The sequence below is a fragment of the Mercurialis annua genome, linkage group LG2, assembly GCF_937616625.2.
Source record: "Mercurialis annua linkage group LG2, ddMerAnnu1.2, whole genome shotgun sequence".
NCBI lineage: Eukaryota > Viridiplantae > Streptophyta > Magnoliopsida > Malpighiales > Euphorbiaceae > Mercurialis > Mercurialis annua.
Window position 1 is genome coordinate 9340798 of NC_065571.1, and position 71657 is coordinate 9412454.

Here is a 71657-nt window from a genome sequence, read left to right on the forward strand (position 1 = left end):
TGATTTTGCAAGATTGGTTTGGTATGGTCTGCTTGGAAAAATGGCTTAATTTTGATTATGCGTAATTCTTTCAAAAAAATGTGGGTCAAAATGATTAATTTAATCCCGCTATGTGGTTATACAAATTTATGAATTACTCTTTGAATTACTCTAAATTGTGAGATTTGGGAAAGGTAGAAATAGATGATATTCCAGCAAAAAACATTTTTTATATGGGGACATCATTTGTTGTTGTTTTGTGTAGATTTTTTCTCATCTTCGGATTTGGATTTTTTTAGGGATTCTAAATGTATTGTATTTGGTTGATATTGAATTTATTTTTGGCTTAACCCATATAGAGGTTCTTGTACTTTATACATTTTTTTCCGTAGGTCCTTATACTTCATTTTTGTATTATTTGATCCCTCTACTTACCTATTTTTGATTTTCAGGTCCTTTATGAGTTTTTTCCGGTCCTTTTGTGTGGCTGGAGGAAATAATAATTGTAAGTAGAGGGACTGGAGGAAACAAAAATTGTAAGTAGAGGGACTGGAAAAAACTCACAAAGGACGTGAAAATCAAAAATAGGTAAGTAGAGGGACCAGATAATACAAAAATGAAATATAAAGACCTATAGAAAAAAAAGTGTAAAGTACAGGGACCTCTATATGGGTTTGGCCTTTATTTTTTCAAGCCTTAAATTTCAATGTACATGAGAACTTTTAGCAGTGAAGTTTTGTCACTCTTTTTGACTTTTTAATATAAATTTGGTTCGTCAAAATATTCTAAATAAGAATATTGATTATTAAAATTCTCACTACATAGTAACATGAACATATTGATAATTAACTATTTATAAATTAGAAATCCAAATAATGCCATCCCTATTAAGAAAATGACAAATTGACGGTCCACCAGGCTTAACTTTAAGTAGTTGAAATGCAATATGATTTGGATTCCAATCTGATGTATCTGAGTGGCAAATCACAACAGCTTTAGCTTTAGAACCATCTTCGCCCACTAATGGAACCATATAAGCCTCTGTTCCCATTATTACATGACAATAAAACACAGCATACTTATATATCTGTTTGTGACACACAATCGGATGATCACCCATCGTTTTGATTTCATTAGAAATAGCATAGTTTTGTTTCTTGTTATTCTCTTCTTCATCAACCTCGTTAGCAAGAGCGTAAACATTCTTTCCGATCTTTGAAACCACAAAATCGACTAAAGACTCTAAGGACGTAGCACAATATTTGATTTCGCCTTTCATTTTTGGTGCTTCACATTGTTCAATTGTGTGTTTGATCATTTGAGCTTCTTTTGATGCGGGTTCTGTCGAAAAGTACTTCAAAATTTCGGAATAATTTTTTGTTGAAAAGGGAATTGTTTTAGTAATTTTACGGGGCAAGAAATTTGAACTATTATAAACTTTCTTGATATTAAGGTACATTTTCTTTCCGGGATAGAGATCATCATGTAAGAAAAATATGGTAAGAGTTGTGTTGTTTATGGCATTAGTACTATCAGATGTTGTAGCCTTTGTTGGCTGATAATAACCAAGATTGTAAACGCTCCTCTGGCAGTCTGAAGGCTCCTCTATTTCTGACAAATTACTTGCAATATTTCCTGTATTTCCATGCAAATTAACAGAGAATATTATTACCTACTGCAAAGTTAATAGAAGAATATTTGTTTTGGTTAAATGAATAACAATTCTATGAAATTGCTATTCTAGCTATGAGTTTATAGAATAACTATTCTCATTTCAAATGGAATAGATTCGGAATAGAATAGTTATTTCGTATACAATTCTATTTTTGCTTTAATTTACGGAGTCATACCTAGTTATAGGCGCATAGGCCACCAAGGCTATTGCTTATGGTCTCAAATTTTAAAAGGCTTATATTTAAATGGGTCCATCAAAGAAGAAATAATATTGATTTTTTTAAATATTTATATTTATTAATTTTTTAATAGAATATATGTATATTTTAGTATTAAATGCTGTAATTTTTATTTTTAAAATTAACTGGACTCCTTAAGTAATAACTAATATCGGTAAAAAATAATATAAAATTTATATTTTTTTATCTTTAAAGGGTCAATCTTTCTCTATTTATCTATCTAATAGAAAAAGAAAAATTATTTTGAATCAATTTTTTTATATAAAAATATGTTTATTTTATTCTTTGATAAAAATGCGGTTCTTTCATTTTTGCCAAAATACAATTTTTTAAAATCTATTAAAAATCTATGATATTTACCAAAAATCTACCAAAAATCTACTCAAAATCTACCCAATATCCACCAAAACTGCACCTCTGTAAACATTGTAAAAAGAGTGTATTTTTTTATAAAAAAATAATACGAGTATATTTTTATAAATAATTTTAAAAAATATATTTTTATAGAAATTTTGGAAACAATCACCTAGAGCCTCATTTCTACTAAGACTGGTCCTATATAGAATAACAATTCTATAAAATTACTATTTCATAACTTTTTGAAACAACTAAAATTAAAAAAGTGAAAAATAGCTATTCAATTTCTAATTAAATAAATATTCCATTTCATAAATCAAAGCCTAAGTGATATAACATTTAGTAAATTTGGCTTAATTAATATAAATAAAGTAGAATTTTATCGCTCAATGTATTTAGAGTTCATGTTAATCCTAATATAAGTAAGTAGAGTTTCATTGCTCAATTTATTTAAAATGGATAATATTAAATAAATTTATAAAATATACTTGTTTTCTTAATTTAATCATGATCTTTAAAATATGTTAAATGTATGCAGAAAGTTGTATTTTTTTCTCAATTCGATACACGAAGTCATAATATGTGGACGTGGCAGCCAAAGATGACTTCTACCTTAACAAAATCACACTAATTAATGAGTGACGCGTCAGCATATTATGAGCTCATGTATCAAATTGAAAAAAAAAATACAACTTTCTTCATATATTTGACACATTTTATAGTTTGTGATTAAATTGAAAAAACAAATATAATTTATAAATTTATTTAATATTATCTATTTTTAAATAAATTGAGGGATGAAATTCTACTTTATTTATATTAGGATTAATTTGAACACTAAAGGGTTTTGGGTTGAGGATGAAATTCTACTTTATTTATATTAATTAAGTAAATAAAAAAAGTAATCTAATATTAACCAACCTGGCTTTAAAAGTTCTTGTAGAGCTATCGGCAATGGTGTATTCGGTAACTTGGATTTCCAGTACATCTCTGGAGATAGTGAACCATTTATTTCTTTCAGAAGCTATGGTATTAATATAAGGTAATTGTTAGGATGATAATAAAAATTTATCAAAAATATGTCAATAAATATGTCAAAGATCGAATGATTTTGGATGATTATAGGTGATTGATATATAAAAACAGTCGATCTTTAATCAAAATCACACACATTCAAAGAAAGCAAACAACTAAATACTTTTTTTTTATGAATAAAAACTTAAATACTTACACAAAGTAATAAAGCAAAGATGGGAAGAAGATGAAGCTCCATATTCATAAGCTAGGCTTTCTATATGAGGATGCAAATACATGCTTGATGCAAATATATGTATACAAACAGAGAACCCAAAACTTACAATCATTATTAATTTTCATTTTAAATTTAATTCTATCACCTAACTTGTGGGAGTAATTAATTACATCTAAATCACGACGTTAGAGTTTATAGCATCAAAAATATAAATAAAGGATCGATGTGACACTCAAATTTTTATTTAAAAGACAAAATAATATTATTTGTCTTTAATTATGACCAAATTAATAAAATATACTCCCTCCGTCCCACTCTAATTGACAAAATAACTATATTTCAATAACCAAGACAAGTTAATAAATGACATAGAAAATTATTTATATACCCTTTTATTGATAATGGAGCTAATTAATGCTATTAGTATATATTAGTCAAATTTTCATTAAATACTCACCATTTTTCATAAAAGACATGGTTTTAAATGAGGGTAAAGATGGAAAATTAAAGAATAAAATTATAGTTATGTTAGTTTTGTCAATTAGAATGGGACACCAAAAACTCCATATTTTGTCAATTAGAGTGGGACGGAGGGAGTATAAAAAATGAATGGCCCTATTATAAATTCCTTTTATTTATTTTTGAAATGTAATACATTTTACACTTTCCTCAAGAACAGTTTGGAGTACTGTACATTTAGTTATCACCTTAAATTTAAAACTTATTCTGAAATTAAATTTGGGAAAAGGGTCAAATAAGCCCCTAACGTTTAGCCTATGTATTAAGTAGACCCTCAACGTTCGGAAAGAGTCAAATAAGCCCCTAACGTTTTTAAATTGTATCATCTAAATCTTTTTAGGGGTCACCGAGGACCCTAACATTTGTTAAATCTTATAACCGAGGACCCCTAGGGAGAGCTCAGATGATACAATTTAAAAACGTTAGGATCTTTGTTGCACCTTTAAAATGTTGAGGGCTTACTTGACCTATACGTTAAACGTTAGGGGTTTATTTAACCCTTTTTCTATTAAATTTTGATTAACACGCGTCAATAATACCTGACTGCATAGTTAAGACCCATCTAGATTGAAATGTTCACATGTATATAAAATAAATTTAAATTTAATTACTTCATTTGACAAATGAATTTATTTATTTATAACTATAACCCAAATTGATAGAATTACCGTTAAACCATAATTTTGACTGTAAGGTCTATTATTTTGCTACTCCTGATAATTATATCCAACAAATAAAAAAGATGAATAGTTAGTATTTTAAGTTAATTTTTTGATGAATTAGTTTTTATTTTGAGAAAATATTTTATAAAATTTTCTATAATTACAGATTTTTTTTTTCATAAAAATAAATTAAAGGACAAAATATATTTTATTTTTATTAATTAAATCTGTTGTTTTTTAATTTATAAAATATTATTGTCTATGGTCATAAAATTAACGGACCAAATTGTTAATATTATTTAAAAAAAAATATTACTTTAACTTAGTTATAAGGACGAATATGTAAAAGTATTTCTTCTTTATATAATCAGAACTAACAACAAATGGCCCCTAACCATTACTATATATTTTTTGGTTTTAGGATAGTGGAACATTCTTCACAATCTATGATCATATATAGTTTCAACTTGCACCATATAAATTTATGAAAAGAACTTGAGTGGTTATCAAGAACTTGCATTTACTAACTTATACTAAGTATATGGTCCGAGACATAGACACGATGTTCATCTTATTGAATTAAATTGTCTCCTAATTCAAACACAATAGGCATAATTAATTTGTAAATCCTTGCTCTTTTAATCTTTTAAACTTTCAATCCCTACACTTCTAATTATATATAGAGAATAAATTTCTATTTTTTTCCTTCAACGTAAATCTTCTTGTTAACGCATGAAGGGCACACGCCGTTAATAGAAATAGAAATTCATTTATATAGTTTATCATAAAATGATTAAGCTCTTGCTTTTTTTACTTTTGTACAAATAAAGTTTATGCACTTTTATTTTTATAGAAATTAAGATTCTTATATTATTTTATAAAAACAAGCTTTAGTAAATAATAGACAAAACTGCCACAGTTATAAAATTATAATAAATTTAACAAAGGAACCATTTTTTCCTTTTTTTTTTTGGAATAACTCATTTTCAGATTTCTAAACTATATATATTTTGTTTATCTAGTCCTTAAACTATTTTTTGTCTTTATCTGGTCCTTCAACTAAGTGAAAACGCATTTTCAAGTCCCTGAATGATAAAAACGACGTTTTGTTATTTTTGAAAATGCAAATTGATACCCTAAATGGCATCGTTTTTGGCAATTAGGGATTGAAAAATGATTTTTCACTAACTTGAAGGACCAAATAAAGATAAAAAATAATTTATATACCAGGTAAACAAGATATGTATAGTTTAAGGACCGAAAATTGAGTTTTTTTTTTAGTTTTATAGCCGTTGAACATTCTTCACAACGTAAGATCATACTTTCAACCTTCACCACAAATGAAATAACTTGAGTGGTTGTCAAGATCTTGCATTTACTCACTTGGACTAGTATATGGTCCCTGGCGAAAGAATGATTTAGATGCTAGTTTTTAATTATGAATTAAATTAGTCTTTTTCTGGACGGATGGAGCAAGATTTTTATCGAGTATATAGTCAAGGTCTCTTGCAGAACCAGAATTTAAATCAAGGGATGATATTATTAAGCAAATAAATAAATATATTATATAAACACTAAAATATAAACTTTATCAATAAAATTATATATATTGAATTTTACAATATTGAATAATTTAAAATAATAAAAAATGCTAAGAATGTTCGTGAAACAGAATTTGGGTCCATCAATTTATAAACAGTAACAATTCTAACAGTTGATAAAATACTAAGAGTGCACGGTATCGTACAAATAATATAGACTACAAGTCTGAATATCGTTCCCACGAAGATAATATGATTTAGTCACCAATTTCTAATATACAATAACAAAATGTGTTTTTTTGGCAAAATACTTTGTCACAATGAACATAATTAATTTTTATAGTGACAAAATATATATAATTGCTGCAAAATTATATTTGTCACCACCTTTTCAAATATTATGATAAAAGTTGTTTTATCATAATAAAAATATGTTAAATTACGGCGACAAAATTTTTTTTTTTATCAAAATAGTTAGTCACAACAAACATAATTAATTTTTATAGTGACAAAAATGATTGACACAATATGTATTTGTCACAATATCATTTCATTGAACTCTCATTGTGACAAAATATTTTTTTTTGTCATAATTAACCTATTTATTATGATAAAATATAATTTATCACATATTTTTTTGTCACAACAAGCCAAATTTTTTATAGTGACTAGATTTATTACATAATTTAGTTTTATGATTAGCATAACCTAAATTAACACAAAATAATCCAAACTAACATAATAATATAAAATAACCTAAATTTACTAATTATTTATAAAACTAACCTTAATTAACTAATTAATTATAAAATTAAATTAAATCAAATTATATTAAGTAATTAAACTAATTGATATTAAAAGGGTTAATTACATATAAAATCACCACCTTTACACGAATTTTCAAAAATAACACGACCTTTAAAACGTGTCAATGCAGGGCATCACCTTTCATTTCTTTTCAAAAATAACATGGGCACGTTTTTTGATAAAATTTTGCTGACTTGGACACCCGATAAGAGTGCCACGTGTCACGCCACGTCAGCAAAAATGCCACTAAAAATGTGCCCGTGTTATTTTTGAAAAGAAATGAAAGGTGGTGCCCTGAATTGCCACGTTTTAAAGGTCGAGTTATTTTTGCAATTTCGTGTAAAGGTGGTGATTTTATATGTAATTAACCCATATTAAAATTGTACAAATTGTATTATATTAACTAAACCCTAAACTAAAATAATTAATAGCAATTTAAATAATTAACGTTTAAATAAAACTTCCATTCTTAGTCGATTACCCGAATCTCTAGGGTTGACGGATAGTGGCAGTAATATCGTAGGAATCCATCAATAACTAACGTAATTAACGTTTAAATAAAACTTACAAGTGGTTGACGGATAGTGGCAGTAATGGCGGAACCAAAACTAGAGACGACGACGGCGGCAGAACTAGGCAGTAGTGGCGGTGACAGATCAAGTTATTTAATTTGAAAAAAAAAATTAACCCAAAGCTTTACATCAAAACAATGCTATAATAAACAATAACAAATTAATACCTAAAATCACTTCAGACCGACGTCAGCGGCGGAAGAAGGTGGACGACGGCAGCGAAGGGGCTCGGTTTGTAAACGCCAGAAGAATCAGTGCACACTACTAAAATGCTGCTTTTTAGCGACGGATTTATCCGTCGCTAAAAAGCAGAAATCCGTCGGGAAATGGTTTCCCGACGGATTTGCCGACGGACACAGTCCGTCGGCAAATGTGGCGTCGCTAATATAATTAGCGACGCCACAAAAAGATCCGTCGCCATTTAGCGACGGATGTATCGTCGCTAAATGGCGCATGGCCGTCGCCAAATGCGTCGCCAAACGACGCGTTTGGCGACGAGGCACGACAGATTTGGCGACGGAATGAATCCGTCGCCAAATGGCGACGGACACAATCCGTCGCCAAATGGCGACGGACACAATCCGTCGCCAAAGCTGTCGCCAATCTGTTATTATTACAAATCTGTTATTAATTAAATTACCTTAAACTCCTCGAAATAAAAAGAAACAGCGTCCTCAGGCAAAAACCTCCAAGCGGTGCCTACTGCCCACCACCGACTCTGGAAGATTTCCCGCAACTCTCTAGATACCGTGCTGGTATCGAGCAACCTGGTCCTGTAAGTCGAAAATCAACATGGCTTAGAAAATATTATATATAACATATTTATTACTACGAAATATAAATTTTTTATTTACCTCTGTGCGTTGGGGATGACTCGGATTCTGCCAGTGGCATCCAATACTTCCCCCTCAACAGGCTGGCGCCGAGCTCGAGGTCTACGAGGTGCTGGAGCTGGCTGCACACCCTCTTGCGCCTCAGCCACCTCTGGAGGTGATGTCTGGTCGTCCTCCTCCTCAACAACCGCTAGTGTGGGGGGCCGAGTCCGGCCTGTCCCACTAGCACTCCTCCCTCGCATATCTGCAAATAAATCAATAGTAAACACATAACATATATACATATACATATAAATCATAAAACAAAATCAGTTTTTGAATGAACATCTAAGATATAACTACCTAATAAAAAATTTACCTACTAATCGTCATCGTCATCGTCTTCAAGTATATCTTCTTCGTCTGATATTGACGGCACTTCTTCTTCGTCCTCCACCTCTGGAGGAGCGAAAAACACATCTGTTTCAACTTCCCCGATCGGATCAACCAAAATTCTTAAACCCTCATCTGTTACAACGTTTAGAGGTTGTTCTATAATGTCCTCTTGAAACGCTGGAGTAATGGAATCGGGCATGTCTATCTCTGATCTGGCCCTCATCTTACATACTGTCCACCAGTTGACCTTATCTTTCTTTTTACTTGGATATGTGCAGTAATGTACTTGACCGGACTGCCCGGCCAAAATAAATGGTTCGTATTTTCCGTACTTCCGTTTATGATTGACGTCCACAATATTATATCGAGGATGCACTGACATACCTCTATCAGTCGGATCGAACCAATTACACTTGAACAAGACAGTCCTCTTAATTGGCAGAGCCGGGTACTCCAACTCAAGAACATCTGTTAATATGCCGTAAAAATCACTTTCCGTTGGAGCGTAGAGTGATCCTTTGACGCAAACTCCACTATTCATGGTTAATTGATTCTCCCCATAAGCCTTTGTTTGAAATTTAAACCCGTTTACATTAGTAACTCCCTAACGTTACTAATGTACCCTTCAGTCAACAATCCTCTGACCAGTCTCCCACTATACATCCAACTGCGATCTGAATTCATTTCTGTAGCACGTACATTTAGGTGGGTTTAATACTCGGCTACAGCAAAGTCAATGTAATTGACCGCGTAAAAAGGTAGGGGCCTATCCCATTCGCAAAACTGGGTCTACTTAATACGATCAGGATATATGCATAAATACGGAGAAAAATATTTGGCAGCCTTCCGGCGCAGTTCTCCAAGCGCAGTATCAAATATATGCTGAATAACGCTAAATACATATTCCGTTAGGAACTAGCGTTACGCAGCATATATTAGATAGCCACCCGGAGAACATACGACGGAAAAAGTACCAAATATTTTTCTACCGCATCTATACATATATTTTTTTCCGTGATCGAATTACGTAGATACCAGTTTTAACGAACTGTACACACGTACAATCCCGTGTCGTTCAATCTCTTGAGGACACGGGACGGGTTTTCTACGGCTAGGTGAGATTTTATTCGGTGTGAATAAAATCTTGTTTAGTTTATTTTAAGTTTATTTAATCTAGTATAATAAAAGGAATTGAAAAATAATAAACAACAATACTTACTTGTTGTAGAGCGGAGCCGCAACAAGAATGGAAAAAAAGTCGGAAGCAGTCGAACGAACGAACAACAGCAATCACACAAACAGTTGACGGAACACAAACCTACAAACGGGACAACAATTGTCGCAAATTACTAATACATTTTTAACAAAAATTCGGCAGCATTTCCCTTAAAAAAGAGCATCACCCATTTTTCAGGAAAAACCTGCAAGTAAAAAATACATTTTAAAATAACCAACACACCAAATCATGCCAATTAACTCAACAAATTCATGCCAATTATCTTAAAATTGAACAATTCTAATCTATAAGTAAACATTTTTAACCTAATTTACAATTTAATTCACATAAATTAATTTCAAATTAAAAACTTAATTAAATTAAAAATAAATAATAAGTTAACCGAAGTTAGAAATAATATAAAATACCTTAAAAATAATATAAATTACAATTACATAGCCTAATTTTAATAATATAACATAATAAATAATAAATTAACCTAAACTTAACAATTAACCTAAACTTAATAAATAACCTACAAAAAAAATCTAAAATAAATAATTTATTTTAATTTAACCTAATTACACTAAATAATATCCTAATCTAATTAATCAAGCCTAATTTAATAAATGATCAAACTATATTTGATTAATTAAATATAAATAACAAATTAAAATTATTTTAATTAATTAACCCTAATATAAAAAATAAACCTAACCTAATTAAATTAATTAAGCCTACTAAAACAAATTAAACCTAATTTAATCAACCCTAATTAATCAATTTAAACATAAATTATAAAAATAAAACCTAATTTAATACATAATACCTAACTGAATTAAACCTAATAAAACCTAATTGGTTAGGTTACCTTGAAGGCCGGCTACGGAATATGGTGGCACGGCAGAGGAGAGCGGCGGAGGATGGCTGAACGGAAGAGATGAACACCAGCGGAGGACGGTGGCACGGAAATGGCCGGGAAATGGCAAACGAGATCGGAGGAGGCTGGAAATAGGAGGTGGAAGAAAAAACGGCACGGCAGAAACAAGAGCGTTTTGCGATTTTGGGGAAAAATAGAAACAGAGGAATGAAGATGAAGGGGCTGTGCTCGGGAAATACAATTTTGATTTTAGCGACGGATAATAAATCCGTCGCCAAAATCACAAATCCGTCGCCAACCAATTAATGAAACTGTGCGTTTCATTAATTGGGCAAGCTAGCGACGGACTTTATAATCCGTCGCTAATTAGCGACGGATTATAAATGTCTGTCGCTAACTTTAGCGACGGAATTAACTTCCGTCGCTAAAGTGACAAAGTTCGGTCGCCACATTTGGCGGGAGTAAGCCCGCCAAATTTGTTTTCATTTTGGCGACGGAAAGAAGTTCCGTCGCCAAAATCCGTCGGGAATTAACATTTAGCGACGGATTTTGGATCCGTCGCCAAAATCCGTCGCTAAACCACAGCTTTTTAGTAGTGGCAGAAGAACAGTGGAAGAGAAGGGATCAGTTGAGTAATTCAGAACGGTGGCGGCGGAAGAACAGAACCGCATAAGGAGTTTGGAAGAGGTGGGATTGTTTTTTTAATGCGGAAGAAGAAATTATCCGTTTTCGAGGAAGAGGAGGGATCTGTTTCATTTAGGATAAATATTTAGCAACGAATTTCAATTCCGTCGCTAACTTTACCTTAAATGAAATAGTTCGTTTTGGGGAGGAAATTAGTAACCCATCACTAATTCCTTTCCCAAAACGAACTGTTTAGTTAATTTCCAGATTAGCGAAAGATTTGATAAATCCGCCGCTAAAATTGGGAAAAGTATTTTGGCGCAATCCTTCTTGCCATCTTCCCGCTAAAGTTGGCGTTGGATTACCTCAGATCTGTCGCAGAAACGTCTAAATTTAGCTTTGTCCGTCGATAAATTTGTCGCAAATATATGGTTTTACCAACGGAATTGAAGTCCGTCACTAATTTCCATCGGTAATAATCTGTTTTCTAGTAGTAAAAGTGGCTAAAAAGTGGAGAATTTTTTAGACCATTAGCCTTAGGTTAAATGTAACAAAGTTAAAAATATGGATGGATCACCAAATGAAATTGAAAAGAGAGAATAGTCACAAAGGAGGCTAGTGTTTCATATAATGAATATTATAAAATACAAACGGATTAACCACTACAAGGAATTCTGTATTTGGCAACAAATTTTTTTGCAGCTAATTTTTTTTTGCTGCTAAAAAACATTCTGCAGCATTAATTTTGAAAGTTGCTGCCATTAGTTAAGTTATAACAGCATTTTACTATAAATTTTGTTACCAATTACTTAAGGCAACGTTTTATTAACAGCAACATGCCACAAATTTTTTTTGTTGCTATATATTAATAATAACAATTTTAGCACTATTAGCAGTAAAAATGTCTGCTGCTAATTCTAGTATTTCTTGTAGTGAACTATTAGTCTAAGAGAAAAAGAATGAATTTTTTTCTACTCTTACAATATAATTAATAGTGAAATACATAATATATTTAACACCTAGAACAATATTTTATAGCAAAACATGACTCTCTAATTAGGAATCCAAACAATCGCATCATTATTAAGAAAATGACAAATTGGAGATTCCCCAGGCTTCACCTTAAGTAGTTGAAAAGCAAAATGATTTGGATTCCAAGCTGATGTATCTGTGTGACAAATCACTACTACTTTAGCTTCGGAACCATCCTCACCCACCAACGGAACCATATAAACCTTTGTAGCCGTAATTGCATGACAATGAAATACAGCATATGCATATATTTGTTTATGACAAACAATCTGATGATCTCCCATCATTTTAATTCCTCGAGAAATCGTGTAGTTTTGTTTCGTGTTCTCCTTTTCAACTTCGTTATCAAGAACCGAAACTTTATTTCCAAATTTGGCAACCGTAAAATCAACTAAAGACTCTAAGGATGTAGCACAATATTTGATTTCTCCCTTCATTTCTGGTGCCTCGCATAGCTCAATTGTATGTTTGATAATTTGAGCTTCTTCTGATGTGGGTTGCAGTGAAAAATATTCCAAAGTTTTTGAATAATCTTTGGTCGAAAAGGGTATAGTTTCAGCAATTTTACGCGGTAAAAAAGTTGAAATATTGTACATCTTTCTGAAACTAATATACATTTTATTTCCCGGAAGGAGATCGCCAGGAAAGAAATATATAGTAGTAATCGTAGTGTTTGAAATATTACTATCAAATGCCGTAGTTTTGCTCGGTAGGTACCTAATTAAGATTGTAGTCGATCACACTTCCAGCCAAGGGCTTTGTCTCTGAAAAATTACTTTTGTTCCCTGTAACTGCTTGCAAATTAAAAGCAAAACAAATTAAGAAAAGAAAATAGCATCATAATATATATTAGGGAAAATGTTTACAATAAAAATCATGTTATTTTTTAATCTTTATAAAATATTTCATTTGTACCATTTTTTTGTACCATTTAAGAAGTCATTTTATATTTTATACAGACTGTAAGAAGATATCAATCTATATTTAAATTTATTTTATTCTTACAAATTGTGGCTATGATATTCCTCTTATATTTAATTATCTATAAATTGTGTTCAAACAATATTGTTTAAATAAAAATAACAATTAATTGATGGTGTAGTGTGCATTAATTTTTTTAAAAAGTTTATGAAAATAAAAATTAAAAAAGTCAACTCAACTGTCAATTGAGAAATCTATTTATAAGAGTTGTGATAGTTCAATATTAATGGAGTTATATGTTTTTTCTTGAGTGTTTATACCAATGATTGTACATGTCATAGAAAGACAAATGATAGAAATTTTTGTAATTATTACTTATTTTTGTAATTATTAAAAAATTTACATGGCTAAAAGCACAATTGCTTTGTTATATGGATGACATGGCAGAACGGTTTTATTAGATAATTTTCCATGTTTTTAACTTCCATTACTCAAGATTTCATAAATGATAAATTCAATTTAACCAAAACTGAAGTTGAAAGACCCCATTAACAAAAAGACAAATCAGGAATCCCATTGTAGGTTTTATTGTTTTACCAGATATTTATAATTATTTAATATTTAATTAACCTGAATCTTATCTGAACTATGCCAAACTTGTTTTAGAAATAGTATGAAAAAGGATTGGGATTTCATCAACTTTACTCAACTTGAGGGATTATATTGACGAATTTATATCATTCATCGTAAAATAGATAGTGTTGATTAATTTAACTAGAATTCGATTTTTTTATCTACATCATTCAAGCTGTAGTACATAAAACTATTGAGCAATGAAGAATATACACATTGGCATCATTTTTACTGAAGATTTTTAAGATCTATGAACTTTATAAATTTTTATAAATTTATGGATTTTAAATTCATGGATAAAATATTTGAATTTAAAATTTTAATAGTTTGGATTGAATACATAATTCATAGATTAATTATAAGGATATATTAGAAATAATTAAATTTAAACACAATCAATCATTCATAAAAACGGGAAATTCTTACCTATATCTGGTCCATGAATTTTCCATGCACCTATCCAATGAGGTGTTAGAAAATCTAACACAATTTTCTCTCTCTTCTCATTATTTTCTTTTTTTTCTCATTTCTCTAACAGCTCATTGGATGGGTCCATGAATCTTTTATAGACCGGGTCTAGGTAAAAACTTCTCCATAAAAACAGTAAATTTCAACTTTTCCGCCAATGAGGTGAAATTTAAATGATGGATTTTGAGAAATGAGAGATTTTCACAATCTATAGATTTCATGAAAAGTTCATGGACCTATCCAATGAGGTGTTAAAGAAATGAGAAAAAAGAGAAAATAATGAGAAGAGAGAGAAAATTGTGTTTGATTTTCTAACACCTCATTGGATAGGTGCATGGAAAATTCATGGACCGGGACTAGGTAAGAATTTCCCTAAATTTTAATACTCTAAAGTCTTCAATCTAAACAGTGTCAATATTTTAAGGCTTAACAGTAAAACTCAAATATTTTCAACTTTTTAGTATCAAAACTTTTAAGAGTTGCAGGTAGGTTTTGATTCTTTCAATCATTTTAAAATTTCTTCAATTTTTTAAAATTAATTTAATTATATTTACATGACATGAATGTCAAGTTGATAAAAAAATATGACATTATAATATTGAACGACGTGGCTTCTTAATCGGCAATTCTTTCCTTGCTAAATTTAAAAAAATTAAATATTTATAGACAAAATTAACAAATTAGAATAGATGTACATGTTCTCAGGTTTTCAAAAAGTCAAAAACATTTGATTTTTTAGCACCGTTGCGCCTTATCTTAAAGAAATGACATTGTTGTTCGTATTGTTCAGTGAATTGTTTTCCAAAATTATATGACAGAAACTGAAAAGTAGAATGGAGAAGATTAATTGACCTGGCTTTAGAAGTTCTTGTAGAGTTTTTGGCAATGGAGTGTTTGGTAACTTGGATTTCCAGTACATCTCCGGGGATGGGAAACCATTGCTTTCTTTCGGAAACTGCAATATTTAGATCGATAAATACATAAATACAACATATCAGCTAAATACTCTAATTAATAGCTATTAATCATATTATCTTAATCAAACACACAAACCTTAAAAACAAGTCCAAATGTTTTTTTTACATTTTATAAATCTATCTAAATTTTTTAAAATTTTCAAATCTATTTTAATTTGATAATTTTATCGTAAATCTATTCATTTTTTTCAATTAATTAAACTCACCTCGGTAAAATACTCTTTTTCTTTTTCAATTCAATTTGAGTTTCAAACTTGCTTCTTTTGAAGGAAAAAAAACTTCAACGGCTCAACCACTAAAAGGTAGAGATTTTAAAATTAAATTTTCTGTTTTTGATATTTTTTTAGATTCAGAGTTAAGTTTAAAATTTAAAAAGTAACTTTTACTAGCTAAGTAGTTAGTTTACTAAATAAACTAAAAACTGAGATAATTAAAATTGATTAAAATAAAATGATATATATTTGTAAATTTTGAAAGATTTAGATAGATTGACAATATGTAGAATTTCTTTTGACTTTTATGTAACCAATAAACCTTACAAAAATAAAATACAAACTGGGCAAAAATTAATTGCTTACACAGAGTAATAAACCAAAAATGGGAAGGAGATGAAGCTCCATATCTATAGCTTATTATATGAGGATGAGATGAAGTGAAAATATATATAGATCCAAAACAAATCAAAATTTTATTAATTTTAATTTAGTATTTGACTAGCTCTTCGTATGAATTAATTTAATTGTTTGAATTAATTGTTTGGTTACTTGCTTGGAAAGTAGGTTTGGTATAGTGGTCTAAGTCTCAGTCATCTGGGCGCCAAAGGTCGTGGGTTCGAACTCCGGCTACGCCCTTTCTTAATATGTAGTGGTTGAGGTTGGATTGTTGGCCATTATAGCCCGAAATTACCAGGTATGTGGGCTTGCAGACGGTCCACATCCTGAAATTTGATAATGATATTGAATTTCGGCTCAGTAGAGTGAATTTTCGTCAAAAAAACAAAAACAAAATACAATTGAAATATATAATGATGCATTCTATAGTTTGATTTTGCACCACGCATTCAAATACAGTATTTGTTTAGTTAAGAACATGAATTTAATTTATCATTAGAATGTAGACCGAATCCTTGTTATAAAAGGAATTTGGTGTCAAGTCTTTATGAATTAAACTAGTTCTTTCGCTTTCTCAGGAAAAAAAAGAAAGAAGAATTAGTCCTTTCTCTCTTGGCAATTGGAGCATAAATTTTGACTTCAAGATAAAATTATAAAATTAATTTTTAACATAAATGCTAAGAACTTTCATTTTTTAGAGGAAAAGATGATTTTATTGAAATTTAAACAAAACAAACAAGTTTATTGACCGGGAAAGAAATTTTACCGGCAAGAGTACAATATTTTTCGAAAAAAGAACACATTTAGCAAGGGCATGTGCAACTTGGTTGCAATTCCTGTTAACATGTTGAAAAACAACGTTACGATCTTTCGCCAGTGCTAAACAATCTTCCACAATAAGTTGTATATTGTCTATAGCGCTTTTCGGACGTTACAGGCGCTAAATAACAACAAGTGCATCAGACTCGATAATCACATTCTAGGTTAAAATTGCAGCAGCAAATTGGACTCCCAAACGAACGTCGTAACTTTCAGCTAGCTCAACGTCAACCATTCTATGCAAGATAGCCACCCCACATTTCACCACTGCTCCATTATGCTCCCAACACACATCAGTGATAACAGAAATATTCTTGTGAACAGCAATGGTCGCATCAATATTGATCTTGAACCACTTGATAGGAGGAACCTGCCACACAGCTGGGACGTTTGCTTGAGATTGGACCTACTGAACACATACACGGTCACATAGAGCAGTGACGCTACATAACAAGAATTGAGCCGTCATCTGATGGTTATCAAATACGATATTGGTACGGTCGTTCCAAATCACCTATAAGCTAGTTAGAAAAATTCAAAGCTCATCAGATTTCAGAGAATCAAACATACTCAGAAGCCACTCAGTAAGATTGACAACTGGAAACTGATCAACCCGCAAGCTCAGCGGTAATAATAGCCATAAGCCTCGTGCTTCCTCACAATCACTCAATGCATAGGGAGCTGTTTCTGCTACCACACCACACCTCAGATAGCAATTAATTAACTGCATTGATTTTTTAACCAAGTAACCGTTACATGGCAGAGAATTATGACAAATACGCCACAAAAATAGCGGATCTTTGGCATGACTGAACAACGCCAAATTTTATTCCATAACCCACTTAAATCAACAGTATCTTATGAGCCAGGAGTCCCTCTACTAGTGATATTGCAAGCCTTATAGTAACCAGATTTGACCGTGTAAAAACCATTTTTATTCGCGGGCCAAAACAGCTTGTCCGGAGAGAGTCTCCTAATCAATGACTTTCTTCCCCTCCATGGTACTTTGCCAGACAAAGCTCGCTCTACGTTTGGAGGTAGCTCGAATAAAAGGATCATTCGGGAAATATTTGGCTTTAAACATCGAGCACAAAATGAGTCAGGATCCTGAATTAGGCGTCAGGCCTGTTTAGCTAACATTGCTAAATTAAAAGCTCGTAAATTTCAAAACCCGAGCTCTCCCTCCTTCTTAGCCTTACAGATTGTGTTCCAACTAACCCAAGAGATTTTCCTTTTTTTATCAGTTCCTTTCTACTATAACTTAGAAATAACACGCTGTATATCCGAACAAAAGGAAATAGGCAAAGAAAAGCAGCTCATAACATACGTCGGAATGAACAGAGCTATAGATTTAATCAACACCTCTCTACCTGCCTTGGATAAAAATTGCTCCTTCCACCTAGAGATTCTTTTATGCATGCGATCTTATAGAATAGTAAAGATCGGCTTCTTTGAACGACCTACCATAGTTGGTAATCCCAGGTATTTCTTGAAGAGATCCACCACCTGAATCCCAAGGATTTGTTGAATGGTATGGCGCTGACCCTGTGGAACTCCACCACTAAAAAGAAGCTCAAACTTGTCAAAATCAACCACCTGGCCAGATGAAGTTTAGAAGGCCCCAATGATTCTCTTAAGAGCATGACATTCCTTACTCGTAGCTTAGGCAAACAAAACGCTGTCATCTGCAAAAAAAATAGATGGTTTATTCTAAGACTTTCCCTGCACAACCGGCTTCCAGATATAGAGCCCTGTTGCACTCCCTTGCTGAGAAGCGTTGATCCCTCTATGCATATCAGGAACAAATAAGGCGATAGAGGATCACCTTGGCAGAGCCTTCTCTGTGGCTGAAGGAATTCATACGATATACTATTGACCAGAAAGGAGAATGTGACCAACGATATACTTGCAAATAAGCTTGGTTAAGTGTCCCGGGAAATCCATCTGAATCATAGCCTTTTCCAGGAAGCTCCACTTAACTCAATCGTAGGCTTTACTTATATCGAGCTTAAACACAATCGAACCCTTTCTACCCTGCGACCGCTTAGCCATATAGTGAAACAACACAAAAGCAATCAGCGCATTATCAGTTATAAGTCTACCAGGCACAAAGGCGCTTTGAGTTTCATGAATCAAACTCGATAACACCATTTTTAGTCTATTTGCTAACACCCTAGCTATCAGCTTGTAAACCACGTTGCATAGGCTCATAGGTCGAAGGTCTTTCATTGAATATGGAGAAGATTTCTTCAGAATGAGAGTAATAACATTGTGATTCAGGTTAATAGGCATTTCTCCTGACTACAAAAAATTAAGAACACACTTCACCACATCCTTCCCGATTATACGTCAGTACAAGCTATAATGCTAAGAACTTTCTTGAGCAGTATTTAATCGACGCTACTAGTATTCATAAGTATTTTGGCCAACTTTATTAACGGACAGTGGTAGAGTTAGAAATTTTACATTAAGAAGGCCAGATCGTGGTTTTATGTTATACATAAAAGGTGGTTTTTAAAAATTGGAAAACCAAATCATAATATAAATTAATTATCTATACGGATTTAATTTTCAAAGTTGGATGGGTGGGGGTGGTGTGCAAAACCCTCGCATTGCCCTTATTTTTATTTAAATATCCTTTAACCTTTTTCAAATTTAAAAATCCATATTCAAATTCTCTCAACTCACACTCAAACTCGACAAACGGATATAGCAATTCTAAGTAAAAATGTCGAATTCTAGTCGCGATAACCTCCTGTAAGTGTTCGTTTCACGTTTTTTTCTTTTATGTTTTTACATTTTTTAATTATTTTAATTATTTTTCAGACCGACGCTTTTAGATCACGCCGATCCGAGTAGACGATGTCCATACGTCGTCTACCCGGACCGACGTGATCTAAACACGCCATTCCAAGGGGAAACATTTTCCCCAAACGTTTCCCCTTGAGGGAAACGTTTGGGGGAAAACGTTTTTCTTGTGAGGGAACGTTTTCCCCAAACGTGCCCCCACAGCGTCGGCGGCGACCGGAAATGTTGTCGCCGCTTAAACATTTTTTCATTAAATTAATTATTTAATTAAATAGTTTAAAGTAATGATAGTTAAATAGTTTAATTAAATTTATGTAGTCTTAGTACATGGTTTAGGTGTTTAGGATTTAGGGTATATTAAATAAAATTAATTTAGTTAGATATATTAGTTGGTTTAATTAGTTCAAATTAATTATTTAAATTTATTTTATTATTTATTTACTTAATCCTATTTTATTCATTTAATCTAAATACTATAAATTAATTAATATTATTGTCATATCTCGTGGCATGAATGCCTCAGCCCTAAGATAGAGACAGCAGACGGGGACTGGTGTTGTTGAGAAACCTGAAGAGGGAGATGCGATTTGGAATAATGTGATGTTGGATGGTGATCTGGACAATTTAGAGGAGTCAGAACACCTCGTTGCTACTCGATGGAGGAAGGGGGATGACGGCTGGTTCGTTTTTGAATCGTCATAGGTAATTTGATTCAAATATTTTGTTAATTTAAAAATATTGATATAAGAAAGAAAATATGAAACAAAGATGAATTCAAGGAGAAATCAAAGAGAAGCTGAGAGATAAGAAATTGACAGAGAAATGAAAGAATCTGAAATAGGAGAAGTGATCTCAATTGATGAGAATTGAATCTATTGCACAAACAATTATCAAAGAGTGAAAAGAACTCACAAAGAAGGCAATCGATGTACGTATCGCATGGCCAATGTTGGTTTCTTTCAACCAGTTGGTATGATTATTCATGACAGTGTTATTAAGGACGTTTTAGGCTGCTTGAGGGATGACACCATCAGCGTCTCTTTACCTCGCATGAGCAGAAGCAACTAGTTTTCTGCTTCTGGCTTTTGCCAGCTATTATATTATCAAACAAAAAGAGTGAAAAGAATTGAATCTTGACATTGCAGAAATTTGAGATTAAATTTGAAATTACCGGTAACGAGTATTAGAATTTGAAACCGAATAAAATAAATAATGAAAATCAAATCTGAACTGAAATCAACAACGATGAATTGAACAAATCAGAGATTGATCAAAAGATAAATTTGATAGAATAGGAACCTGAAATTGAAATTGAAACCGTTGATAGCAACGATTTGAAATTGAACAAATCAGAGATTGATCAAAAGATAAATTTGATAGAATTGGAACCTGAAATCGAAATTGAAACTGTTGATAGCAACGATTTAACAGAGAGCTTCAATTTTTAGCACCGATAGCGATTAATTGAAACGAAATTTGAAATTGAACCGAAAATTATTGATAGCAATATTAAGAATCTAAAATTGAACTTCAAGTTACTGATAGCGATGCTTGAAGCCGAAATTAAACTCAATCTGGGTTGCTGGGGCTGGACATCCAGATCGATACAACGAAGAAAAATTGAAATTAATTTGGTTCGCTGCGATACATCGGAAAAGATATTAATAACACGGCGGCAACTCCAGAGACAATGCCTGATCCCGGGCCATATTTCGGTTCTATGTTTGTTTTCTGATACCATATCAGAAAACAAACATAGAACCGAAATATATTTATTGAAGTTTTAGAATTACAAAATTTATATATTAAGATGAAATTTAATTTATATTTATACACAAAATGAATAACTGTTTTACACAAGAAATGGATATATTAAATGACCGTTGCCAGCTGTAAAAGAGTTGTTGCCACTTGCCCGCTCTTATCTAGCTGTATCCAGTTGGCCATTGCAAGTCAGCAACATGAGAAGCAGGAGAAGTTTGAGCAGCAGGAGAAGAGTTTTGGTGCAACAGATGTATTCTCTATTAAAATGGTTCAGCTAGCCTTAGCCATGCATTTTGACCATTTCAGTGGTGGAGTCAAAATTTCTATATTTATTGTAATATGTACTATATATAGTATGATAATTTGTTAAAGTTGAGCGAGCTCAAATCCTAAAAAAAATTCCTAAACTAATTTAGGTAAATTTAAAAAGTTAGGGAGGGCCTATGTCATTGGACCAATCCAACTTAGCTCGTCAAGCTAACTAATGCTACTCGATCGAGCTCTCTCACTGCACATTGTTTTAGACTTCTTGATTTTGTGTACCAAACAAAATTTGTCTTAGTTTCCGTCATCTACTTTTATCTCTTTCGAGGAATTTAACTTGAATATTGCATTTCGATTTTGATATTTATGTCACTATTAGATCTTAAAAAAATTACGCATACGCTAAGAGAAAGTCCACCTGATGAAAATTTTCGAATGCATTTTTTGGTTTTTAATTTCCATAATTTGATATTGATAAATCACCAACGCCTGGACCGGTCAGATGAACCTGAAAGAACAAGAACACAGAAAGTCAGACGAAGAACCGGTGGAGGTCACCGGTAATTCGCTCCGACGATCAAGTCAGTATTTGCTTGGAGAAGAAGAAAGAAGAAGAGAAAAGAAGAGAAAAGAGTGTAGAGTGAGAAAAAAGAGATACCTTTAGGGTTTGCTGATAAGGTGGTTTATATAGTTTTACCTAGCACGTGTATTCCGTAGTGGATTCTTACTCTTTTTGGTCCCCACAACATCGGTTAGTAGACGTGGTTTGCTCACGTTGGATCTCGTTTCTCGAGTAAGATATGCAGTACATGGAAACGCCTATGTGTCAGATTCTGTTCAGAGTTTGTTATGGAAAATGCTAACTCGGCCAAACACCGTGAACCGAGCTATCTGATACCTGTGATAGAGGTATGGCTACTCCGGGATGGTTAATCATGTAGTTCGGTCTCTCCGTGGTCTTTTCCTCTGGTAGATCGGTCGAAAATGGTCACTAGGTATTAGGTCCTTATGTTCGTTTGACCTGGTGAGGTTTCATGTTGGTGAGGCTGTTTCACCGCCTTGTTGCTGGTCTCATTATCACTAGTCCCCCCCCAGGATGTCGGACATTTATGTTCGTGGTTGGGGGTTTCGTCGGCCGAGTTGAATTTTTGCGTGGGGTAAGACTGAGTTCCGTTGGTCCGGTGTCAGACTCCTGTACATGTTGTCAGAGGATACGTCGCTTCACTTGTCCTTCTTCTGGCATGATTTGTTTGGTTGTGACAGCTGTAGGCGACGTGCATCAATCTTGTTTGTCCCGATGTGAATTAAACTTAGATGACTGCCACTTGTTCTTTTTCTGGTTTTTTGAAAATTTTTGTGTTGACGTGAAACTCTTCAGTTTCCCTCCTTTTTCAGTTACTTTCTATTTTGGAGTGTCTTTAATTTCTCCTTAACCGCTGCGTCCTTTGCTTTTCCCTTTAAACTGAAATTCAAAGAAAGACGCTTCTCTTTACTTTCCCTTTAAACTGAAAGGAAAAACGCTTCCCTTTACTTCCCCTTTAAACTGGTAAGAAAAACGCTTCCCTTTACACATCTGTTCCCTGTTTCTGGTTCCATCGTCAATTCGCTTTCAAGCTTGTGTTTCTTTGTTGCTGGTGCTCATTTCCCCTAGATTTGCTGCTTTTGTGTGATCTGCTGCTACATTGTCCAGTGAGTTCTTCTTCCCCCTTTTTAATTTCTGTTTGTATGTATATGACATGATTTGCTTCGTTTTTCGTTTTTGATATACTGTGTAGTGATAATCTGGCTTAGGATTGTGCATGTTTTAGCGTTTGTTTGTTTATACTTTGGATTTGTTAGGGAGATTCTCGGTTCTGCATATTTGGAAAGTTTTGTTAGTGATTTTTCGGGGATAACTGGGTATTGAGTGTTCTTCGTGTTCTTCGTGTTCTTCGTGTTCGTCTATTAGGAAAAACTTTTGTCTGTGTTTTTTACCTTTAACCTTCTGAGACTAGGAATTTTGTTTTAAGACCTGTTTGTGATATCTCGGTAGTCCTTTTTACCTTAGGCTTCTATTCTCTTTAGGTATGTCGGACGAATATGATGAACACGAAGGTCAGGGTTATACCGACAACTGTGAAAGTGAGTCGGATGGGGTGGACGTGGACTCCCCTATTGAGAGGGTAGATAGACCGTTTAAACGCCTTCGAAGAGGTGTTGAAGACGTTGCTGATCCCACCGAGCTCGAAGACTCGGTCATTCTAGTTCGGGACAGGAAGTCTAAAAAGAAAACCGGGGAGGCCGGATCTGAAGCAGTTCCGACCGAGGAGAAGGTCGAGGTTACCCGTAAGGGTAAGGGGAAAGCTAAAGCTCCTGCTGAGAAAGTTAAGAAGGATGAAGAGGAGTCTTTAGTCCCATCTCGGTGTACGGACGCTTATCTGGCTAAGGTCGGGCGTTTATTTGATATCAACGAACCGTATGCTCTCTCTTTGGTCCCAGAGGGGGAGCTGGCCAATGTGACGACTGCTTCCAACACCATTACACTTTTCACCGAGCACCTGCAGTCCGGAATTCGCTTCCCGTTGGACCCCTTGTACGAGCAGCTAAGCCAAACGTACCGAGTTCCTCTTGCCCAGCTGCACCCCAACGCGTTGCGGCACTTTACATGCTTTTTAGTACGCTGTAAAGCCCATAAAATTGTCCCCAGCGTTCGTTTATTTGCTTGTCTCTATAGCATGACGCTGGTGGACAATCAACATTTTGCCCATTTCCGGTTTCGTCCGTCCCGGAGTGGATTTATTGAGAAGGTGGTTTTAGGAATGCAAGATTCTTTGAAGCACTGGCGGGAAGATTTCTTCCGAGTAACGAGGTCGGATCAGAAGGATTTCCTATCTTGCAAGTTGTGGGTTAATAAACCACAAGTGCTAGACAAGTCTTTCTTTACCCCTGGCGATCTGGAGTACGCCAGCATAGATCTCCTCCACAAAGCTAACCTTGCTCGGGGGATCCCACATGCAAACCATCTATTCCCTAAATTGCCCCTTAAGTACTGGTCTAAAGATAAGAAGGCTGTGATGGCTAACGGTATATGTCTTGGTGTTTGATTTTTGTTTTTGGTTGTTTTTTCTTCTCTTCTTTTTTTTTTATTTTAGGTATATGTACTGACTGATCTCAATATTTGATTTTGCAGTGGAGATTGATCCCTCTAGGTTGAAGAAAAGGCCTCAGAAGAAAAAGAAAAATGAGCCTCTTCTTGCTGCTCAAGCGAAACCTGCTGCTCCGGGCAACGTGGCTCCGAGCAACTTGGCTGCTGGCCCCGCTGCTCAAACTCCCGTTCTCTTGGCTCAGCAGAGCCCGGTTCGGATATCCAACGATGATCCGGAAGGTCGAGACTTTGTCCTTCCGGAACATCGTAACTTACCTGACCGGGTGTCTACCTCTGACGAGGCCAATCAGCCTCTCCGGGTTCCGGTCAAAGATCTTCTGCAGATTATCGACCTTGACCTGACCACCCTTCAGACTGAAAGGTCGGGTAAAAGAAAGAGAGAAGATGGCAACCCGGATGCTTCCACCTCCTCCGAGATTCCAGTGATAACGCCTGCGATGTTTTTCGATTGGATGTCGCTGTGCTGTATGAAGAATCATCTGGCTGTTACCCTGGATACTCTACCGGTTGCTGATGAGGTAGCTCGGGTCACTACTTTCCCTGATGACCGGGCCCTTTATAGGCAAGCCTCTCCACGGAATTTTGGGGCGATGATCTCCTCCCTTAGCCTTAAGGTATTTTGTTGTTGTTTTCTTTCTTTCTTCTTTTTTTTTTTTTTTTTTTTTTTTTTTCTTTTTTTTTTTTTTTTTTTTTTTTACTTATTGCGTGTTGTTTTTGTTTTTATTTTCATTCAGTCGGCTCAGGTTGGTCACCTGGTGACCGAGGCATATGGGAAGCTCCATGATGACTGGGAGGCGGTGTGCCAGCAGCTGAAGGTGGAGAAAGAGCGGTTGGTTGAAGCTAAGGAAGCTCTGGAGAGGGAGAAAGATCTGTTGAAGGAGAAAACCCAACGGGTTGAGGAACTGGAAAAGAGGACGTCGGATGACGCTGTTAGGATGGAGGGCCTGTCGGGTGAGGTTGTTGCTCTGACTAAAGACCGAGATGATTTAAAAAGAGATTTTGAAGAGCAACTCTGCGATATCACCAAGAGGAACTCTATAGCGGTCGATCAACTGAAAGATGAAGCGGTACAGCTTCGGAAGCAGGCCGAGGTGCATGATGAGCAATTGAGATCCCAACTTCTGGCGAGGGATGAGGAATGGGGGGTTAAGCTGACCGAAAAGGAAGATAAACTTTATGAGAACCTTCGCCAAATCCTTCGTGCTGGTGAGAAGAAGGTTTCAGATGCTGCCCGAGCTCTGGGAGGGGAGGATGTAGACTTAACCCCTTTCGAGCTCGATATTGATGAGCTGATAAAGATTGTGCCTACTCTCCCTCCCGAAGAAGAAGAGGATGATTACCTCGTTTCTCCGGAGGAGGATGATAGGGCTCCTGGGGCGTGATGTAATTCATTTTTTTGTAGAAACAATATTTGTTGGATCCCTTAGTGGGGTCCTGTTTTGACTTTTGCAGTACGTTTAACGAACTTTTGTATCTTGGTTTGAATACTTTTTAATATTTTTGTTTCTTGCCTTTCCTTTCCTTTACCGAGCTATTTTTCCTTTGCAGGTTCTGATTTTGTGTTTTTGTTTAAGTGTTGGAATTCTATGTTCTTTCGAAGTGCATGATAGTTTATCTCGGTACATAATAGGTTTTTACTTATTGCTTGGTCACCAAAATAAAATTGAAAAAGGTAGTTCTGAAGATGGTTAAAAATATGCTTTCTAGATGTGCTGTCGTTGGGCGGCCACAGGGTTCTTAGGCCGGCCTGAGCCTTTCTTAGGACGGCCGAGGCCTTTCTTTGGTCGGCCGAGGCCTTTCTTAGGACGGCCGAGGCCTTTCTTAGGACGGCCGAGGCCTTTCTTAGGACGGCCGAGGCCTTTCTTAGGACGGCCGAGGCCTTTCTTAGGACGGCCGAGGCCTTTCTTAGGACGGCCGAGGCCTTTCTTAGGACGGCCGAGGCCTTTCTTAGGACGGCCGAGGCCTTTCTTAGGACGGCCGAAGCCTTTCTTAGGACGGCCGAAGCCTTTCTTAGGACGGCCGAAGCCTTTCTTAGGACGGCCGAAGCCTTTCTTAGGACGGCCGAAGCCTTTCTTAGGACGGCCGAAGCCTTTCTTAGGACGGCCGAAGCCTTTCTTAGGACGGCCGAAGCCTTTCTTAGTACATAGGTCTTTTAAACTTTTCTTTTTATATATAAGGGGAAAAACTTATGTTTGAGTTTTACAAAAGCCTAACCCAAACATAAGTGAAAAAACCCCTGAACCTCAACTTACAACAACGAAAAATGCTTAAATAAAGGTAAACATAGAGCGCCCAAAAACTGCTTCTAACTTCCTGCTACTGGTAGTATTTCCTTAGCACTTGCGAGTTCCATGTTCGTGGTATGGTCTTACCAGACATAGAGGCCAAGTGATATGCTCCCCCTTTGCCGACCTGAACAACCCGGTATGGCCCTTCCCAATTTGCTTCTAATTTGCCTACCCCAGCATTTCCTTTTCCGATATCAGCTCTTCTACGCACAAGATCACCCAACTGAAAAACCTGGGGCTTGACTCTGTTGTTATGGTATCTCGCCATTCTTTGTTTATATGCTTCTATATAAGCAGAGGCTTTCTCCCTTCTTTCTTGGAGTAAATCCAGGCTTAGCCTTTGTTCTTCCTCATTTGTTGCTTCATTGAAAAACTGGACTCTTAGAGTAGGCATACCGAGCTCTACTGGCACCATGGCTTCGCATCCGTATGTTAGAGAGAAAGGAGTTTCACCGGTTCCCTCTCGTGGTGTTGTTCGGTAAGCCCATAGTACGTTTTGCAGCTCCTCCACCCATTTCTTCTTCCTGGCGTCTAGCCTTGTCTTCAGTCCTTTTAAGATGGTCCGATTTGTTACTTCGGTCATGCCATTGCTTTGTGGGTGTGTCACTGAAGTGAACCGGAGATCGATTTCTGACTTGGCACAAAAAGCTTTAAACTTCTTGCAGTCGAACTGCTTCCCATTGTCAGCTATCAGAACTCGTGGGAGCCCAAATCGACAGACTATTTCTTTCCAAAAGAACTCTCTAACCCGAGCAGATGTGATGTCGCTTACTGCTTCTGCCTCGACCCACTTAGTAAAATGGTCAATTGCCACGATGAGGAATTTCCTCTTCCGAGTCGCTGGCGGGAAAGGACCCAGGATATCAATTCCCCAGGTGGAGAAAGGCCAAGGACTGATGATTGGTGATTGCTCGGTGGTGGGGGTGTGCCTTAAATTCTGGTGTTGTTGACATCTTTCACATTTTTTCACCAGATCTTCAGCTTGCTTAAGCATCAATGGCCAGTAATATCCTTGCAGGACTACCTTTTTGACTAGTGACCGCGGTGCGATATGGGAACCGCATATGCCCTCATGTACTTCTTTCAAGACATATTCTCCTTCTTCGGCAGTTAAACATCGAGACCAAGGTCGGAGGAAAGATTTTCTGTAGAGGGTCCCATCTAGAAAGGCATAGTGCGGTGCTTGACATAGGATCTTGTAGGCCGACCTCTTATCCTCTGGGAGACTACCTTCTGTTAGATACCGAGCAATGCCAGTCATCCATTCATCTAACGGTTGGGTAAGGAAAATTGTCTCGGGGTAATCTATACTCGATTGGGCGAGAGTGGAAAAATGCACCCCGGCTAGCCTCTCTCCTCGGGCAGCAGACTTAGCCAACCGATCAGCCTCTTCATTCTGAGACCGGGGTACTTGCTCAAACTCCCATTTTCCCCCACGATCGGATATTCGGTCAAGAAAGTACTTTGCTCTATCCACGTATCTCCTCATTTCAGGATCTTTTGCTTCGAAAGTTCCTGAAATTTGCTTCACCACTAACTGTGAGTCACTCTTAATTAGTACTTGCTCTGCTTTGACTATGTTGGCCAACCGGAGTCCGGCCAAGAGTGCCTCGTATTCCGCCGCATTGTTGGATGCTTTGAAACTGAATTTCACTGAGCTCCTCAATTCAGCGCCTAAGGGTCCTTTTAAGACTATACCGGCTCCCGCTCCTTCTAAGTTGGATGCCCCATCCACCTCTAGGATCCAACTTATCAATTCTGTGTCTATTTCTGCCGGTTGATCGTGAGTAGTTGTTTCAGCCACAAAATCTGCCAGAACTTGTGCTTTCAGGGCTGGCCTAGCTTCGTACCTGATGTCAAAGCCACTCATCTGAACCGACCACGAAGCCATTCTGCCGGAGGTTTCTGGTCGGTGTAATGCTTTCTTCAATGGCTGGTTGGTTCGTACTACTATTACGTGTGCCTCGAAATACCTCCTTAGCTTTAATGCTGCCGATCTGAGCGCCAAAGCAAACTTCTCGATTTTTGCATATCGTACCTCGGGTCCCTTCAAGACCTTGCTAGTATAGTATATTGGTGTTTGGAGACCCAACTCTTCTTTGACCAGGACTGCAGCTACCGTCTCTTCCGCCACTGCAAGGTACAAGTACAGGATCTCTCCTGGCTCTGGCTTTCCAAGTACTGGCAGAGTGCAAAGATAAACCTTTAGTTCTTCAAACGCCTTTTCGCATTCGTCATTCCATTGGAAGTTCTTCGTATTTTTCAATGTTTTGAAAAATGGTAAACATCGTCTTGCCGAGCAGCTCATAAAACGACCGAGTGCAGTCACACACCCATTTAACTTCTGCACTTCCTTCACCGTTCGAGGTGCTTTCATCTCTTTGATTGCTTCGATTTTCACCGGGTTGGCTTCTATCCCTTTCTCGGACACTACATGCCCCAAGAACTTCCCCGATCTCACAGCAAATACACATTTATCCGGGTTGAGCTTTATGTTGTATTTCCTTAGCTTGGCGAAAGTTTCTGCGAGGTCTTTTGCGTGGCCTTCAATGCTTCTGGATTTCACTACTATGTCGTCTACGTATACCTCCACATTCCGACCCAACTGGTCATCGAACACGTAATTCATTAACCTCTGGTAAGTTGCTCCAGCATTTTTCAATCCAAAAGGCATTTTCTGGTAACAAAATGTTCCCATGTCTGTGACAAAAGATGTTTTCTCCTCATCTTCTTCATCCATTGGCACCTGATGGTAACCCTGGGAAGCATCTAAAAACGCAAAAACCGCAAAGCCGCAGGTCGCATCTACCAGCTGGTCAATGCTCGGTAGAGGGAAACTGTCCTTCGGGCAAGCATTGTTAAGATCGGTATAATCTATACAAAGCCGCCATTTTCCATTTGCTTTTTTGATCAATACCGCGTTAGCGAGCCACTCCGAGTGGTGAACCTTTCTGATGAAACCTGCTTTGAGCAGCTTGTCGACTTCTTCTTTGATCGCTATTTGTTTTTCGAGAGAGAAAACCCTCTTCTTTTGCTTCACCGGCTTACAATTGGGGTCAACTTTCAGCTTATGAGTTATGACTTGAGGATCTACCCCCCCGATCTCCTCCGGCTTATTAGAGAACTCGGATGCAAATTCCCGTATCTGTTGTATGACAGCTGCTCGGCCCTCTGATGGCCAATTTATGCCCATTTGTACAGTCATGTCACTATTAGGGAGTTGGACTGCTTCCAAAGGCTCGGGTGGCTTTTGACCCTTCTTTTCTTTCAAAGTGAGTTCTGGGGTCTCGATATTCATTGATTCTACAGCGGGCTGAATTGTGGTCATGTAGCATTCTCTAGATACCCTCTGGTCACCTCGTATGGCGATTACTCCCTTCTCAGTCGGCACTTTCATCATCACATATCTAATACAAGTAGCAGCACCTGTACTATACAACATAGGTCTACCCAGTATACCATTATAAGCTAGTGGCATATCGACAATCATAAAAGGAGTTTTTACCTGCCTTGTTGGTTCCGCCAAAATTCCAGCTCGTCCCTCCTTTTGTGGGATTTCGACACCGAGTATTAAGTCTAGCTCAATCATTCCTTCCGGGCTTACAGGTGTTCCTCCTAGACCGAGGAGAGGTGTACTGACCGGTTTAAGCTCTGATCGGGTGCCTCCCAATTGTAAATACGCTGCCAAAGTTAGCAGATTCACCGAACTCCCATCGTCTACTAAAAGTCGTCTTACCCATTTTAGTTGGATAACCGCCGAAATAACCAGAGCATCCTCATGAGGGAACTCTACTCCCTTGCCATCCTCTAGAGAAAACGATACTTCGGGCCACCGGGGTCCCTCCATGACCGACATCACCGTTTTCTGTTTTTTCTTGCAACGTCTCTCTGAGCTTACAGTTCCTCCTGCCAGCGTATTAATCACTCCGGTTATTTGAGACCTCTTAGCCTGGGGATCAGGCTCCCGAGATGTACTAGGCTCACTTCGAACTGGGTTAGGTCGGCTCGTCGGTGGCTGTTGCGGGGGATTGGTTACGAAACCCTTCAACCTTCCTCTGCACACCATTCGATCCAGCTCTCTTCTCAAATTACCGCAATCTTTGGTCTCATGGCCGTGCCCCTCATGGAAATCACACCATTTTGTTTTATCTCCCTCTCTCGTCATCCGGGGTGGGTAAGAGATATACTCATTATTAGCTTTTATCCACATCAGGATCTGATCTCGGGGAGTATTTAACGGCACAAAATGCCTCTCCTGCCCTCTGTTGTCGATGTAACTATCTTCACCTCCTCCGATATTGTAGCTCGGTCTGAAGTTTGTAGTTTCTCCACTGTTTCGGCCGGGGCCACCCTGGAACTGGGGTCTCCCTCTCCCCCCTGGTTCATAATTAGATCGGAAACGCTCCTGGCTTCTCCCCCCTCCTGGGGAGTTGTGCTTCTGGGTATTTGGTACCGAGCTGGGTGCCTGTCTCTGTCGCTCCTCATCCAAATTCATATAATTCCATGCTCGATCCATAAGCTCAGTGTATGTCTCCACTGGGTTAGTTATAAGACTGTCTCGGAACGATCCCATGGTGGTGTTATCCTTCATGGCGTCAATGGCTGTATCATCAATGAGATTTTCCACTTGGACCGCTTCCGAGTTGAAACGAGATATGTAATCCTTCAGACTTTCTCCCGGTTTCTGAAAACATTTCTTTAAGTCGGAGGACTTTTTCTTCCTCTGTATGCTCGGAGCGAAGTGTGTTTTAAAAGCTAGCGCCAAAGCTTGGAAACTTTCAATGGATCCATCCGCCAGACTTTGATACCAATTCTGCGCAGCATCAACCAAGGTGGTCGGGAAGATCTTACAGATGGAGGCATCAGAAACGTTCTGAACACTCATTGATACCTGAAAACAATTTAGATGTGTCATTGGATCAGTTTTTCCATTATACTGCTTTATAGTGGGGTATTTAAACTTATCTGGGAATGGTTCGTCGAGGATAGCTCGGCTGAGGGGGCTTCCTATGCCAAGCAAGGTAACCGGTCTCGACATAGCTTTGTTCCCCTTCTGTTTGGCTAGCTCAGCCTGGACCAGTCGTGTGACTTCAGCACCTATCGATTTCCTGTCCGGGTGGTCGTTGCCCGAGCTATGTACACTTTCAGCTACTTCCTTCCTAGCTGGCGGGACTCCTGCCCTAGCAGCCTGCAGAGGTCCCACCACCGGATCTGGCACTTCTCTTCCCAAGCCGGTTGTATTACGCGGTCTATCCGGTGGTAGGTCCTCTCCGTGCAATCCCTCCCTCGGAGGAATAGCAGCGTTCTGGCCTTCTGCTCCCAGAACTGTAGCACCTTCAGCAGGTATACCCCGACCTCCGGTCACCCGTGTTGTGCTTGGATGCACTGGGGTTGGAGTTGTAGCGGCGTTGTATCCTGGGTAATACTGGGCCATGACAGCAAGATGCATTTGCTGGGCCTGATGCAACTGGCGAGCCATGTATTCCAGATATTCTTGAGCTTGTAAGACCGCCGGGGGTATATCTTGCCCAGAAACCGTTCCCGTTCCGATTGGCACCGGTGTAGCGTCTACCGGAAAACTGAGTTGAGTGGGAGGTAACGTGTTGTGGAGGAAGCTCTGTGGAACGGTGGTCCCTGGGGTGGATAGAGTGGTATGACCAGTATCGGAGGTGAATGGGCTCACCCTAGGATAGTTCTCCATCCCATACGCGGGCATAAAACCAGCTCCGCTGCCAGAGGCCCTGGACCCTCCCATCTGAGTGTTGGCCGGAGGTGTTAAGCCAGTGATCACGGAAGTACGACCACTGGCAGAACTTCCCCCAACCGGAGTAGTATCCGCGACCGTCTCCAGAGGGTCTGTCCTCTCAATGACAGGGTCATTAGCCATTTTTTCAATCAGAATCACGCAACAATGTCACAAACTCAGACAAAAGAAGAGAAAATGGGATATTTAAACGTTTCCCACAGACGGCGCCAAGTGATAAATCACCAACGCCTGGACCGGTCAGATGAACCTGAAAGAACAAGAACACAGAAAGTCAGACGAAGAACCGGTGGAGGTCACCGGTAATTCGCTCCGACGATCAAGTCAGTATTTGCTTGGAGAAGAAGAAAGAAGAAGAGAAAAGAAGAGAAAAGAGTGTAGAGTGAGAAAAAAGAGATACCTTTAGGGTTTGCTGATAAGGTGGTTTATATAGTTTTACCTAGCACGTGTATTCCGTAGTGGATTCTTACTCTTTTTGGTCCCCACAACATCGGTTAGTAGACGTGGTTTGCTCACGTTGGATCTCGTTTCTCGAGTAAGATATGCAGTACATGGAAACGCCTATGTGTCAGATTCTGTTCAGAGTTTGTTATGGAAAATGCTAACTCGGCCAAACACCGTGAACCGAGCTATCTGATACCTGTGATAGAGGTATGGCTACTCCGGGATGGTTAATCATGTAGTTCGGTCTCTCCGTGGTCTTTTCCTCTGGTAGATCGGTCGAAAATGGTCACTAGGTATTAGGTCCTTATGTTCGTTTGACCTGGTGAGGTTTCATGTTGGTGAGGCTGTTTCACCGCCTTGTTGCTGGTCTCATTATCAGATATTATAACTTTTAATTTTTCTTTTATTTAGGCCAAACCCATATAGAGGTCCCTATATTTTATACTTTTTTTTTTTTCGGTAGGTCCTTATACTTTATTTTTATATTATCTGATCCCTCTACTTACCTATTTTTGATTTTCAGGTTCTTTGTGAGTTTTTTCAAGCCCCTTTACTTACAATTTTTGTTTCCTCCAGTCCCTCTACTTATAATTTTTGTTTCCTCCAACCACACAAAAGGACCGGAAAAAACTCATAAAGGACTTGAAAATCAAAAATAGGTAAGTAGAGGGACCAAATAATACAAAAATGAAATATAAGGATCTACGGAAAAAAATGTGTAAAGTACAGGGACTTCTATATGTGTTAAGCCTTTTATTTATCATTCAATAAAGTTCTTAACCTGATAAGTAACTTACCAATAGAATACACTTATTCAAATAAAAACTAGATTCTCTTATTATTATTATGAACAGGAGACAACCTACCTTCTTTAACACATCTGATGTGGTAATAAAATAGTGGAGGCATTAAAAGTTGTTTTTTAAGATAGACACTTTTGAAGGAGAATTGGCGAATGAAATACTGACACGTAAGAAGGAACATTGAAGATGATATAAAATGGTGAATTAAAAGTATTTTCCGCAATAAATCTATCACTATAATATTTTTTTTTTATTGCTTTTATTTTAAATTTTTCTTTTCATTTTTATTTTTGTATCTAAGTTTATCAAAACAAAGAGTGAAGTACATATTTTTTGGACTAATTAGGAATCAAAACAATTGTATCACTACTAAGAAAATGGCAAATTGAAGATCCTCCAGGCTTAACTTTTAGTACTTGAAAAGCTAAATGTTGTGGGTTCCAAGATGAAGTATCGGAGTGGCAAATCACAACAGCTTTAGCTTTCGAACCATCATCACCTACCATCGGAACCATGTAAGCCTGTGTCCCCGTTGTTACATGACAATAAAACACAGCGTACAAATAAATTTGTTTATGGCACACAATTTGGTAATCACTCATTTTTCTAATTCCATGAGAAATAGTGTAATTTTGGTTCTTGTACTCCTCTTCTACATCATTAGCAAGAGCCAAGACATTTTTTCCATATTTTGAAACCACAAAATCAACTAAAGATTCTAAGGATGTAGCACAATATTTTTCTTCTCCCTTCATTTTTGGTGCCTCGCATTGTTCAATTGCATGCTTGATCATTTGAGCTTCTTTTGATGTGGATTCTATAGAAAAATATTCAAAAATTTCGGGATATTTTTCGGTTGAAAAGGGTATATTTTGAGCAATTTTACGCGGCAAGAAATTTGAACTATTATTAGCTTTTCTAAAATTAAGATAAAATTTATTTTCAGGAAGAAGATTGTTATGCAAGAAGAATATAGTGGTAGTTGTATTGTTAGTTATGACATTACTATCAAATGTTGTTTTTATTCCTGGGTACGCAATTTTATAATCGATCCTTTGTTGTGGATTCTCCTCAAAATCATCCAAATGCTTCCTTGTCTTGTAAAAATCGCTTATATTTTCTGTAAATGTTTGCAAATTAAAAGCATAAAAAAAGAGTATGGTGAACATATTTCACTGAATATAGGTAAAATAATTTTATAATCGATAATTATGACTAAATTGATAAAAAAATTAAATTTTTTTGATAGTTTTCTCTATCAATTTTATGAGTCTATGACAATAATAAACATTTATTGAATCTCAAATATAATCATTTATAATATAAACATTTATAATATCTCAAATATAAACATTTATAATATCTCAAATATAAACATTTATAATATAAACATTTATAATATCTCAATAATAAACATTTATCATTCATAAAAAAAACATATATTGAATCTCAAATATAAAAATTTATAATATCTCAAATATAAACATTTATTAATTTATTAATATAAAGTAAATATACAATTGCTTAATAACTGAATATTTAAACTAATGATTAAGAAATTTTAAAACTAAAAATAAAAAGATGAACTCATCCTTCAAAATGTAATTTTTTTTATTGAATCTCTTGTTTTTATATTTTAAATAAAATAATTGATTGAAGTCAAATACGATCTTAATATATATATTTAATTAACTTAGGATTTCTGTTTTTAATAATAAAATTATAGTTTAAGGAAAAAAATGATGGCATAAACTAACCTGGCTTTAGAAGTTCTTGAAGAGCTATTGGCAATGGAGTGTTTGGCAACATAGATTTCCAGTAAAATTCTAGCGATAGGGAACCATTGCTTTCTCTGAAAAGCTGCAATATTAAGATTGATAATAAAAAATATGTCAGCTAAATTCACTTATTCAAAGATATTGATCATATTATCTGAACCAAAAACATAAATTCTTACACAGAATAATAAAGTAAAGATGGGAAGAAGAAGATGAAGCTCCATATTCATAAGCTAGGCTTACTAATATGAAGATGAGATGTAGTCAAAACATATGTGCTTCTCTATATAGGACCAAAATTATTATTAGTTTGGTTAAAAAATATTATTAGTTTTTGTTGTGTGTTTGACTAGCTCTTTATATGAAATAACTTGTTTGAATTAATTGTTTGGTTACTTTCATGGAAATTATTTAATTAAAATATATAATGATGCATGCTATCGTTTGATTTTGAATTTTTGCACCATATATTTAAACCCTATTTCTCCTTATCTTTTTGTTTTATCTTTGGCAGGCCTCAATGCAATTCTTTTGAAGCAAAGTCTTTGACTTCAATTGATGGGTTCTCTTTCTATTTTGCAGCTTCAAATCGCGGATGATACTCTAATTTTTCTACCTAGCGATATTGCTAAACTAAAAAACTCGGATTCTACGTTGTTTTGAACGTATGATCCAGAGGTTAAGGATTAAATTCCATAAAAGTTCTCTAATGGAAATTAACATTGGATAACATGATCGTCGTTTGGACATGCCTTTCGTAACTGGTTAGAGTAACATTTTTTAGTGAAGGACCAGACCTAGCCGGTAGAACCAGTTGGAGGTTCGGTTATTATTCCATGAGGAAGTTTACTATATACATCGCACATTCTAGTTTTATCGATCTAGTGGTTTGGTTAGCATGTCCGGTTAAGCACACGTTTCAGGCCGTTTTTAGAATTTTCTCATTAAATTCAAAGGCTATGAAACACAAATCTGTGGAGCTAAAAGAGTTCAAAAATCATTTATTGAAGATCATTTAGGAACAACCATAAAGGAGCATATATAAGACGATTTTCGGCAAGATTAAAGTAATGATTCTTAAAGATTTAAGGAGAAACTAAAGTGACAATTGATCCAACCTAAAATCAAAACAGTTTTTTCTTAATTTACTCTTAATGAATTATTTTGATTTATTTCTTGTTTATCAATTTTGGATTATGTGTAACTAAATACCCACATCAGAGTGAGCGATGTAGCTTAATTATGTGATTTGTTGTTGTTTTATCAATTGGTTTTTATATTATCGAAAGATTGTTTAATACCATATTTTTTTAGTAATTAATTCTTGTATTGACTGTTATTTGATTAATTAGCTACCAATTTAATTTCATGTAGAATTTGTGTCATGTATTGAGAGATGAAGCATGAATATGGATCTAGAAGGATATAAATAATACCTTAAGAATTATGTATGGCGTATACCTTATAGCTCATCGTCATTTGAGTAAAGTAATGTTTAGATTGAGAAATCAAACTCGTTTTTAATTTATTAAGGTTTCTTGATTTGAGAGAATATTTAAGCATCTTTGGATACCACCATTGAAATATAATCAATTTTATAATTAACAATGAATCTCATGTTAAGTAAAATCTCAAAACTAGTGTTCTTTATCATTAGTTTATTTTTAATTAATAGTTATCATATAAACTCTAAAAGAGTGTCAACTTAATTAAAATCCAATTTTTCATTAAGAAAATAGTTATCATTGTTATCTCTACTTTTCTTTTGATAGTTTAAAAATATACTTGGAAAGCTTATAATTGTTCTTTTACTGTAATTAATTTAAATAATAGTTGAAAATTTTTCTCTATAAATTCAATCTCGTGTGCTACAATTTCATCATGTATACTTGCAGGAGTTGTTTTTTTGGCCATCATGCATCATTTTTGAAATCTTTAACAAATATAGAGTACAATATACACGAAAACATCAGCTACAAACATTCTTTTTTCAAAACCATAAGCTTACCTAACCTAGTAATGTATCAATTCTATGTTCATAAGCCAAAAAGTTCTTCCAATTTAATTTCCGAAAATGGTTTCGACAATGGAATCCAGCTATCTGAGAGATACGAAGAAACTTGTCGCATGCTCGGACGAGACTGAGGATTGGTACTTAAGCACGCGAGTGCTAGTTGTGCGACATATGCGACTCCTTCACCGGCTTTATTCTCAGGAAATGGAAGTCGATGGTCGATCACGTCCTTAAAGAGTGTGTGCTCATCATCTGCCAATGGCAACGAAGATGTCGACATAAGCGATGAGATCAAATCGGCCGGATGTTTTCCCATTATTATCTCTAATGTTATCACACCGAAGCTGTACACATCGCATTTTTCATTGACGACCATCGTGTATGCTAGCTCTGCAAATACAGTTCAATAAACCGTGTCAATTCATTAGCAATCTTTTAGTAACATTAGCAACATCAGGTTCTGAATGTCCTTGCCCGGTTATTTCCGGGAGGAAATAGTTACAAATTTTAAAGGGTAATTTTGAAACATAGTTTCTATATTGTTGTGTTTTGATTTCAGTTTGCAAATTAATATTAATGGCTAGTTTTTTTTATATATTTTAACATATCAGCCAAATATTCTGTCGGATGATCAGAATTATTATTTTCTTCTATATTCTGGTAATAGTCATAATTTTATTTATAATAAGATATTTTCATGATCAATAGCTTTGTCTTTACCACTAGGTTAGGCCTATAAAGACAATGAAAATGCATAATCTGATAAAGGAATAATGAGACAGATTTATTTATATTACCTGGAGCTGTGTACCCAAATGTTCCTGCAAAAGATGTCCAATTCGACTCATCAGGCATCAATAATCTAGCCGTTCCAAAATCGGAGACATGAGCTTCAAATTCTGAATCCAACAGAACATTATTGCTCGAAATGTCTCGATGAATAATCGGAGGAGAACAGTCATGGTGCATATAGCTCAACGCATTAGCTATTCCTTTCACAACATTTATTCTCTTAAACCAATCCAATTCAATTGCTCCTTTTTCATCGCTCAAAACATTTCTCAAACTCCCTCTTTCTATGAATTCATAGAGCAAGAATGAGTTTTTCGGATGCGAACAATATCCGTATAACTTGACAATGTTCCGATGGCGAATGTTCATGAGCACAGAAATTTCACCTTTAAATTCTTTCATATCAGTTAACTCTTCGCCATTTTGTAATTCGTGAAGTTTCTTCACAGCAACCACTCGATCTTCTGACAGAACCGCTTTATAGACAATTCCGTATCCTCCGACTCCAATGCAATACTTCGAATCGAAATCCTCTGTTGCTTCGACAATTTTTTGATATTGCAAATCCCTGTCGTCGCTCCATATGGGGTTTATATCGATAACATGTGCCTCCTCTGACTCAGTCGAGATAGCTTTTCTGCTTTTATTTCTTCGGTGGAGGAAGAAGAAACCGCTGATTAGTACTAGAACTAAAACCAGACTGCATAAGACAGAAACAATGATGAGAATTAACTCTGTTTTTCGGTCTTTTCTGCCAGGTTCAGTGTTTGTAGGAGAAACACAGGGCTGTAGATTTGTGTGATTGCCACACAGGTTTCTGTTGTTTTGAAGTGATGTTAATGGAGCTTGTTGGAAGGCTCTAATACGCGGAATTGGACCCTCTAACTCATTGTAGGATATATCCACCGCCGTCAAGCTTTCTAAAGTATCAAAACTTCCTGGAATGGAACCCGTAAGAGAATTATGCGAGAGGTTCAATGCCTCCAATCTCTGCAAGTTCCCCAGCTGTTGTGGAATCTTTTCCGATAACAAATTGTAACTGAGATCAAGACTTTCAAGAGAATCTATATTCCCAATCTCGAAAGGAATACTCTCTGAAAACCGATTCTTACTTAGATTCAAAAACAATAGTTTCGTACAATCCCCAAGTTTTTCAGGAATTGCTCCGCTCAGATTATTTCCTGCCAAGTTTAGAATCGTGACTTCAGATAACATTCCAATTTCGTCAGGAATGCTACCGGAAAGCTTGTTATCATCAAGAGAAAGCTCCAACAATTTCAATTTCCCCAACTCCTTAGGAATCTCTCCGGTAAACAGATTCGATGAAAGATGAAGTGACTGCAACTGAGTTGCATTTCCAATTCCAGCCGGAATTTTGCCAGAAATGTTATTATCAGAGAGTATCAGAGTCGCTAAGTTCCCGAAATTTTCCCATTTCCATGAAAGCTCACCATATAATCTATTACCACTCAAATCCAAATACCTCAATCCCGAATTTACCCCAAAACTTTCAGATATATTTCCTGACAGTTGATTTGCCTCGAGTCGAGCTCTCCCCAAGGTGCTACAGTTCCGCAGGCTTCTCGGAATGGGACCGGTAAAATTATTATGATTAACACCCAAAGCAATCAGGCTTCCACCAATACATATATCATCCGGTAAAGGTCCAGTAAACCTATTAGCATATATTACAAGTAGTTGCAAAGAGGTAAAATTGTTCATCTCTAAAGGCAAAGGTCCAGCAAATTGATTAAATTCAAGAAACAGAGTGGTTAGTTTTGTCAGCTTTCCGATTACTTGAATTGACCCGGTAAACGAGTTATTACTAAGATAAAGAGCAGTTAAATTAGTTAAATTTCCTAACGAAGATGGGAGCGGACCAGTGAGATTATTGTATGAGAAAGCTATTTCAGTAAGAGTTGACGACAATTTTCCGATTTCCTGAGGAATTGAACCTGAGAGTTGATTCTGATTCAGATGAAGAAGAGACAGATTTGTCAAGTTTCCTATAGAAGTTGGGATTGAACCAGTGAGAGAATTTGTTGACAAATCAATTTGAGTGGCAGATTTCATTAGTCCAATTTCTTCAGGTATTGAACCAGAAATTAGACACAAATGAATGTACAAAATTGGCAATTGTGTCAGGTTTCCAATAGTGGCAGGGATTGAACCGTTAAGAAAAGTATTGGATATGTCAACATACATCAAATATCTAAGCATCCCAATTTCATCAGGAATTGGACCAGAGATTTCATTAACAGAGATATCAAGAACATCAAGCTTGGTTAAATTTCCAATTGCTTCAGGAAGTTTTCCATAAAATGAGTTATTACTAATATTAAACCTGATGAGATTAGGAAAAGATGAGAAGCTGAAACTCTGAAGAGTACCTTTTAAACCAGTATCTCTCAGGCTGATATTGGTCACACTTCCGGCCGGATTGCAGTGCAGACCGAACCAAGAATCGCAGGAATTGCTCGAGTTCCAAGAATATAAGAAGGATTGGCTTTGATTATCAAGAGTTGACTTCCATTTGAGAAGAGCATCAGCTTCTGAAACTTCAATTTCAGCGGCGACGAGATGTAAAAAGAGTACGAGAATGGAAATGATTATGGAGAGGGGTTTCTGTAGTGAAGCTGCCATGTCTAGATGAGTAGATTACAAGGAAGCAAGATGAAGAAGATGGTGCGTATAAAATACTACTAAAATGCTACATTTTTAAAGGAATAAACTTTTAAATTTTGTGGTGATCTTCAAAGTCAAAGTCAGCTATATATTTTTAATAAATAAAGTAAATATGATAGGGACATTGATGGGAATGCATGAAAAATAATTGAGAGATAACTGATCATCAAAGGCAGTCAGCAGAACTTGTATATTATTCTCTCTCCGGTTTTTTTAGTTGTTTATTTAATTAATATACATACTAAAATATTGTTATTTTTTCTTAACTTATAAGGAAAAATATTAATATAGCACTTTTAGTTTTTTAAGTAAAATTTGGAGTCGAGAAATATAGCATTTTTAGTTAATAAATACTTTTTAAATTAAAACATAGAATCATTTATTGGTGATGGGTAAATTTAAAAGATAAGAATTAAATCATCTTGAAAATTTAAAAGGACAATTAAATATAGATAAATATATTTTGCTAAATGTATGACTAAAAAAAACGGAAAGAGTATAATATAATAGTCTTCGCAGTTTTTTAATATTTGATAATTTGTATTTCATAAAGTACATCAAAAAAACTCTTTTAAAGTATGTATTAATTAAATTTTATATATTAATTTTTCCAGTATATTTTCTGTTATGAATGTGCATTGGTCGATTTGATTGTCGAACCGAACCAAATAACCGTAATCAAATTTTACAAAAACAAAATATAAACATTGCAGAATGATATAAATTGAATATAATAGGTAAATTGATATTTAAGTTCTATAAAAGTTACAAAAAATATATCAATTTATAAATATTTGAAAAAATAACATTACATATGTCTGTGTATGTGTAGTTCGGTTAGTTCGGTTAATTTCAAAATTTTACACCAAAAACCGAACTAATTACGGAACTCGTCAATTCTAGTTAAATTAATAAAGGATCAATTCACCCCCTCAACTTGGCACGAAATATCAAATAAATCATTTTCAACGTTTTTGGATCAAACAGACCCGCAACTATGCACTTTAACATCAAAAAGGCCCTTCCCCACTCTCAGCCCCTTGAGTGAGTTACACTCTCCATTTAAAAATGTAAAAAAGCTTAAACTAGTACTTAATTTTTAGGGCTTTTTACACAAACAACCTATATTGGCTAATTGTTTACTTTTATACATGTCATATTTTTCACTTACTAAACTACCATACACGGAGCTGATTATAACTTTCATACGGATCTTATATATTCAACCCTAATAGTACAATCATCATTATTTCATTTATTTTCTCTCTCCTCATCATTCAATTCTCTCTTCCTCCCAACTCATATTTCTCTCTCTTCCTCTCAGCTCATCTTCCTCTCTCTTCCTCTCCGTCGTCTTCCGCTTCGCCGTCCTCTATTCCTCCGCTCCTCCGTCATCGTTCTCATCATCGTTTCCGTTGTCATCTTCGCCAACGCCATCATCTCCTCTGCTCGCCGTGTCATCTATTTGATTTCAGATCTACAATTTATTCATTCTTCTTCTTTTTCTTTTTTTTTTTATTTTCAGATCTACAATTGTTTTACTGTTTTTTCACCATTAAACATGTATATAGATTATATTTCAAGAATATAATGTTAATTTCATGTTATGTAATATAAAATTATGGTTATATGGAATAATTTTTTGTTATTTCTGCATTTTGTTTTTGTGTTTGGTTGTATTTCTGTGTTTATTTATTCTGCAGCTCGATTTTTTGATGATGGTTGATTGTTGAATTATTATAATATTACATTGTTGTTGATTTGTTGTTGATTTTGTGTTGATAATCAGTTGGTATTTCCTTGATTTTAACATTGGAAAATTTTATTTTTTTTAAAAAAATTGGCAAATTAGATAACTTTGTCAGCGAAATAAACTAAATAAAATAAAATTTAACTGAGACTAGATATTTATATGTTTGCATTATTATGTTGACATGTTGTTGATTTCTTGTTGATATTTTATCGATTGTCACAATTTTTCAAAAAATTATGTTTTATTTTATTCCTTATGTTGATTCGTTGTTGATTTATTGTTGACATTATGTTGATATGTATTTCAACTTTTTTTGATTTTCAATTTTATGTTGACATGTTGTTGATATACTGTTGATAACATGTTGATTTTTCAATCATTGAAAGAAAAATAAAGCTAGTCTTAAATTGATGTATTAATGAACTATTGATATGTTTTTGATAATATGTTGATTGTTTCTGACTTAAATCAATCAATGTTCTCATTTTGCAAACATCTTGACTAAATTAGCATTAATTGTTGATTCGTTGTTGATTTATTGTTGACATAATGTTGATAAGTATTTTAACTTTTTTTGATTTTCAATTTTATGTTGATATGTTGTTGATATGTTGTTGATAACATGTTGATTTTTCATCATTAAAAGAAAAGTAAAGTTAGTCTTAAATTGCTGTATTGATGAGTTGTTGACATGTTTTTGATAATATGTTGATTGTTTTTGGCTTAAATTAATCGATGTTCTCATTTTACAAACATCTTGACTAAATTAGCATTAATTGTTGATATTATGTTGATAACGACGACAATAATTCAAATGAAAAAATAAAATTATTCTTACATATAAAAATAAAAATATATTAAATATACACCAACACAACAGTTCACAAATTAAATAAATCTATTTCAAAATATATTTTTTCCTCAATTCTCTTTACAGCTGCACAGTTTCTTCAAAATCACTTGTATAATTGTTTTGCGTTCCACCTCTCATACCTAACTAAATTTCGACAAAGACGGTTATGATACAGTTTCATTTCATCCAACGAAAATTTATTTCATAGACAATATTATCTTATTTGTCAATGTTAAAATAAAAAGAATCAGTAGATATCAACATAATATCAACATAAAGTCAACATAAAATCAACAACACTGTAACATTACAATAATTCAGCAATCAAGCATCATCAACAAATCGTTCTGCAGAATAAAAAAAACGCAGAAATACAACAAAATACAAAAAAATGCAGAAATAACAGAATTTTATAATATAAAATCACAAAATTATTCTATATAACATGAAATAAGTATTAGATTCTTTAAAAATACTCTTTATACATGTTTAATGGTGAATCAATAGTAAAAAATAAACAAATTACAGATCTGAAAATAAAAAAAAAGAAAAAAAAATCAGATCTAAAATTAAAAAAATAAAAGAAATATGGCGCGGCGAGATAAAGGCGGAACGATGGAGGCGAAACGGCGGAGGCGGAACGATGGAGGCGAAACGGCGGAGGCGGAACGGCGGAAGCGAAGGAGTAGAAATCGTGAATTTTTTTTTCACAACTCAAAAGAATTTATTGTTATATAAGCAAGAACGGTTGAGATAATGATGAAATAGAGATGAAAATGAGAGAAGCAAGAGGAGTCGTGCAGTAATGGAGATAACATACAGCAAAATCGTGGAGAAGAGAAGCGAAAATGGCGGAGAAGAATGAAGAAACCGCCAATTGAGAAGGAAAAGAAGAAAACGGTAAAAAAGAAAGAAATCAAAAAAAAAAGGTTAGGTTTCATAAAATTGATGGTGTGAAAAGTAAAGATATGGATTGGGCCGTATAAAAGTAAAGTTTAGTTCAAATCCTGTATTTTATATAAAAAGCCCTAATTTTTATTTCATTCTTTATATTGGTATATAATGATTTTGAAATTTCAATTAAATCATTATTTTTAAAAATTTCACAAATCAAATTAACTTTTACATAAAAATTGAAGGATATTTCTATACTTTTTTTATTATTTAATTTAAACCTAGTTCAAAATTAAAAGAAAATTTAATCTAACCTAATTTTGTGAAACAAAGCCTTTAACCTACCTGCCGTCCTCTTCAATCTTCTTCTTCTTTCAACCCAGGTCTTCTTTGCCAGCAACCTCCGAGTAGCAACCAGGGTCGTCCTCCAACTGAAGTACAACGAACCTGTACAAGCGGCAACCAACGAACCTGTACAAACGGCAACCTTCTCCACGGCTGCTACTTTTTCTGTTGGTTCTTCACCGTTTACTGTGGGTCCTCCTCGCCGACGGTCCTCCTTCATTTCTTTTGTTTGTGAAAACGACGGTGGTGATGGTGGTAAGTGGTAGGGAATGGTGGCTGGTTCAATTTGTTTGCTTTATGATTTTAATTGGTAAAATTCATGCTAAGGCCCTCGTACTATATCATTTTTATTCCGGAAGCCCTTACTCCAAACTTGCTCACATTCGAGTCATTGTACTTGTCAAAATCGAATTTTAACACCCTTAGTTGGACGGAATTTGGCAAGTGTGCCTCACTCTCTGTTATGTGAGAGTGTAAAATAAAATCGCCTGGTTTTTTTAACTTTTCACCCTTATAAACTAATGGATAAAATATACATAAAATACAAGGACCTGTAACTTAATTTCCACTTTAACACAAGTACTATTTATTTCATCTTTTATAATATACTGTTTTATCGCGTTTCAAATTTTCTCTTATAATCTCTATAACTCCAACAAAACCCACAAAATCAAAACCCAGTAACCATTTATGAAACCCTCTCAAAAGACTCACGGTCTGCTTTTGATTTCTTCATCTGGAAATCAATCTTGATTCTTATTTTAATGATACAGAAGAAAAATATTGGAAGTCATGCTTATTTCTTCACATGTAATCATCATTCAAGACATCTCAAACATCATAACTCCAATTCCCACCAAACTTTTTTTGTTGTAATGCAAAAACTTGAAACCTAACTTTTTTTTTTCTCGAAACCTAACATTACTACATACTTATAATTATGGTGTAAAAATAAACAAAAGAAAGTTGGAGTTAAAACATATCAAACAACTCCCAACAAAAACAAGTTCTAAAGAATGTCGAAAGAATGTCGAAATGAGCTTATCATAGGTGGTAATTTCAATAAATCGACCAAGAACACATTCAAACATTTCAATTTTAAATTTTGGTAAACGATTCTGGTTGCGGAAAGAAGAACGACGATCGATGGGTTCAAGAAAGGAGAAGCAGTTGGCGATGGATGGGTCCAAGAAAGAAAAACGACGTCTATTAAAATCTCAGAGTTTATTTTTCAAACTTGGGAGAGATAGGTTAAAAAAAGAAGATGATGGTCAAATGTTAGTTTTGCCATCAAATTTATTTAATTCTACACTTTTTCTATTAAGCTATAATTTTATATAAGATAAGTCTTTAAAATCTCAACATATATCTGTTAACTAACGGAGAGTGAGGCACACTTGCCAAATTCCGTCTAATTAAGGGTGTTAAAATTCGATTTTACAAAGTATAGGGACTCGAACGTGAGCAAGTTTGGAGTAGGGGCTTCCGGAGGAAAAATGGTATAGTATGAGGGCCTTAGCATAGGTTTTGCCATTTTACTTTTGTTGCTAGTGGTTTGCTGCTCTCAATTTTGATTTTTTTTCTTTTGATTTTTTCTATTGCTGTTGCTGTTGCTGGGTTTCACGGTGAGGGAGGTGGTGTGGTTGTCGCTGGTGCTAAAACGATGAAGGAGTTGCTGGTTGGTAGAATTGAAGAACATGGATCGTGGTGGTGACGAGATGGAGAAGGTGGTTTGTGATTGTGTGATGGCGGCTGTAAACTGGTGGAGAAGAAGAAATTAATTAGATTAGGTTTAATTAGATATTATTATGTTATTTAGATTTAGTTAAGATAATTTAGAGTTAATTAAAATGGGTTTATAATTAAGGTTAATTAGGCTTAATTAAACTTCATTAGTGTTGATTTAAGATTAAAATCTGTAATTAAAGGATCTCACTCTCTTTTCTATGTGTTTTTGTGTCAGAGGGGTGATTTTGATGCTAAAGTGCATAGTTGCGGGTCTGTTTGATCTAAAAACGGTGAAAATGACTTATTTGATATTTCGTGCAAAGTGGAGAATTGGTCCTTTTTTTCAATTTTTATTATTACCTTGGTCGGTTGGATTTGATTAAGGTTGACCGTTTTAAATTTTAAGATTTCGGGTTAATAGTTAAATCTTATTTTTTATATATATATTTTATACCCTTGCCTATTCAACTGAAGTTTAATTTGACATATTTATACACCAGGCTACACGTCTCATCGTACATTTCGGACGGTCAGGGGTTCGACCCGCCCTCTGTTGGTGGATTTATTAAATCAATATCATTTTCCACCAACTTCTAACACTGATGCATATCTTTGGGGAAAAAAATTTGTTTAATTTTATATTTTTTAAATTTCAATTATTTAAAATTAGATATTATGATTCGTTTATACTAGTTTGTTTTTAATCCAACGTGACAATTTAATCACTCATAACTAAAGTAGCATATACAAAAAAAAAGGGTTTTTGATATTTTTGTTCCCCCTTCTAAGGGAATTCTTATTTTATGTCCTAAGCCACAAAAGTTACATTTTTATGTTTGGGGCTCACCCAGCCGCAACGGGCAATTGCGGACTGATTAATCAACTAGATTAGGTGCTAAAGCAGACCGCAAAGAGCAATTGCGGGCTGCTTTAGCCAGGGCCTAAGTTTTTTTTATTTGTTTATTAATTCCAACTGCACATCTCAGTTTCAGTTAGCTTTTTAAGTAATTGCAACGCCTCCATTAGTTCTTCATTTAATGGATCACTGTTATATAGACTAATAGTTATCAATTTATAGCTCAACATATCATTAATAAAAACAAATTCGTCATTCACCAATCATTACAAAACTTCCACAAAAATAAACTAAATTAAATTTGAGTGGGAATTTAGAAATACCAATCCTCCATTTCAATAGAACACTTTCATAATTTTTTTTTAGGCCTAACCGTTTTTAAACCCCAACCTTTTAGCCCCTTCTCAATTCTATCATGACGTTAAAATTTTGCCAATTGTACTCTATTTGGCAATTTTTTTCGTTTCAATTGTACCATATAGCATTAAATTGACCTTTTTTTAATTCAAAAAACTAAGATACCATTATATAATTTGTTTTCTATATTAAATAGTCCTTCATTCTCTTCATATAGTTGTTGATAGGAGTAGAAATACTCCTATTTTCTATGTACTTTTTGGTCTTTTATCGCATGTTTATTGTTGAAATCGTACTCGTTTTGGTTCTTATTGTCATGTCCAAGTATTTCAGATATTCATGGAAATCAATGAGTTTTGGGTTTAATTAGAGCATTCTGGAGGTTCTCGGTGAATATAGACGCAAAAAGCACAAATGTATATTTGTGAATCTGACCCTGCTGCATTGATAGATAATTTTGGGGCAGTTAATCTTCTGGAGAAATGGAGTAGACATCTTAAGCTTTCCGTAGAGTCAAGAACCGGCTCATTCCGACGTGCATACAAGGAGTTATGACATTTTGAAGTTGGAGGTTCTGCAGCAGAAAGGGCGTGCACGACGTGCGGCATGTTTTTTGGCTGAATGAGGGCACGACGTGCCCATGACCTGCACGACGTGCCCTCCACGATTCCCTGCTTGCTGAAAGGACATTTTTGGCCCTCCGAAAGTGGATTTCGACAAATAAAGACCTGGGTATTGTGGGAATTTCATGTAGCTCGAAGATTACAAGAAGAATTAGTATAAATATCATTCTAAAACATTGTATTAGGGTTTGAAACTTTATTATTCAGATTAGACAATAGTTTAGCATTAGTTTCTTCATCGTTTTCTACTCTATTTTCTGGATTATTCATCTATATTGCGTTGAGTTCCTAGCAAACAAGGTACAGCGATTATTAAGAGATCTATTATTGTTGTTTTTTGGCTTAATCACCAAAAAATACCAAAGCTATACGTTTTGTGTCAATTATAGCCAAACCTTTAAAAATCACCAGATTTAGCCAAAACTTATATGTTCTGTTTCTTTTTTAGCCATTTTTGAATCGAACCGGTTTTTCTGACACCGTGTCGTCCACGTCACCGCCAACTAAGCAATTGGCTGGCATGTCAACTGAAATATTTAAATAAGGTTTGGCTATAACTGACACAAAATGCATAGGTTTGGTATTTTTTAGTGAATAAAATTAATTTTAAAATTAAATAATTAAATGATTAATTATGTTATAATAGAATTCATATATATTTAAAAAAATAAATTTTTTATTTAAGCTAATTAAAAATTAATTTGTTTTTTTACTAAATTTAAATAATTCTAATAATTGTTTTTACATATTTGAGGGATATAAAATTAATTTAAATTCTAATAAAAACAAAAAATGTCATATTCATCTTAAAATTCATTTTTTTTAAATTCCAGTCGTTGGTTCTTTAACACCGTCGCCGTTTGAGACCCAATTGTTCGTCTTCCGACGAACAATCTGAGAGTAATATACACAACAAACATACGACAGTGTTCATAATTCAACTATACACACATAAACATAAAAATAATCACTGAATAGACTGTTTATTTATAGGACGAGTTTAATTATTTTTTCATTTTTTTTTAAAAAAAAAGTGAAGCTCATTGTGGTGTAATAAATATATATCATGATGTTTATAAGCATAAACGCATATGTCATTTTACTCGACATAGCCAAAAAAATTACCTTAATTTACACATAACTAATTTATTTATTACCTAAACCAATCATAACAAGATCTCAACAACATTAAAAATAATAAACCAAGTTCAAAATCATCATGAACATTAAATCATTTCACCCAAATTTAATCAATATAAATTCCTAAGTAATACATTAATTCATTTTTTTTAATTACATATTCATTAAAATATATTATAATATAAATTTATTAGATTTAATTAGGTTTAATAAGAAATTAAAATTAATTTTAATTAGTATTAAATAGGAAATATTAATTAATTTTAAATATATATAAATTTTATAAATGATATAATTAATTTACTAATTATTAAATTTAAAAATTGGCATGAATTTAAAATTTGGTTTATTCACCGAAAAAATACCAAACCTATAATTTTTGTGTCAGTTATAGCCAAACCTTATTTAAATATTTCAGCTGTCATGCCAGCCAATTGCTTAGTTGGCGATGACGTGGACGACACGGTGTCAGAAAAATCGGTTCGATTCAAAAATGGCTAAAAAAGAAACAGAACATATAAGTTTTGGCTAAATCTTGTGATTTTTAAAGGTTTGGCTATAATTGACACAAAACGTATAGGTTAGGTATTTTTTGGTGATTAAGCCTTGTTTTTTTTGTCACTATAAATTCTATGTACAATGTTATTGAATTTTCTTTAAATATGTGTAGCTAAACCCATCGTGGGGATTATTAATGGGATTTATGTCTGTTTAGATTGATTAGATTTGTTGGTGGTTGTTGTTATTATGTTTTAGCTATTGTTTTTAACGCTTGAATTTATTTGGCTAATTTATTCATTGTCCTGTATTTTGGTTTTAGCTTACGAGAGTAAAACTGAAATAGACCAATATAATTAAGAACATAGGAGTTAATTGTGCGAGAGTGAATTGACAAGTACGTGTTCTTAGGGTTTGCTTCATAAACATCAATTGATCAATAATTAGGTTAATCATTGCGCGAGAGAGGGTAATTAACCTAGTTTTAATTCTTTGTATATTTTTGCCTGCAATTGCTCGAGAGAGAATTTTAGGTGCTTACGATTAGTCTGAACCTTAGTAAAACAACCAATTCCACATTCAAGTCTGATTAAACAGCATAATGAAAGTTAATAATCCCTGCTCTTTCTATTATTGTTAAAACCTTAATTTAATTTCAACTTTAGTATATTTACTTTACTAGTTTAATTTTGTCTTTTAATTAACAAAACAATCAAATTATCTTTTCAACTATCCAAATCGAGTCTCCTAACTGGTTGTCTTTAAAAGCTTTCTTTATGGGTACGATATCCGGACTTCGCAGTCTGTATTACAAGTTGGATACGTATACTTGCGTATTTTTACCAACAGTTGCCTTATACAAATCCATTATATTTGAAAATATATTTTTTTCTTCACAAATGTAAATTGGAGATATTCAAATTTGTGTATCCAAATTCATTTAATGATAGCAAAATACAAATGTTGTATTATTGAGAGATTTTGTCAGGTAAACCATTTAATGCAAAAGCTTTTTGTAATGCCATGGTAGAAACTTAGGGGCCGTTTGGTTCGGCATAAAAAGGGGAGAATGAGAATGGATATGGGAATGATTCCCAGTGTTTATGTTTGTTTTGTCAAATTATAATAGGGAATGAGAATGTGATTACCCCCTCAATGGCAATCACCTATTCCCCCTTACCCTATGGGAATGGACTTTTGGGAATGGGAATCAAAATTTTATAAAATATTTTAATAATAAATAATAAATATATAATTATTAAAAAAACTATTTTCAAATATTTATTTTAAAAAATATACTTAAAATAATAAAAAAAAAAATTAATATTTTTTTAAAATTATTTTTTTTAATATTTCTTAAATAATTTTTATTTTTTAAAAAAAATATTTTTTTAATATTTTTTAATAATAATTTTTTAATTTTTTTTAAAAAAATATTTTTTTTTATTTTTTTTTAATATTTTCGAAAATATTTTTTTTAATTTTTTCGAAAATATTTTTTTAATTTATTTAAATATTTTTTTAATTTTTTTAAATATTTTTTTAATTTTTTTAAAATAATTTTTTTTATTTTTTTATATAAAGAAATATTTAAAAAAAATAAAAAAAAAAGTATTTTTAATAAATAATAAATAATTTTTTTATTAAACTTTATCCATTCCCATTCCTACACTAATTTTGAACCAAACAAAAAATGAAAACAATCATTCCTATTCCTATTCCCATTCCCATTCCTTCTCATTCCGATTCCCATTCCGATTCCCATTCCCAACCTTAAACCAAACGGCCCCTTAGAGGATTAAAGTAGCTTTGAGGATGGTAATTAGTTTGGGTGTGAATTCAAGAACCTGAGGGATTCGTGATGCACCATGGCATTATGATCCACAGTTTTTTTTCCTGGATGAGTTGAAGGGAGATGAACAACAATTAGAGATTAAACTAAAGACAATACCTATTTGGATTCAATTACGCAATTCCCCCCCATTAGGGGCAGAATTAGGGAGGGTCGAAGAGGGTCGGCCGACCCTCCTCACCGGAAATTTAAAAAATAGAATTTTTAGGTTTTTTCAGTATAACCGCCCCTAGAAACCGCCCCTACATGTGTTAGAACCACAAATTAACAGATTTATACTATATTTACAGCCGTTTGATTTTTTTAATAGCCGAACGTAAAAATTTCGACCCTCTTAAATTGGAGTTCTGGTTCCGCCACTGCCCCCCATAATTATAGGGACAAAACCAGTGTTATTCGGATTGTTGACAGAGACAGAACACTACAGGGCTAATATTGTGTATATTCAGAAATGGGGAAAGCATGTGAAGATTAAGAGTTCAAGCGAATATAATAGCAATGTTGTGTAAGTTTATATATACTAGTTTTGCATTACGTGCTATGCACGTGGCTCGTAACGCAACTCGTCAATGAACATATTAGCAAATTTATTATAATTATATCAATTTTTTATTTATAATTAATATTAAATTAGTTAAGAATTTTTGTAAAAGTAAATATAATATATTCGGTTATTAAATTTTTTTCCATACTGAATTTATTCTTCTTTTGGTTTTATAATAACCCTAATTAAATAATTAACTTAATTTTATTAATAATATCTTTAAAAATAATAAGATAAAAATTTAAATAATATTATATTGATCAAATACAGTATTTTAATTTTATAGTTCAATCAAACTAAAAGATAGGTATTCCTACTAATTTGGAGACAATTTAGATATTTTCTACATACTAAAAACTAAATTGGAGATAATTTAGCTACCTATTCTAATTAGGACTTTAATTACAATAGTGATTAATTAAATAACTAATTAGTTAATGACTATAAAACCTTTATTTAGTAGTACGCTGAAAAAGATTATTCAGTAAATTTGTCTGTCCCCCCAATCCGTGCTTTTATATATAGTACTAGTATTTCGCCACGTGCTACGCATGTGAGCGATATTTATATGACCCGTTATTTATAATTACATATTTACATGTTTTTTGTTTTACTAATATATTATTATTTATATATAATTAGGATTGTATTTTTTTTATTTCTATTTAATTAATTTAACTATTATTCTATCACATAACTTTATTGAAAAATTATATAATTCTAATTACAAAATAAATATTAATAATTTTCTCGTTTGAAGTTAAGTAGGAGTCAAATTGTTATAATTAATTTATCATTTTAAAAGACAATCGATTTTGTTATTAAAGAAATTGTAACTATACTATACTATTTGCGTCTATGTGTTGGAAAATAAATATAGGTATATACTGTAGATAGCGGAATTATTGCCTTAGTAATTTTAAATTACTATTTAATAAAAATATATTGAAATGGTAAATAAATAAATTAATCAATAAGAATAATTATCTACCTAGACCAGAAGAACTAAACTATCTAAAGTTCTAGGCTTTTCACATTCCGACATACGTTTATAAAGTTATAGTTTTAGAGTAGCACTGTAATTTTGCAACCTAATTAACAAAAATATATTAGATTGTAATTTACTAAGTTCATATGAGATAATATTGACATCAATAAAAAAATCACATACTTTTTATACCATCAATATTGCCTACACTTGCCTGCACTTTAACAGAACTCTAATTAACACAATTCAAAGAATAAATTAATATAAAAATGAAAATTTAAATTATTGCAAACAAACATGATCAAAGTTAATTTGTTGAAACTCCTTCTCCAGCTCCAATTGAACCAAATTTAACCGCAGCATCAGTTAAATTTTTTTTTTAAATTGATGGTTCTTGTTAAAAAAAATTCATTGTAGAATAAATTTAAAATATAGAATTAATTGTGTTTATAATTTTTTTGAGAGCAGGTGTATATATATATATATATAGGAGTAAATCCATGTAGCATATAATTAGCTAGTGGTGTTTAATTAGGAATATAGATAGAAGACTTATATTGAAATTAAACTTCTCTTAATTAGCTAGTGGTGTTTGATTAGTAGTATACATAAAAAACTCATATTAAAATTAAACTTCTCTACTTAATTTTAGTTTAGTATTGTAAGACTTGGTTTCATATATAACTTCTTAATAATTAAGCTCCTACTTACTATTAAACTCTATTTAACTACTACACTAATCTTTTGATTACTATAGCGTGTCAACAATTAGATCATAGATAAATCATAGATATAATTGATGTTATTGTTACAAATTAAAATTCTTACCCTATTTTAATTTTTGTTGAAATCCTTGGACTATTTATACGGGAAAGTGAAAGCAATCCTAACCAAAGTACAATTTTTTAGTACGGTTACTTTTTATTTCTTTTATTAGAATTAAATTTCATTAGTATTTGTTTTATAATTTCTTTAATAATCATACCCTTAATGAACTCTATAATCGTAATTTTGCCTGTCCCCCCCCCCCCCTCTCGCTCTTATAGTATAGTTATAGATTATAGATAGATTATAGACTAGCGTTTCACCACGTGCTACGCACGTGAGCGACATTTATATGACCCGTTATATTTTTAATAATTGAAATATTAAATCAATGTTTTAGTTTTTAATACTTAATTTAATTATTTTTTATTTTATAATTGTGTTTATATAACCCGTTATTTATAAATTTATATTCTCCTCTTAAAAGTGAATTGTTATTTTATTTTATATCTTTTTCAATATTCTAATAATTAAAGCAAATTAAGAGTTTAATGAATATGAGTTAGTATTTAATTATAATTAATCTTTATATTTAGTACATTATTAAAATAATTAAACTTTAATAGAAGTAATTACTCTTGTTTAGCCTCGTGCTATGCACGTGAACGACATTCACATGACACGTTAGATATTAATTATAATTTAAATTAGTATACTTAATATTTTAAATTTAAATAACTTATTTTTAGCTATTAAAAATTTTAACACATAAAATATATTTATATGAAATTATCAAAAAAAAAAAAATATTTATATAACCCGTTATATTTGTTTGGTTCAATAATATATATTTTCAGATTCAATCATATATTTATTGAGTAGTTATTTAAATTGAATATTATTATAAAAATTAATTAATTTAATTGTAAAAAATACAGAAACTTGAATTTAAACAATAATTTGACCTAAATAAATCTGATAATAGTTGAATGATTATCATATATATAGTTGAATGATAATAGTGATTGTGGCATGCATGCTAATATTAACCTAGTTGGATTGCCTTATGAGAGCCAAACCAGAACCTCTAAGTTAGCTTTTTATAATAACGATTCATATAAATCTTTTTGTGTTTCCGTAATGAATTTTTATATTAATTTTTTAGTTAATTCGTATTAGAGTTAGACTCCTACTTAAAATTATATTACTTATATTTTTAGTTATTTAAATAATTTGAATAAATAAATTTGAATAAATTTATATTTATTTCATAATTATTTAATAATTCTATAAAAGAGATTCAGTTTACAACTATAAAAAATTAATGTTATCTTAAAGAGATTGAATCAAAGTTGGACATAAATTCTTAACATACATTATGATCAATCCTTAGTTTTTACTGGAATGTCACTTGTAATCTATTATAGTAATTTTGCTTGTACTCCTTTTCCACATACATGACATGTTAAATATTTAATAATAAACGCATATGAGTGATAATTTTATAACCCATTATCTAATTTAAATTATTAGATATAATAATTTAGCTATAGACAAATTATTATATTTTTTATATTTAGATTAAAAGTGTAGCTCGCAAGTGATGTTTGTGACCCGTCATATATATACATATGGTAAATTATATTTTAAAAAATATTGTCCGTTTTATTGTTTTTATCGATTTCGACCAATTGATACAGTTTGGTTTTTAAGCACAAATTAAATTAAACTTGTTAGATCATTATCTATTTAATTTGGTTTTGGTTTAAATTTATGAAATCGATATTATTAAGTTGAACTTAAATTATTAGTATTAAACCAATAAAACCAAACTATATCCACCCCAATTTGAGGCTTTTCCTGATTTTTTTAATCCTCATAATAAAATTAGACTCGTTATTGAAAAATAAACTGTTATTTAACCTATATTTTTAATTAAAATTATGTTTTTTTTGTTAAAAATAGCCTGCTCTAATTTTTAGCGGAGGTTAGCGGGAGTTAATGTTAGACATTTTTTAAATAGGCACACTGCCCGTGAGTGTTGAGGGTCGAACCCTCAACCTCATACACATGTAGAATAAATTTAGTATTTGAAAATATTAATATTTTATTTAAGTATTGCTCTTTTTTATATAGTTTTTAAGTTCAGTAATTAATTTTAGAAATTCAAACAATTAAGTAATTAAGTGAACAACATATTTCTTCTTTATATTCATAAAGCTTAATTAAACATGTTAGAAATATAAACAGCACTTTCATCTCCAAGCAAATGAAAATATACACACAATCTTCAGCTTGAAAGGTCGGACAAAAATATTCACAATTCTTTCAATGTTACACTAAAATGCATAAATAATTAACGAAAACTATTTATACTGCACATATGTATAACTGGATGTTTAGATTACTAATTGAGATGATAGTTTTATATTTTATCCAGAGAGAGTACAAGTTTGATTTGACGTCTAGTCTTTTACACAACACTATTCACGTATCTCCACAAGTCACGATTTATCTTAACAAATTTTTTGTTAAAACTAAATTTTCATTTAAATTATATTAAAATTATTTCAGCATATCTAATATATTTAGACAATTCTTTTTCCTGTAAAATTACAATTTCAATTATAAATTATACTCTTAATGAAGTCAACTATTATAATTTTACCTGTGCCCAGTACAAGTTTGATTTGACGTCTAATCTTTTACACAACACTATTCACGTATCTCCACAAATCACGATTTATCTTGGCAAATTTTTTGTTAAAACTAAATTTTCATTTAAATTATATTAAAATTATCTCAATATATCTAATATATTTAGACAATTCTTTTTCCTGTAAACTTACAATCTCAATTATAAATTATATCCTTAATGAAGGCCACTATCGTAATTTTATCTGTCCCCCCCTCCCATCCCCCCCCCTTTCCCACATATAAGATAGTTTTTTTTAGTAAAAGATTGGAGTCGAGAAATCAGGAAACGCACCCGAGCATCTCAACTAGGTTGACACCCTCTTAGCGTATACATCATTTTCCTCGCTTCCGAATAAAATAAATTAAAACCGATGGATACATAATTCGATTACAAGACACCGAAGTGGCCAAATAGAGAATAATAACAGATTCTCTAAATAAAATAAAACAAAAACAAAGATAAAAAATTCCTAAACTGATTATAGATAAACAGATTAATACCCCACCATAAAATTAAGACCCACTTGGTGAAGTTGCCTTAATTGATGAAGCAGCAGGTGAACAGACCCTCTCATCAAGCATAAACAAATGAAATCAACAGCATGCTCCTGCTTTAGAATAATTCATTCTCGCCAAGATGACAAGCTGCCCCAAATGTAACCAAACCTCATCCTGCATAATCCAGCTAACTGGACCGATAATTAGGACGTCTACTAATCCCATTGCCAATAGAAGTATTACAGAAAGAAGGAACAGAATTCCACCACACCAGTGACGAAACTGAAACACCGTGTTTTGCTAAGAGGTCAGCCGTTTCGTTGCCTTCTCTATAAATGTGAGTAACTCTGAAGTTCATGTTCGAAATATAAAACTTGCTTCGCAACCAGCGGTGTTGAAGCTTCCAAGGCACCCGAATTGTTGAATTATTAAAAAGGTCAACCACATATTGAGAGTCACACTCTAACCAAAGAGATAACCAATTTTTCTCCCAAGCAATTTCTATGGCAAAGATAGCCGAGGTCAGCTCTGCGACATAAGCAAATTCAGTTCCTAAATTTACAGCATAAGCTCCATTTGGAATACCATTGCAATTTCTGAAAACTCCCCCTGCACCTGCTGGACCTGGAGCTCCTAAGGCCGAACCATCCGTGTTAACCTTCATCCAAGCTCTAGCAGGAGGCTGCCAAAGAACCGGAATAATATTCGGAGCTTTGGAAGGAATTCCTCGAACCCCAAGCTGAGACAAAACTTGCAGATCATTAACAGAGTTGAACATAGTACCAAACCTGAAGTAATCAGTCTCTCTAATCGAAGTCCAAAGCATCCGAAGAGCGTGATGTATATTGGGAGACATTTCTTCAAATATAGCTTCATTTCGAACCCTCCACAAAGTCGAAATACCATTAACAATTGCTGCACACCAAAGAGCCGAAATCTGTGAACTGAAATTGCTGTTTTTAGCAGACATAACTAAATCCATAACAGTACCAGAAGTATTAATACTGAACCCAAACAAGCTGCTGATTGATTTCCAAAATTCCCAAGAGAAAGGGCAATTCGTGAATATGTGATTCTTATCTTCGCTGTGATTCAAGCACAAAACACATCTAGAACCGAAAGCAATACCTCTTTTAGAGAGATTATCCTCGGTTGGTAATAACCCAAACATTGCTCTCCAACAAGTGAATGATCGGGTTGGTGGCATAAATTCCTTCCAAATAAAACGATCCCAATTGGTGCTAGAACGAGATATTCTCAAATGATTATACATATTTTTGACTGTGTGATTTCCATCTTTAACAACGGTCCAAACGCAAATATCATCATCATAATTTAGATTTGTAACTTCATTAATATGATTGATAATTTGAGTGTCGTGAATATTGTGAATATGCCACCGACCATTAATAAGAAAATTTGATATTGGGTCCGTCAAATTCCGTTGATCTTTGAGACTAATATCCAGTTGATTAGCAATAGAAGGCCTAATCCATTCGTCAGTCCAAAATTTAAGCTTTGTTTGATCCCCAACTAACCAAAGCACTTCCGAACGCAAAGAGATATAAATATTCTTGATAGAAGACCAAATCGTAGATCGAAAGTAAGAGAGACGAGGGGTACCTGAAGCATAAAGAAACCGTTTACGCAACACAGACATCGCAAAATCCATAGGACAAGCAATCAATTTCCAAGCCATTTTACTAAGCATCGCATCATTCAAAGCACTTAACTGTTTAATACCAATTCCTCCTTCAGAGAAAGGAAGACAACAGCGAGACCAAGGAACTGTAACTAGTTTTCTTTTCTCTATAGAACCGGACCATAAGAAGTTACGCATACAACGCTCAATCAAAGAAATCAACGATATTGGCCATTTGTAGACCGCAAAAGAATGCAAAAGAGAGCTGGTTGTTACCGACTGAATTAATGTGAGTCTGCCTGCATAAGAGAGGGAATTACCTTTCCACTTTGCAAAATTAGAACAAATCTTATCTGCTAAAGGCTGAAGCCATTTTTTTTTTGGAGCACCAACGAATAAAGGGACTCCTAAATATTTAAATGGCAAAGCACCTCGGCGAATAGGAGAAATCTGCAGCAATCTATTAATCCGAGTAGAAGGAATAGAAGAACCAAAATATATCTCTGACTTGGACCAGTTTACCAACTGACCTGACACCTCACCGTACATTGTAAGAGTTTGATCAATGGCTCTTAAATTGCGGGATGTTGCTTTTCCAAATAAAAGAACATCATCGGCATATAAAAAATGGGTCGGAAATGCAGAGTTGTGCGTTTGGATTATCGGTTTAATAGTTCCCATATTCACTTTATAGTTCAGAAGTCTACTCAAAAAGTCTTCCGCTATACAAAAAAGGAGCGGAGATAAAGGGTCTCCCTGGCGAACACCACGAGAACAAGCGAAGTAACCTTTAGTGTTTCCATTAATCATGATTGAAATTCTAGATGAAGAAAAAATGTTTAGAATCCAATCTCGGAACTGAAGCGAGAAACCAAAAGCTTCTAAAACATCAAGAATAAAATTCCAATCAACCGTATCAAAAGCTTTCCTAATATCGAGCTTCATAGCCATGTTGCCTCCAAAGCACGACTTATCAAGAAGGTTGATACCATCAGATGCACACGCAATGCAGTAATCAGCAATTTGGTTTTATAAAGAACAGAAATATAAGATAGTTATAGATAGATAGATAAATATAATATATTCGGTTATTAATTTTTTTTTCATACTGAATTTATTTTTCTTTTGGTTTTATAGTAACCATAATTAAATAATTAACTTAATTTTATTAATAATATCTTTAAAAATAATAAGATAGAAATTTAAATAATATTAAATTGACTAAATACAGTATTTTAATTTTATAGTTCAATCAAACTAAAAGATAGGTATTCCTATTAATTTGGAGACAATTTAGTTATTTTCTACATACTAAAATCTAAATTGGAGATAATTTAACTACCTATTCTAATTAGGACTTTAATTACAATAGTGATTAATTAAATAACTAATTAGTTAATGACTATAAAACCTTTATTTAGTAGTAAGCTGAAAAGGATTATTCAGTAAATTTGCCTATCCCCCATCCGTGTTTTTATATATAGTATATATATATAATTTAATAATAATATATGTTTCTAACTAATACAAGAAACATATATAAATGAGTTCTGCTGACTTTTTCTTTTCTGAGGAACCTTCTGCTGACTTTGATGATCAGTTAACCTCTCAAAATTTTCTCATGCATTTCCATCAATGTCCCTATGGCTATCATATTTACTTCATTTATTATCTAAAAATAGATTGTTGACTTTGAAGCATCACCACAAAGTATAAAAGTTTCTTCCTTAAAAAACGTAGCATTTTAGTATTTTATGCACATCATCTTCTTCATCTTCCTTCCTCGTAATCTACTCATCTAGACATGGCAGCACTGCAGAAACCCCTCTTCATAATCATTTCCATTCTCGTGCTCTATTTACATCTCGTTAGCCTTACCGCCACTAAAATTGAAGTTGCAGAAGCTGATGCTCTTCTCCGATGGAAATCAACTCTTGATAATCCAAGTCAATCCGTCTTATCTTCTTGGAATTCAACCAATTCCTGCGATTCTTGGTTCGGTCTGCATTGCAATGCGGCCGGAAGTGTGACCAATATCAGCCTGAGAGATACTGGTTTAAAAGGTACTCTTCAGAGTTTCAGCTTCTCATCTTTTCCTAATCTCTTCAGGTTTAATATTAGTAATAACTCATTTTATGGAAAACTTCCTGAAGCAATAGGGAATTTAACCAAGCTTAATGTTCTTGATATCTCTGTTAATGAAATCTCTGGTCCAATTCCTGATGAAATTGGAATGCTTAGATCTTTGATGTACGTTGACTTATCCAATACATTTCTTAACGGTTCAATCCCAGCTACTATTGGAAATCTGACACAATTGCCAATTTTGTACATTCATTTGTGTCTGATTTCTGGTTCAATACCTGAAGAAATTGGACTAATGAAATCTGCCACTGAAATTGATTTGTCAACAAATTCTCTCACTGGTTCTATCCCAACTTCTATAGGAAACTTGACAAATCTGTCTGTTCTTCATCTGAATCAGAATCAACTCTCAGGTTCAATTCCTCAGGAAATTGGAAAATTGTCAACTCTTACTGACATTGCTTTTTCATACAATAATCTCACTGGTCCACTCCCATCTTCTTTAGGAAATTTAACTAATTTAACTGCTCTTTATCTTAGTAATAACTCGTTTACCGGTTCGATTCAAGTAATCGGAAAGCTGACAAAGCTAACCAATCTGTTTCTTGAATTCAATGAATTTTCTGGACCTTTGCCTTTAGAGATGAATAATTTTACCTCTTTGCAAGTTCTTGTAATAAATGCAAATAGATTTACTGGACCTTTACCAGAAGACATATGCATCAGTGGAAGCCTGATTGCTTTGGGTGTTAACGATAATAATTTTACCGGTCCCATTCCGAGAAGCCTGAGAAAATGTAGCACCTTGACGCGAGCTCGACTCGAGGGAAATCAACTGTCAGGTAATATATCTAAAAGTTTTGGGGTAAATTCGGGATTGAGGTATTTGGATTTGAGTGGTAATAGATTATATGGTGAGCTTTCATGGAAATGGAAAAATTTCGGAAACTTATCGACTCTGATACTCTCTGATAATAACATTTCTGGCAAAATTCCGGCTGGAATTGGAAATGCAAATCAGTTGCAGTCACTTCATCTTTCGTCCAATCTGCTTACGGGGGAGATTCCTAAGGAGTTTGGGAAATTGAAATTGTTGGAGCTTTCTCTTGATGATAACAAGCTTTCCGGTAGCATTCCTGACGAAATTGGAATGTTATCTGAAGTCACGATTCTAAACTTGGCAGGAAATAATCTGAGTGGAGAAATTCCTGAAAAACTTGGGGATTGCACGAAACTATTGTATTTGAATCTAAGCAAGAATCGGTTTTCAGAGAGTATTCCTTTCGAGATTGGGAACATAAATTCTCTTGAAAGTCTTGATCTCAGTTACAATTTGTTATCAGAAAAGATTCCACAACAGCTCGGAAACTTGCAGATATTGGAGACATTGAACCTCTCACATAATTCTCTGTCGGGTTCCATTCCAGGAAGTTTTGATTCTTTAACAAGCTTGACGGCGGTGGATATATCCTACAATGAGTTAGAAGGTCCAATTCCGCATACTAGAGCTTTCCAAGAAGCTCCATTTGAGTCACTTCAAAATAACAGTAACCTGTGCGGCAATAACAAAAATCTGAAGCCTTGTGTCTCCTACAATCACTAAAACTATCAACCTTAATCAAATCAAACCGACCAACGTAATAGTTCAATTTTTTTATTAAATTTATATAACTAGAATAAATCAGTTCTGTAATTAGTTCGGTTTTTGGTGTGCAATTTTTAAATTACCTGAACTAATTACAAAACTAACATATATGTAGATATCTGATTGATGTCAATAAAGAAAATATATACAGTAATTTTACATTTTTCAATCGGTCTAGGGTCCTATTTTATTTAAAGCCACACGAAGCATATGGTTAATGATACAAGGCGGAATAAGACTAATAAATTTCAATACATGACAACAATTCTTTCAAGGATCGATTTGGCTACTTAAAAGATTTCCACACATCAAAACATCTGCCAATCTTATCGATGAAAATGGTTCTGTCGATGGTTTCCATTTCGCTGCTAAGAATGAAGAAACTTGACTCATAGTTGGACGAGATTGGGGATTGGAATTGAGACAAGCAAATGCGAGCATTACAACATGGATTAGTCCTTCACCAACTCCGTCTTGAGGCGTCGGCAAGCGTTGGTCAATCACGTTCTTCAGCAGTGTTCGTTGTTCATTTAGCGGAGCCGATGCAAGTGATGAAATGAGATCACCCGGGTGCATTCCCAGTAGTATCTCTAGCGCCACCACGCCAAAGCTGTATACGTCGCATTTTTCGCTGACTATCATCGTGTATGCTAACTCTACAAAACATGTCCGAGAAAGATGAAGCTCAAGTTTATAGCAATCGTCGGATAAAAATAATTTTAAGAGTCGCTGAACTTTCATAGTATTATATTTTCATAGTCATACTTTTTTTTGTTTTTAATGTATGGACCCGACTTTAATTTCTTTGGAATTAAAGATTTTATCTGATTTCATGAGTAATGTTTTCAGTTCGGTTGAAATAAAACATTTAGTTTATTTTTAGTACAAATTGAATAAATAAAAAACTAAACTAAACCGACTAGTATGATTTAATTTGGTTTTAAGACTCTAAGATTTAAAAAAACAATAATCCAAAGTTATAAAATTTAAAAATTATGTATATTAATAAATAAATAAAAAATTGTGTGCAGATTAATTCATTTTTCCTTTTACTCATGATAAAAGAATTGAAATGAAACCAAAATGTGAATGTACCTGGAGCTGTGTACCCAAATGTCCCTGCAAATGAAGTCCAATTCGACGAGTCCGGCATCAACAATCGAGCTGTTCCAAAATCTGACACTCGTGCTTCAAATTCTAAATCCAACAGAACATTATTGCTAGAAATATCTCGATGAACAATCGGAGGAGAGCAATCGTTATGCATATACGACACCGCATTAGCTATTCCTTTTACAACATTTAGCCTCTTACTCCAATCAAACTCCATTGCTTCCTCTCCGTCACTCAATACCTTCCTCAGACTTCCTCTTTCTATGTACTCATAAATCAAAAACGAGCATTTGGCATGCCAACAGAATCCATGTAACTTCACAATATTCCGATGACGAATGTTTGTTAATATAGAAATCTCGCTTCTGAAAGCTTTCAGATCCGCTATTTCTTCGCCATTATGCGACTGATGAAGTTTCTTTACAGCAAACACCCGCCCTGTCTCCAGCGCTGCTTTGTAGACAGCTCCGTATCCTCCAATGCCAATGCAATACTTCGAGTTGAATCCCTCTGTCGCTTCAGAAATTTGTTTGTACTTTATATTTTCGTCGTAAGGACTCCATATTGCATCATAATTTAACTCTTCTTCTTTCTGATCATTTTTGTTTCTCGTTCTTTTCTTGAGGATCAAGAAACCTCCGATTCCGACTAAAACAAATAATAAAAGTAGACCGCCCAAGACTGGTAAAACAATATTCAATACCTTATTGTTCTTTTTCCCGGTGAATTTGTTTCCGGTAAGAGAAAAACAAGCTTGCAATTTACTGTTATTACCGCACAATCCTCTGTTTCCTCTGAGTGCATCAAATGAAGCTTCTTGAAAAGCTTTAATGTTGGGAATTTCTCCCTCTAACTCATTGTATGAAAGATTCACCACCGTCAAGCTCAACAAATTATCGAAACTCGCCGGAATTTCACCCGAGAGAGAATTATAAGAGAGATTCAATGTCTCCAGACTCCTCAACTTGGCCAATTGCGACGGTATTTCTTTCGCCAAATAATTCCGGCTGAGGTCAAGACTTTCAAGAGTCAATAAATTACTCAACTCTGAAGGAATACTATCCGTAAACTCATTCTTGCTGAAATTCAAGAATAACAATTTTGAGTTCTCTCCAATTTGCTTCGGAATTGCGCCACTTAGCTTGTTAGCTCCCAAGTTAAGATTCGCAAGTTCAGACAGCGATCCTATCTCTGTAGGAATAACACCTGAAAGATTGTTATTATTCAGAAACTAGTCGAAAGCCCGCGCATTTGCGCGGAATCAAATTTATATATAGTTTGAGAGTGATTAAATTTTGAAAAAGTAATGTAAATAATTCTTAAAAAAATAAAATTCGTAATTTATGATCTAATAAAAAAATAAAAATCCATCTAACAATCCTAATAATGAATTATTTTAAAATACTGAATATCTACGATATATTTTTTGCATTTTCCTTCTTCCATTGGAATTTGATGTTTATCTCTTCAATGGCCTTCTTTTGTTTCTCTACAAATTTGTTTGCAGTTACTTCTGATAATGAAATGTGGTTCAGGTACCATACTTCTCAATACTTTACGATATTCATCAAATTTTGAAATTTTGTCTATTTTTTTCTTTATGTTTACTAAATCAGTTTAGTTAGAGATGGACAATTTATATTTTAACGATGATTTGTTTCTTCGTACATTTACAATCGTGGGAATCTAATCATCCAGGAATAAAAATTCAATCTTTCTACCGAAAATTTAATATCAACATTCATATGAACATTTAACTTTTCGGATTTTTAACTTTCATAATTAATAAATTAAAATATACACGATTAATTTTGTTGAAAGAAAATAAATTATTAAGTTCATAAAAAAATGTAAAAAAAACGTTGTAACCAATGCCACTTTTATTTGGCAACTCTCATCTTCCGTCTTTTATATTTTGATTTGTAATGAAATTCTTCTTTGGATATATGTTCGATTTCGACTTCTTTTTTGACTATTTACAGCTCCATTTATTTCTTTGCCAGCTTTGTCCTCATCACTTTCGAAATCATTTTCTAAATTTTCTTCACTTTGAGTCTCTGAATTTGATTCTTTGTCTGTTTCCGTTGAGATTGTTTCCTTTTCCTTCTTGATATTCTGTTTTGTTTCGTTGATGAAAGTTTGAAAAATATGAACTGCTGCATGTTGTGTAATATAATAAATTTAATTACATTAATTACTCTAAATGATATGTAATTTACCTGAACTGTTTGCTGTTGTGATTTTTATTTTTGGTTTTCTTGCTCCTCCAAAAATATTCTTATCACACTAAAAATTTGGTATCTTTTTTTCAAATTCCATTCATTCACGTTTATTTTAAAAGGAACCATTTTCCGATTAAATTCTGTAACTCTTTTGGAATATTAAAATCTTTTTGGAGTTTTATAGACAATTTTTCTGTAGTCATATTTAGAAGTTTCTTTGCGTCATTGTCGAATATTACAAACGTTGTTGTCGTTGTATTATCATTGACTTCCACTTGTATTTTGTATCTGTAGAAAATACATTTGTCAATAATTGTATATAAATTAACTAATTAATTTTTTGTGTTAATTTTTTCCCATACCTCATGATGGGTAAATGCAATTTTTTATCGCAATTGTCGCATGTAAATGTAATTTCTTCCTTCTTTAATTTAGATTGACACCTGTTGCAAGCAATGTAGAACCACCCAAATTCACTTTGAATCTTTTCGATTTTTGCTCGAACAGTAAAATCCCGTGGTTCCTATATATAATAATAAGTATATCAATATTTAGAAATAATTAAATTCATTAATTTAAGTATTTGTTACTTTATCTTCTGGATTGTCCATAATTTCGAGTATTTGTTGAATTATTTTTTGATAATTAGTATTTGTTGAATTGTTTTTCGATTTATGGCTGAATCATCTTGTAAAACTATTGTTCTATTATTATCATCATCCATGATTTTCATTCGACCCGAGGTTTCACTTGATTTTAGGATATGCAAAACAACTATAAAAATTAATATGTATTTTCAGATTCATATTCTTTCAAAATGTAAGAATGACATACCTTTCAATCATGGCTTGTACTTTTGGAATCTCTAAATTTATGTAGACTTTGGTTGCATTTGTAGTTGAAAATAACAATTGCCCCGTGTTTTATCAATGAAAAATATAGATAGTTAATAATTATGATTTGGTACAATTTGTAATCTAATAAAATTTTATTTAGTTAAAATTTTATTTTTAAACATTGACATCGTGTTTGATGTTATAATAGCTACCAAAAGACCAAACGTCTCTTTTAAAGATTTCCAATCTATATTGTCGCTTGTCGATCTCCATAATGTCACTGTTGCCTTTTCAGTCTTTTTAAATAAAAATATCAAAATAATTAAACTTGATAATTTTTAAACGTTAACTTTAAAGAGCAGCTATATATATTTGATATTTTTTTTTTAAATAATGAATATTATCCTTCAATTAGCATTTCAATTTGTCTTATTGTTTTGTTGTTGTAGCCAACTTCTTTTTTGTTTTTGATAGATGTTATAACTCCGATAATATTTGTAAAGAATGCATTACAATAATAGATAATATCAAATTATATGATAGCTGATCAGAAACTTTAAGTCAAACTGAAAAACACTATCAATTTACCCCTTCCAACTAGGGGTGTGCAAAACCGAACCGAAACCGAAAAACCGAACCGAACCGACAAATTCGGTTCGGTTCGGTTTGAGATTTCAAAGAAATTTCGGTTGGTCGGTTCGGTTCGGTTTTGAGTTAAAAAATATTTCAGACAGATTTCTATGTAAACCGAACCGAAATAACCGAACCGAACCGAAATAACCGACCGAACCGACTGGTTCGGTTCGGTTCGGTTTGAATTTTTTTCTTTTCCTAAAATTTCGGTTCGGTTCGGTTTTTAAAAAAGACCAAAATTCGGTTCGGTTCGGTTCGGTTTGAACCGAATGCACACCCCTACTTCCAACAACTGGAGTTCCAGTTCTTATTTATTTTTAGCATGTTACACAAAAATTGCCTCTCCCCATATACCTATTCTGTTCTTGATTGTTTTATCACTTTTTATGTAAAAAGAAAATCGTTTGCATTACAAAGCAACTGGAGCTAATCTATATTTCTGACTACTAATTTGAAATTTTGGGATTAAATATTAAAGTGCAAGTACAAATGACAATACTTATTACTCTTAAAACTAATTAAAATAGCATACCTGTGAGTTGTGCCTTTTGAAGATCACTTTTTTTAAAGATAATATTAGTTAAATGATTTAAAAAAACTGAGTTCACCTTAAATACAACTCAGTAAAATTTTACTACTATATTAACGGGTGAAGCTATAGATAAAAGAATGAGTCAGCTAAATAAATTTATCATACTAAAACCAAAAATATAAAAATTGGAATTCATCCGTCTAATAGTTTGATCGATTGTATGACAACTTATGTGTGGCAAAAAATATTAATCAACAGCTCAAATATATATGATTCAGAATTAAAAACAGTAAATCAACCTAAAATTTATATAAGTGACAAAAGGAGTTCCAATTTTATCTCAATAATCAACAACTATTTATATGATTCTGAATTCAAAAAATAATGCAGATAAAAACTTCAATTATTTCAAAACTAAAATATAAGACGTTCAAATAAAATGATAAACCTCATACGAAAAACGATGACATAAGAAAATAAGTTATACTATAGAGGCAGTGATAATGGAAGTTCTATGTTACCTGGGAATGAGAAGAACATCTTGGGGTAGCAGAACAAATAGGCATCATTTTGTTGTCAGCTCAATAGGAAACTTGGAAAAATCCTTCAACAGACTCCCATTTTCTGCTTAACAACCAGCTAAAGTAACACAAGTTTAACAAATTAAAATCTATCCAAATAACTAAAAGGAAAATTAAAAAAAAGTGAAACGATTTTGAATAAATTAAATAAGCTAGGATGTGAAAAGGAAATCATATAATTCTTTTCAAATTGATTTCTTTGAATTCAACTCCAGAGATCAAAAGAGGTAAAATCATGACAAAATGAAAAAATTGAATCAAACAAAAGAAAGCATGTTGACCAACAAATTCAAGTTAAATAAGGTAAGAGGTTATATAAGCAAATTTCAATTAAACTCATTTGAAATCTTTATTACGATCTCAAATCTTCTCCATTTCAATTATTCCTTTCCACATGACATGAGCTATAGAACAAAATCGCCTCCTTTTAAGTTCGTTTCCAAAATTTAAAAACTCTATGATCATTGATCAGCATTAACATCAGGAATTGCCAACACATCACTAAAACTCAATTGACGCTTAAGGAATTATTGAAATTTGTATAGTTTAGTACTTCATTCTATAGACTGGAACCGATTCGGAATTTATAGTGTTCTACATTACGATAAAAACAGCTATCAGTAAATCATAAAAAATAGACTTACTCTTTATTTGTCAGCTGCGAATACTCCATACAATAGCCTTAGCAAGCAAAGATTGTCAGATTTGTAAACTAACAACTACTTAAAAGATTTTACCCTGTAGATTTGATATGAACTGCTAAATCACCTTTTGTTTGTTGTTAGGATCAAGAACAGGATTGACATCATGGTTGTGTAAGCTTGAAATCCAAAAATTTAAATTCATAAATTTGAAGGTAGTCTATATTTGATATCATTTGGATGATTTCATAAACTCCTTTTCATTTTATGAAGGAAATTGGATCTGCTTTTTAGATTTATTGATACAATTGATACACCACGATGAAATCACATAGTAATATTTTAAATTCTACTAATAAACATACAAAGCATCAAAAGGAAGTGCGTAAATTACCTGAATAATTTCCTTGTCATATGGACAAACACAACAAACATGTACTTCAAGGCCATGTCATAAAATTAGAAGTATTGGTACATTATATTTACAAACTAAATTATTCAATAAATTCAGTATTATATTCATGCAATCAAATCCAGATTAAAAAAAACTTTAACTGAATAATAAGTATCAATTCAATGACAGTATATATTAAAATAAATTAATACTCACCTGTATATATATATTGGTTGTTGCTATGATTTTTCTTTTTCTTGGTGCCATATTAAAAGAATAGGCCAGATTGCTACAAAAGAGCCAAAGGATGTCCTAAATGTAAACATAACGAAAGGTTATAGAAAAGTTTAAAATAAAGTCAGATTAGTTACTTGACAATTAAAGTATAAGGTAAAACGCTGAAGATGAAATGCTCAGAAGTTGAAACGCTCAACTCAAAGCTCGAATTAGCATATTAGTTACCTGAATATGTAAATAATGTTGCGGCAGAAGTCTCTTTTGCAGATTGCAATCTTATGAATATAGTGACCTATGGGAGTAAAATCACTAAAGACGATAAAGCAAATTATTTTTCATCAGCTAAAAATATTTAAACCCTAAATAAAAACCTGTTTGCTGGTTTTTGCTTGAAGATGGAATGAGGTTCGCTAAAATTTGGCAAAGTCTTTGATTTAGTTACATGCAGTGCAGAGAATTTGACCTTGGTTTTTTTAGCTGATTTGGGCTTGAATTGTTTGCTGATTTTTGCTTGAAGATGGAATGAGGTTTGCTGAAATTTGGTAGAGTTTGGAATGCAGAGAAACGTAATGCAGAGAAATACATGTTGGAAAGTTAATGTAAATTAAAAGAGATTTATAAAATTAAATAAATATGAGTGTTTTAAAAAAGGTGGGAACTAATGAGAATGCTCTATTTGATGAGAATCAATGAGGGTGCTCTATTTTATAGAAATCAATGAGAGGCCTCCGTTGATCCTCTCAATTATATAATATATAGATAGTTTTATCAGCTTCAACTTCGCAAATTCCTTCGGAATCTCTCCTACTAACTGATTTGATGAAAGATCAAGTAACTGCAATTGGGTTGCCTCGACGAGTTGAGTTGGAATTCGACCAGATATATTATTGTTTGAGATTCTGAAGGTTGACAAATTATGAAACTCTTCAAATTTCCAAGAAAGCTCACCGTAAAATTTATTATCACTGATATCCATATAGGTCAAAAGCGGGTACACGCCGAAATCTTCAGATATATTCCCGGTGAGTTGATTTTTCTGAAGCTGCATCCTCCATAAGCTGCTGCAATTTTTCAATGTTCTCGGTACTGAACCGCTGAAATTACTGTCTTGAACAGAAAAATACACCAGTATTCCGCCGAGGCAGACGTTTTCAGGTAAACGGCC

General features: G+C 33.6%; 7 protein-coding genes and 1 long non-coding RNA gene across 9 annotated transcripts in view; 1 reads left to right on the forward strand and 7 right to left on the reverse strand.

Annotated features, from left to right (window-relative positions):
- Positions 1-760: 760 nt before the first annotated feature.
- Positions 761-3590, reverse strand: LOC126670434 (BURP domain protein RD22-like). Of its 2 annotated transcripts, none has more exons than XM_050364161.2 (3): positions 3481-3590; positions 3171-3273; positions 761-1614 (listed from the first exon to the last, which is right to left on the reverse strand). In XM_050364161.2, exons 1-3 carry the CDS (start codon positions 3526-3528, stop codon positions 833-835), a joined length of 933 nt encoding a protein of 310 aa, XP_050220118.1. In that variant the 5' UTR covers positions 3529-3590; the 3' UTR covers positions 761-832. The 2 variants fall into 2 exon arrangements, with proteins under 2 accessions (XP_050220118.1, XP_050220119.1); XM_050364162.2 differs by having other exon boundaries at positions 3171-3239; positions 3481-3586.
- A 4652-nt stretch (positions 3591-8242) lies between these two features.
- LOC126668131 (uncharacterized) lies at positions 8243-9781 on the reverse strand. Its single transcript, XM_056104800.1, has 3 exons — positions 8794-9781; positions 8457-8679; positions 8243-8375 (listed from the first exon to the last, which is right to left on the reverse strand). The coding sequence occupies exon 1, from the start codon at positions 9349-9351 to the stop codon at positions 8797-8799; it is 555 nt and encodes a 184-aa protein (XP_055960775.1). The 5' UTR covers positions 9352-9781; the 3' UTR covers positions 8243-8375; positions 8457-8679; positions 8794-8796.
- Positions 9782-12476: 2695 nt separating this feature from the next.
- LOC126668132 (BURP domain protein RD22-like) lies at positions 12477-16620 on the reverse strand. The gene is made up of 3 exons (XM_056104773.1): positions 16140-16620; positions 15437-15539; positions 12477-13353 (listed from the first exon to the last, which is right to left on the reverse strand). Exon 3 carries the CDS (start codon positions 13177-13179, stop codon positions 12583-12585), a length of 597 nt encoding a protein of 198 aa, XP_055960748.1. The 5' UTR covers positions 13180-13353; positions 15437-15539; positions 16140-16620; the 3' UTR covers positions 12477-12582.
- Positions 16621-34458: 17838 nt separating this feature from the next.
- On the reverse strand, positions 34459-36326 carry LOC126669374 (BURP domain protein RD22-like). Its single transcript, XM_050362829.2, has 3 exons — positions 36229-36326; positions 36029-36131; positions 34459-35391 (listed from the first exon to the last, which is right to left on the reverse strand). Exons 1-3 carry the CDS (start codon positions 36277-36279, stop codon positions 34610-34612), a joined length of 936 nt encoding a protein of 311 aa, XP_050218786.1. The 5' UTR covers positions 36280-36326; the 3' UTR covers positions 34459-34609.
- A 1621-nt stretch (positions 36327-37947) lies between these two features.
- LOC126670160 (MDIS1-interacting receptor like kinase 2-like) lies at positions 37948-41572 on the reverse strand. Its single transcript, XM_050363831.2, has 2 exons — positions 38861-41572; positions 37948-38453 (listed from the first exon to the last, which is right to left on the reverse strand). The coding sequence occupies exons 1-2, from the start codon at positions 41496-41498 to the stop codon at positions 38086-38088; spliced, it is 3006 nt and encodes a 1001-aa protein (XP_050219788.1). The 5' UTR covers positions 41499-41572; the 3' UTR covers positions 37948-38085.
- A 19769-nt stretch (positions 41573-61341) lies between these two features.
- On the forward strand, positions 61342-63472 carry LOC126667800 (MDIS1-interacting receptor like kinase 2-like). Its single transcript, XM_050360889.2, has one exon. The coding sequence runs from the start codon at positions 61378-61380 to the stop codon at positions 63259-63261; it is 1884 nt and encodes a 627-aa protein (XP_050216846.1). The 5' UTR covers positions 61342-61377; the 3' UTR covers positions 63262-63472.
- The window catches only part of LOC126668135 (MDIS1-interacting receptor like kinase 2-like), a 9418-nt gene continuing 1187 nt past the window's right edge, over positions 63427-71657 (reverse strand). The window contains exons 1-10 of the mRNA XM_056104616.1: positions 71199-71657; positions 70935-71024; positions 70718-70784; positions 70256-70299; positions 67001-67161; positions 66878-66926; positions 66636-66702; positions 66397-66572; positions 64399-65647; positions 63427-63959 (exon numbers count right to left, since the gene is read on the reverse strand). The exon at positions 71199-71657 is cut by the window's right edge and continues 1187 nt beyond it. Of these exons, the coding sequence (XP_055960591.1) occupies positions 63574-63959; positions 64399-65647; positions 66397-66572; positions 66636-66702; positions 66878-66926; positions 67001-67161; positions 70256-70299; positions 70718-70784; positions 70935-71024; positions 71199-71657 (2748 nt within the window). The 3' untranslated portion in view covers positions 63427-63573. The remainder of the gene's footprint in view (positions 63960-64398; positions 65648-66396; positions 66573-66635; positions 66703-66877; positions 66927-67000; positions 67162-70255; positions 70300-70717; positions 70785-70934; positions 71025-71198) is intronic.
- LOC130015060 (uncharacterized) lies at positions 65869-67179 on the reverse strand. Its single transcript, XR_008790073.1, has 3 exons — positions 67001-67179; positions 66636-66926; positions 65869-66531 (listed from the first exon to the last, which is right to left on the reverse strand). It is a non-coding gene; the product is annotated as an uncharacterized LOC130015060 (long non-coding RNA).

Excerpts from the sequence above, each read along its gene's own strand:
- LOC126670434 (XM_050364161.2), bottom strand. The coding sequence starts at position 3,528 with ATGAATATGGAGCTTCATCTTCTTCCCATCTTTGCTTTATTACTTTGT. Across the intron at positions 3,274-3,480 it reads TCTTTGCTTTATTACTTTGT|CTTCTGAAAGAAATAAATGG; the intron begins GTAAGTATTTAA and ends TTAATACCATAG. Across the intron at positions 1,615-3,170 it reads ACAAGAACTTTTAAAGCCAG|GAAATATTGCAAGTAATTTG; the intron begins GTTGGTTAATAT and ends ATGGAAATACAG.
- LOC126668131 (XM_056104800.1), bottom strand. The coding sequence starts at position 9,351 with ATGAATAGTGGAGTTTGCGTCAAAGGATCACTCTACGCTCCAACGGAA.
- LOC126668132 (XM_056104773.1), bottom strand. The coding sequence starts at position 13,179 with ATGTATATTAGTTTCAGAAAGATGTACAATATTTCAACTTTTTTACCG.
- LOC126669374 (XM_050362829.2), bottom strand. The coding sequence starts at position 36,279 with ATGAATATGGAGCTTCATCTTCTTCTTCCCATCTTTACTTTATTATTC. Across the intron at positions 36,132-36,228 it reads TCTTTACTTTATTATTCTGT|CTTTTCAGAGAAAGCAATGG; the intron begins GTAAGAATTTAT and ends TTAATATTGCAG. Across the intron at positions 35,392-36,028 it reads TCAAGAACTTCTAAAGCCAG|AAAATATAAGCGATTTTTAC; the intron begins GTTAGTTTATGC and ends AAACATTTACAG.
- LOC126670160 (XM_050363831.2), bottom strand. The coding sequence starts at position 41,498 with ATGGCAGCTTCACTACAGAAACCCCTCTCCATAATCATTTCCATTCTC. Across the intron at positions 38,454-38,860 it reads ATTTGGGTACACAGCTCCAG|AGCTAGCATACACGATGGTC; the intron begins GTAATATAAATA and ends CTGTATTTGCAG.
- LOC126667800 (XM_050360889.2), top strand. The coding sequence starts at position 61,378 with ATGGCAGCACTGCAGAAACCCCTCTTCATAATCATTTCCATTCTCGTG.